The sequence below is a fragment of the Aythya fuligula genome, chromosome 3 (assembly GCF_009819795.1).
Source record: "Aythya fuligula isolate bAytFul2 chromosome 3, bAytFul2.pri, whole genome shotgun sequence".
In the NCBI taxonomy this organism is placed as follows: domain Eukaryota; kingdom Metazoa; phylum Chordata; class Aves; order Anseriformes; family Anatidae; genus Aythya; species Aythya fuligula.
The window spans coordinates 20704022-20776110 of NC_045561.1; the positions used below are offsets into that span (position 1 = coordinate 20704022).

Genomic DNA, 72089 nt, shown 5'->3' on the forward strand with positions numbered 1-72089 from the left:
CTTCAGCCTCAGTGCTCCAGAGTGAATTCGCAGGTCACCTTCCAGAGTGATCGCTCACATTTATATTCATTTAATACTACTTCACGAGTAACCTGTTGATGTGTATATTACCAGTTATCTCTATATCTAAACTGTACATGAACCATGGGAATGAGACGTGCCAAGCTTTGAAAGAGATTAATCCAGTCCATATACAAACATCTATCCACCACATCTAGCAATAACTTGTGCAAAAAATATCAAGTACCTTGCTTGGTTCAAGATTTTTTTCAATATGCTCTGTTTGTTTGTTTGTTTGTTTGTTTTAGCTCGAGACTATTGGAATCATTGGTTATCTGTAACATCATAAATATTGCCCAGGATTCCAGCTGTGAACCTTTTGGGAGATTTAGTGAAGAATGAATGCTCCACAAGTGAGTGTTCCACCAAAGTCTACACCATCGCCTTGTGTAAGAAGTAGGATTTTCTTCACCAGTGAAGGCCAGCCACAGTTTTGCATAATAAAAGCTAGTTCAGACCCCAAAGCCATCGCTACCTAGCACTCAGGTGGCCCACTATTCACTTACAGTCATACATTAAAAAAATGCTAAGAATTTATTTGAGCTGCAGAGTTCGCAGGTTTGTAAAGTATGGCAAAATGATGACTTTTTCTTCAAAATGCTATTTTTTTTTTCACAATTGAAAACCAAAGGGGTGTTCTGCTGTACATAAGCAGTAAACATATTCAAACATATTTGTATTCTGGGTAGGGATTAGTACACATCCTTGGAAGAAAATAATTAGGTTCTTAAGAGTGAGTTAAATGTCACTTACATTACAAATAGTGCATTTCAGTGTGATGAAGAAATGCTGACTATATATGACTTCATTCTCTTAACTGAATTCTCAGCCAAAACTGCTAGAAGTTACTTAGTATGTGTGAACAACATAAACTGTAAACAAACCTAAAGAGGGAAATTTGGTCCATGAAATATAGCTCTTTAGGTACCAGAGATTATTAAATCAGCCAGTTTGCTCTACTATTAGTTTCTCTTGAACAAAGGTGATCTACTTGTGTCTTAAGTGTGCATGATAAACAATGAGATAATGTTGTGACAAAATGGTAGGGTGCCAGGCAGTGCTGCAATGTTATATTAGAGGGCACAGTGCTGTTCTTCAGCTCCTATCAAGAAACATCATACATATTTTAAAAAATTTATTTTGTAAATATTGTGTGAGATTTTTACCAAAGTGGAAAGCTAAATGAGGTAAAATCGTAACAGTGCCACTAGACAAGATGCCAACATATCTTCATTTATCCAATTCCTTATAAATTCTCACAAATCATGTTAGTTTATCTTTAGAAATGCGCGAATGTTCTCAATGTGCCATAGTGCTTAGTCAAACTGGGAAATAAGTCATTGTTCTGTAAGCACCTTTCTGAAAGCACACCCATGCTTCTCTTCCAAATTCTCATCCGGGATGACATCTCACTGCAAAGTCATTGCTCTTGTTCCCTTTTTGGTCATCATCTATCTAATTCCCTTCATTTTTTCTAAAGAGTACATAAACAAAACATCTAAAATGACAAGTCCACTTCATGATAACTCTGATGGTGAACTACTAGGAAAGACATTTGCAAGTTTTAATCTTGATTGCCAAAAATGTTGTTCTATCATCTAGAAACATGTCTCACCATCAGGAAAGGCTGGAACAAACCTGACTGCAACTAACATGCTCTCATTATTTTGGTGACATGATTATTCTGTTGCAAGACAGCCCACTTTTATGCACATCAACCCATAACTTGATTGGGTTGCTTTGACTGCCACTTCAAGTATCTCGCTAAAACTCATACAACCCATTTTATATCTGTATAACAGAAAAAATCTGGTATTGTAATGGAACATACAAAAGAAAACCCCCAAAGCCATGCATGTTTAAGTGATAAAGGAAAATGTGACTGTTAATGTTTCCAGAAAAATTAGAAGTGAAAGAACTTTAGCTTGCCAAAATTATCTTATGAAGAGCCTTATACTTCCTTATATTTTTAAAAATATGATCTTGTCTGTCTTTCCTGTACAGCCAAAATTCTGGGATGGCAGCATAATGAATTGTATTATACATATATATATATATTCCAACCTAGACAATTCTGTGATTCTGTGATTCTGTGATATTTAAGGATAGAAATCCAGTATACATAACGTGTTTGAACTCTGTGAGTAACTCATAATGCAAAACATGCAACCATTCCAGACAAAGAAAATTTATTTGTGATTCCTATTTAGAACTCCAAAATCAAGTAAAAAAATAAAATATGTCAATATAAAAATGCCTGAACTACAGAGATCACTTCAGCATACACTTTGAAGATCCTGCATGAGACTAGGGATAATTATAAATAAACATGTATTCAATAGCCAGTGTTACTTTTTGATGCTGTTTTGATGCCTATAAAATAGGCATCAATACAAGTAGAATGGAAAAACATAACTGTATCTAGTTGTGTTAGAAGCAGTGACTTTCTTGAACACCACAATCAACATGCTTGAACACTCAACATTTCTAACTTGCCTTGTCTGTTAAAACACGAAAATAATTCACAAATATATAATGTAATCCTGTATTAGCAGTAGCCAGGTATGTTCATGATTGCAATTATATTGTTGTTGTATATGAAATTGCCCATCAAAATCTGACCCCACACAAGGTACTATTCAAAGACAAGAGAAAAAAAAATGCTATCAAACTAAGACAAGGTACCATAAGGGTGTAAAGAGAATAGTGCAGCCAGGATGTGAGAAGCAGTATGATAAAATGCCTATGTGGAATCAATGAATGTCTGTAGTTAAGGTGGGCAATCTATTCTGTCCTTTGCTGCTATATCTTTTTTATATATTTATATCTTTTTAGCCTGATGCTTAAAAGGGGGGATAGACAGAAAGGAAGTATGAGTTCTATATTTTATTATGTTAATATTTTGTCTGACAAAATAAGATATATTGATGCAAAAAATCTGTGAATGTTTATATTATGAATCAAAATGGTAGCATACAATTTGAAGCAGTCTAAAGAACAGGGCATCATTTGAGAGTGCTTTAGGAAACTAAGCTTGTATTTAAACTGTTGATTCGCTCTTGCATAAACTATCTATTCCATAAATTTTTGCCTTACAATAGCAATTAGAAGCCACACAAACAAGATTTCCAAACATTTACAAAGGACTTTCTTGTTCTTCAGTTTCTGATGTACCTTCCAGCCTTCTCAAAGTGCACAACAAAAGAAGAAGCAACAATCACAGGAGATAGGAAGGAAAGATCTGGTTGGACTTCTGAAAAAAAATATAAATAAATCACACTGCAGGACTGGAATAAGTGCTCAGAGGGGCTGTGAAATCTCCATTGCTGGAGATACTCAAAATTCAATTGGACAAGATTCTGAGCAACTTTGACTTTGCAACTTGACTAAGAGGACTACACAGGTGTAAAAGTATACAATTCCACTGTTGTGACAGGGGCCCCATCACATTACACCAGCAGAGACTTTGGTGTGTATGGCCTGATTTTCTAGAGGGAGTAAACATCATTTGTTTCTGCTGAAGTCAATTACCATTAGCATGAGGAAATTAAAGGTAGGTCACTGAAGATTCAAGGACAGGATTTTTAAAACTCCTTTATGGAAGGTATTAATCATTGACACAATTGCAGACACATTGATACATTTAGGTACCCTAAAACTGTTACTAAAAACCCCTAGAAATTTAGGCCTTCATTGTCTTATGTGTCTCTTTTTTTTAGTTACAAGGGTCAGATTTCTTTTGCTATCCCACAGTGCTAATATGTGGTGCAGTGTTTATTTTCCAGGTCAAGTAGTTTCATGCACTGGAAATTTAACTTTGAAGAACTAATATGAAGGGAAAAAAAAGAAAATAAAAAAAAAAAAAAAAAAGATAATCTTAAATCTACAGAGTTTAAAGGGAAGAGAAAAAACTTCAGTTCACATGATTAACTGTCATAAGCACAGTACATACCATCAGAGGTGCCAAAGCCCAACTTAAAAGGTTTTAAATGTTTCAAGCTGTGCAAGCATGCGTTTCTTCAAACAGGCAGAACTGATTATGATGATCACAGGCAAAACCTTAGTTAAACAGAGGATGTGCAATTTTTGTAAATCGTTATACTGTGATTACTAACTATTCAAGTAAATGGTTTGAATGTTTATTAGCATTAGAGTCTTTTTTTCCCTTCTGTATCCCTGTGAAGAATACAGAATGTTGCAGGTGAAGAAAATCTTCGTCATCAACAAAGAGTAGGCAATGAGTTCAGGGAAAATCAAACTTGATCAAGTGTTGTTTAGATTACAATGAGTTTGGTAAACTTTGGGATACTTTTCATTCCTGAATAACTCTTTTCTAACAGCTGAAGTAAAAATACCACAAAAATGCTAATTTTTACATTTTTTTTACCCCTTAATTACTTAAAATCTACACTTTCTGTTAGTACCAAGAAGCTGAATGAACACCTGCTCCCCGCTGTGTCAGGAGATGCACACACTTCTGTATTTTTGACATGTTAGATGAATGGACAAAAAGAAACAGGAAATATTGAAAGTAAGGATAGGGTCATGAAGTCCATATATTATCTCTTACCATTCATGTTCCTAACTGTAAATAAAATGTTACTCAGCTGAACTATATATATTTTAATTCTTTGCTCAATCAGATAATGACAGTACAAGGGGGGATGGTTTTAAACTAAACAAGGGGACATTTAGATTAGATGTTAGGAGGAAATCCTTCACTCAGAGGTTAGAGAGGCACTGGTAGAGTTTGTCTGGAGAGACTGTGGATGCCCCATCCCTGGAGATGTTCAAGACCAGGTTGAATGAGGCCCTGGCCAACATGATCTAGTGGGTGGCATCCCTGCCCATGGCAGGAGGGTTGAAATTAGATGATCTTTAAGGTCCTTTTCAACCCGATCCATTCTATGGTTCTGTGATTCTATATTTTAAAAAATCAACCTATTTAAACTGGTACAGATCATTGTTTGGCTATTCCTAAATCTCATTTAACTTGTACAACAGAATGAATTGACAAAAAAAAAAAATATAGACCAAGCTAAGTATTTAAATACGGCTTTTTAAGGGGTCAGTTATGTCAAACTCAAGTTAAACTTTAAGTTAAACTTAAAGGCACATATTATTCTAGCTAAGTAGTGCCTGATAAACAGCTAAATCATCCCATCCTACCTCCAGAACATCATTTCACAATGCAGCTGCAGAACAAGCAGATGAAAACTTCTGGAGGCTGATGAAGAGAACATCTGAAACTGGAAAACCTCTTTACCTGGAAGATGATGGAATTTACATCTTCAGGTTAGTTGAAGGCTAAATCTGCTCCATGCTGGGAGCCTCCTCCCTTCATATGGCCCAATTAATCAGTAGTTCCCTGGTATAGAAAGGTCTGCCTTCATAGATAAAATTGCAAACGCATACTTGGTATTTTGTGTATATCAATCAGAAAATGTAGGAACAGTATTGTGAATTTCAACCTCTCCAAACAACAAATGATCAAAATAACTTATTTTCCAGAGAAATATGAGATTTTTTATTTTTTTTTTCCAAAGGGCCTGGTTTTACAGTCCTATGATTTGCTTTCCCACCTGGAGACATCTGAAAGAGGCCCAGTTTTCAATAAATGGTAAGAACCTACCCTTCTTTTTAAAATGTTGCTACCATTAGCCTTCCATAATACAATGCAGCATTCCAGCTGTGATTCATGAAACTGTCCATTGTCAGGATGGACTATGCTTAAGTCCACTGAAATAATGATGTGCTTAATATTTTCCTGGTGGGATTTCCTGACTAGTGAGATTCAGAGTACCTGGAATAAGCCAAAATTATTTGCTCCATTTTTTTTTTAATACAAGCAAATTTGATTTGTTCAGGGTGACAGAACATCCTGACTCTTATGCCTGGCTCTTAGTCATAGTTTCTTCTGTCTTTCATTTAATTATCTATTACATGAAATAGGATCTATAACCAGCAATAAAAAACTGGGTTTGTTTTTTTTTTTTTCTTTAAACCAAGCATCTCATAATGAACTGATGCACCCATTGGCAAGCATCTCTCTTCCTCTCCAAATACAGATACATACTTGTCTGTCTATTTGTACTTAGCCATTTCTCATATACACATAAATATTTGTACTTTTTATGAATATGTATCAATTTCTGCATGCATTATTCAGAAGGATAACATACAACCCCTAGTATATTGAGGTTGTCATTCTACAATATCTTTAAATTTGTAATGGAAAAAGTCAGATCCAAAGGGAAATCTAAGAGGTTGATTAATACCAGAAAAGGAATAAATAAGATTGGAAACAGAGTAGATGCCTGAAAATCTTACTTGTTTCTACCTAAGGTCACTAATTTAATTTTCTCCTACCGTCCATGTGGTTTTTGTTTTTTAATTTCCAGGAATTCCTGACTGTTTATTCTATAGCAAACCAATGGGATTTTGAGGCCACAGTATGTTGTGGGAAATGTCTCAGTAGTATGTGTTCTTTGTTAAAAGTTGCTGTGGAGCTGCCTTGGTGTAATTGAATAAACACTAACTATACCACTTTTAAAAGGCAGTGTAATCACTACATCAATTAAAGCCAAATGTCTGCTTAATGGTTAAGACAGAGCTATGTGTCATCCTCCCAATATTCAGCAAAGAAGTATTCCATAAGTGCCTTGTAATCAAATTGCCAGCTTAAAAAAAAAAAAAAAAAAAAAAAAAAAAAAAAAAAAAACCACTTCAAATAGATGTGTGAAAGCAGATGGCTTGTTTATACACGATTTTAATAGAAACAATGTTTTTCTAATAAAATCTTGTGTGATTCATCCAACATGTACAGCACAACAAAGGAAAACAAGGAGCAGGCTATACACACACACACATACCAGGCTCTGATTATGCTAAGTGCTCCAACGCCTGCCCCATGCCCGGCCAGCAATGCTCTCCCTCCCACCAGCCCAATGCCCCAGCTGTCTGGGTCAGGGTGCTGAGCTGGGGTTCAGCCTCTCACTGATGACTGGGACCCTCCTCAGTTTTGCCCTCACCACATCCCTCCCCACCTCGAAGAAACCCTTAATTATAAATGCAGATGAAAGACATAACAGAGATGCTGCCATTGACACTTTGTAAATATCTGTCCCTGATCTAGGTCCAACTTCATTTGTCCCTCCTTACCTCCTCCCATTGCTGATACTCTTCCTAGTGCTTCACAGATGTTTTCTTATCATGCTACTGAGTGGTTATTTTTCAAGTGGCTTCTTATAGCAGATGTTCTACAGGCACGTGCTCTTTAGCCTTCTGTTGACATTATTTCTCTTACAAAAGAAGCACAGTGCTGTGCTACTTTTAAAAGGAGGAAAAATAAAACCCAGAACTTCAAATAAACAAACAAATTATTGGGGATTTTAAATACCTACTGGTAATATTATGACAAATAATCCCTAATCAGCTTGGATGTTATTATTATTGCATACTTTACAAAGCAGCTCTTTCAAAATGTCTCTTGCTCAAAGACTGTAGTCATCATATCTAGTTGCAAGACAATTCTTTTAGCACTTAGCAATAAAAGCTGCATGATAAATAAAATGTGCCATGCATACATTTACTCTTTAAACACACTGTTTCACTACCATATTTTGACTAGTTGCTTTATCAAAAGAAGTATGACAATGAAACAATCTATGCTTGCTTTATTGCTAGCATGTGAATTAATGCACACTTCATATACTGGAGCTTGTTCTATTACTTATTTGATCTGAGCATCTTTCTAGTATTTCATTTTGGTTGCTAAAGCAGATAAACTTGTGAGGAACAATTCATTGCAGAGAAATACCATTGGAGGCTGGATTTCAGAGAAATGTGCAGCAAAGTAGTCATGTGGAAATAAAGCTGGGTTGGAGGCACTACCTGGGTGGAGAAAATAAACAAATATCATACAAGTTTGTGAGCTACAGCCAGTGGTCTGGTTTCCTGGCGGGTATAACCTGGAATTGCTCCATGAATTAAAACTTGGCTTCACAGGAGCTCTGCCAGTTAAAACCAGCTGAAGAGTTAGCCCACAGCCCACAGCTTTTGGCTTTGACGAAATTGCACAACCCAGTACATGCCCTTGATGTGGAAGCATGGCCTTGAAGAATGAGCACAAGAGTAGAGAATCTTGACTCAAGCCACCTCATGCCTCTGCTCCAGTTGGCCTTTCTATACAACCAGTTTATTAAACAATGCTTAAAGTGCCTGATTCATCCTCTTTTATGCCAGTGAAATTGTTGGACCCGAACCAACATAAAACTGGAGCCACACACTGCTCAATTAAGCCCAAGGATTTTGAAAGGGTTGAATTAGCTAATGTTTTTTCAGTTTTTGTTCATTTAAAGCAGAAAATTCATCTCCCTCTCAGAGACTTCGACTTCAGGAAACTTGGACTGTGGGGCTGACAGGGAGCTGTGGTGTGACAATGACAAGGGAACAAGGGAACAAGGCAGCCCATCCACCAGGTAGCTTTCTGTAACTCTCTGAGACTTCTGCTCTGCGGCTCAGTTTTAGCCCTGAACTCATCAGTTTAGGGAAAATGAATCCAACTTTTTCTGTTCACAGTCTCTCTGTCCTCAGCCTAACATCACTCCTTTCTCACTGTCCTACGTACCACCAAAACATCTGAGCTGGAGACCTGTGCCAGAACTCACACCATGATGTCCAATCAGTCAGATGTCCCCAAGGACAGGACATATGCCTCCTATCTGACTACTCTCTATCCCACTACTAGTTTTGCTACACAAGGAAAATCTCAGTGCAATGGTTGGAGGAAAGAGGTGGTTTTTTTTGTAAGCAAAAAAAAAATACAGTTCTGTGTGTGCATGCACATGTATGTTTACACACACTCATATATATAAGTTTGCCTCAAAATATAGAAGATGGATGAGAAATTTCAAGGGTGAGTACAAAATATTACCAGAAAGCATAAGAGAAATAAAGTAGCTGACTTTGAATAAGTGGAAAGTACTTTTGATTGGATTTCTACTAACTGTGGGAAAGCTACTAGGGGAAAAGTGGGAAATGTTTAAGCAACTGTTGGAAAGAGTGCAGTTGAAATTCTTCCCACTTCAATCTAAACAGGGAAAAGTGCAACATAGGCCATTGTGGTTAGGTAAGGAATGAAATGCAAAGAGTTTTACAAGCAGAGAGCTGAAAGCTTTTAAAAAAGATAAACAAATCTGGTGCAGAGGATTTGGAGGCACTGTATGTAAAAATAAGCAGAAGTAAGTTAAAGGATCAAATTAAAGGAGCAAATGGAATTACTGAATGCTAAACTACATAAATATTTCAACTGACAACAATGGGCTCTTTAGACATACTCACATTAAAGAAAAAGGAAAATATAATAATGGTCTCCTAAAAATGCACCAGAAAAAAATGAGAAACAGGGACAAAGGAAATGGTCTAATAATAGTATAGAGAAGCAAGGGAAAAAACAAGGATTATATTACTGTTCCTGATTTTTAGCCCAGTCCTACAGGAATTGAAATGCATCTCTTTACTCCTTTAGGGACAGATCAACTGTGCCAGGTGGAGGCGAAAACAGAAAAGGCAGGAAAAAAGTGGACATTTTGTCCACCTTTTCCCCCCATTCCCCCACCTTGGCGTGACTAGGAGGGTAGTTCAGGTTGTAGGGGATGGAGGGGAGGCATGAAATTCTTGCACATTTCACCTGGCTGCAAGTGATCCTGGAGACATCTTTCCGATATTTGTGAGTCATTGTGATCAGCTGTTTCCTAATCACTTACTAAATAAAGCCCTAAGCTGTTGCCAGAGAGCAGGGTGATATAAAGCCATTACGCTTTAGCACACTCTTCTTTAGAGAAATCCCAAGGTAGCCCAGTAACACTTAGATTAACCTCCTACCTATTTTGTTTATACCTTGTGCCTATGAAATGGAAAATTATTATTTCAAGACAATATCAAATCTCAGTATAATGGAACAGATTGTGAAATGCTATGAATGTCGATGAGATGGTCAGTGGCCTGGGATTTTTAGACCTCGAAGACTTGCTTTACTTTGCTCTCAGTCCCATGGACCTTCAAAGCAAGGCAGTCATGCAGAAGAGAGGCAGTGGACTAAGAAGACTATACCCCCCTTGGCATTACTGCATGCTCATGCTGTTTGATGGAGAGAGCCCTCTGCACTGCACTGCAGTGGATATACTAGTATTTTTCCTTCAAGTTTTCTCTCCCCATCTGGCTCCACACCTGGTATGTGTTAGACTTATTTCCAACGATGATGAAAAACATTTAGGATGACCTAATGGATGTGTACAAAATAATGAAGGAAGTGATAATGATGCACATGGCAAAACATCCTCCCATCCAAGAGGCTCAACAGCCATGAAATGTGGCAGAAGCACTCTAAACATAAACATGAATAAAACCCTGTAAGAGCCTTTTTCACTAAGAGATATAAACACCTGGAATAAGTGGTCACCCTGGGCAATAAAAACAAATTGCAACAGTGATTTAAGTATTTTCATGCTGCTGCAAACAAAAATATGAAACACTGGAAAGCAGGAATGAGATAAATAGAAAGAAAATAGAAAGAAGACACTTGGACACATCCATATACAGGCTGCAGATGAAATAAAAGTGACTGTAAAAGAGCAACTGTTTATTATTATTAGTTATTATTTGTTTGTATGAAGCCAAATGTATGCAAAACCAAAGCCAGATACTTACAGTAGAATTGTAAGTATGTATTTACTTACCAGAACAAATTACTCACAAGAACAAATTCTGTTTTCTTACTTTGAGCTATCACTGTTGAGGATGTTGACACTAACATATTATGGCTGACCACTCATGAAAAATGACAACCTTTCAGAGGTTATGACCATTGTTACCAAGAGTATGTTCTTTGGAAAACACCCTCCCAGCCTCTCAAACTGATTTGCTCCATTTCAAGCTAAGTCTGAATCCAAACTCCAAACCTAAAACCTCAAGGTGTAGTTTTTCCCCTAAATCTGAAATTTGGACCCTTCCCTGGTCCTCCTTCTCAATAGCTTTACTGGTGCCACAACAATTTACACTTGCTGAGTGTGTAGTTGTGTTCATTTCCTAAAGACTGAGGTAAAAAAAAATACATCATATAGCCTATGCCTATATATGTTTTGGCACAGCTTTTGAAGTAGTGTTAAATCAGTAATAATGTTAAAAATATAGAAGTAAATTCAATTTATTCTTCAACAGCTCTACTCTCTCTCAGTTCTGCTAATTTTTGCCCTGAGGTGGAATGTTCACATGCCCAGATAATACTACCCAAACACGTTGGATGACAACCCTCTGTTTATACACAGGACAACCCTCGGTCCAAGTTTCTCTTCTCAGTCCTCACAAGCTGCTTTTTGTGTTGTTCTTGACAGATGGTGCCTTGGGGCCAGAAGCAACATGGTTTCGTTACTATGTTGCTTGGATAACTGCTAATTACTGCCCGCTCTGGATGTAGGCTTTTGTGATGTCTCAGCCTCAGCATGCTGCAGCTCCCGCCCCACATCCCACAGCCAGAGCAGCAGAAGATGGAGAAGGCTGTCACTCCTCGTGGCCCTCTGCTGCCTTGAGAGCCGGCCACTGAGAAGCTGCATCTCATTACTGCCTCTGGACAGTGCCGAGCCACATTCATGGATGATGATTAATTCAATGAATTTGGCATGCAGAAATGTATTGAAATTGCATTATTCGAGTGAAAACACCTGGATGCCCTTAGGAAACAAATATAACAACACTAGTATTGAGAGAAAAAAGAATTACTAGGAATTTCAAAAGGGGGAAATAATTCGAAGCCATAGCTTTTTTATATCAGAACCAGCTTGGTAAGCCAGACCCTTTTGTAATGTTAGCAAATGCTGACACATGGATGACATGCAGAGTACATGTTTCCTTTTCTGCTAAGATATTAGGGCAGAACTTCCTTTGTTAAACCAGCAAGTTCTACTTCAAAATTAAGTTTTGGCAGATGTTTTCTACATCATCACAAAACAAACAACAAAAAATATCAAAAGGAGTTATACTTGTAAGCCCCTTAAATTGGATCAAAATCTACAATTTTGATTCACTCCTTCATCCTCCTGCTTTTTGTTAAGACAAGGCACTGGACAATTTGTGTGTCACTCAGTTTTCTTGCTTCTCCATTAGTAAAATAGAGTAATATTGGAAGATGCAATAGATTTATGAACCCCATCCTCATCTAGCAGAAGTGAAAGGTCCTGGTAAAACTCAGAAGGCAAGGTGTCTAAGCCAGTAATTCTTCTACATTATCACTACAAAGGTTCTACTATTAAATCACCTCAGATAAGTCAAAAGTCTCATGGTGGCTCAGATTTATGGAGCTTTTCTAAAGCTGAGATTCAGAATTACAAATGGTCATACAATGCAAAGAATCAGAAAAAAAGAAAAAAAAAAAAAAATGTTTTACCTGAACAACTCCATTTAGTATTTCAAACAGGCCATATCGAATGGCAATCATCAGGTCAGACAGGGGTAGAAAAGAATTTCACCCCCAAATCTATTCTATAGGATTCTATTTGTTGTTTTAATTAGAAAGAATAAAACTATGTATTCCTAAGCATTGGCATCAGATACAGAACAATTTCATGTACTTTGACATTCCAGTCATGTATCTCTCAGTAATCCATTTCAGGACAATACAATCTTATTTCAGTACTCTGAACTAATCAAATGAAGGCCAACATTTTTTGCAGATATCTCTCATGGTCCATTCTATTAGCAAAAATGTGAGATTCCTTTTAAATCTACAATTTCTGCATTCAGTCAGCAGAGCTAAGTTCATATATGATCTTATGGAATGAAAGAAAAGGAATACCATATTTTGACAAGGGTATTTATTTTCCATTTTGCACTGCTATGCAAGTGCATCTTCTCAATCTCCCTGCTTGTAACATCAACTTAAATGAGATAGAACAATTCATTCTTTTTCTGTAACCTAGACCTGGTTTGCAAAATCTTTTCAGTATATACAATTTCTTGTATACCTTTCTGAAAGAGTTTTTTAATTCAATGTTGTGGTAAGAACATTTTACACTTCAAGGACAATCATCTTTGATAAAAATACAAGGCTTCAACACCTGAAACATTTCGTAACGGAAAATACAGGAATGATTTTCACTGATAATCACTGTAAGAAGATACACAAAGGTGTTATGTTTACATAAAAAATACACCAGAAACTGAGTTGTACCAGTCTTGTCTACACAACTATACCTACATGTGGTAGATGACAAACACTTGCATCACATTATGGCAAATACTTGCATCACATTACTCAGTAGCTTTTCATTCTCTGTATCTGAATAGCAAAATATGTGATACAAAAGCCATAGCTTCATTAGTAACTACAGCTAAACTCAACTACTTGCATATTTAAACTGCTGTTGGTGTACTTGCAAATTGGCATTTGCTTGTTCAAGATCTTAACACAACAATTTTGGATGAGAACCTTCAGTAAGAATACTTATTTTGTTCATTATAAAAACTAACCATGACAGAAACCTCTTACCTGAATCTGTACTGAACTTTGGCTTAACTTGAACAAAACTTAGATAGCACTGACTCTTGCTTCCAGAGTATCTCTAATTAATAATACATTAATTTGAAAGAAACTTCACTCAAAGTTCCTCTTGGTCCTCCTCTTAAAAAAGGCCTTTATTCTCTTCCTGAACTTTTTCCTAGCAAAGACACATAGATTGTGTGCAGAGTTTATTACGAGATCGATCAGGATAATTGAGGTATAATTTTCTCAGTGATTTCTGTCATCATTTTTAAAGGCAGAGATGATTATGTTTCTCTTTCACCCATCTGGGAAAACACACTGTGTTCTCATGTAATTTGAATGTTTCAGCAAGGATGTGAGACCATCTTTTTGGATGTAACTAATAACTCTGCCATTAGGCCATCCTCTCCTGAGACTTTATTTTTTCTTATTAAGAATTGTCAACACTATCTCTTTTTCAGAAAGAACCAACCACACCTAAGTCCTCTCTCCCTCTCTGGCATAAAAACAGTCAATTTAAAATCTAAAATGTGGCTTACAGTTATAAAGATTCTTTAAGATTCACTTGCTCCTTATGAAAATCTTCATGGAGAATCCCTTTTCTATAGCACATACTTTTTAAAGAATGATTATTGAGCAATTACATGAAAACAAGCTCTGTTTTCTTCAAGGTCAATTCAAACCTAAACTCCTGAGTCCCCTAATTTTGCTAGAGTGACCATATGAAAAGTTCTCTTCTCATTTATGACAGTCATTCTGGGCCATAATTTCAGTGAATAGCTCTTAATTGCACCTAACCTTTCAGAAGAACAAGATCCTGACTGTCTGCTTTATTTTTTACTCAGACTTTTTTTTTTTTTTTTTTTTCCCTCTGCACTATTCTGTGTTTGTAACTTGTAATCTTCCACCACAAGAAGCATTCCTTTCCTGAAATACAATTTCTTTGGTCCAGTATTAGATAATTCTCTGGATCTGTGATGACAATGCTCTGTTTTACTATGATCACCTATCGTGCAATCTACTTTACTCAGGAACTATGTATCTATCACTTTCAGTCCTTAAAAAAGACACTTAAAGATCCACACTTGAAAAGGTTAAGGCTTCAAGTCAAAGCTTTACCTCAGCTTACTATTGAGGTAAAACCAAGACATCAAATAGCTTAACACAAGCTTGAGTGTACATTATTGTGTATGTATGTAGCTTGTTTTAGTGGTTTGACCCTCGACTTTGTTATTTTTCTGTTTCTGACAGAGATAAAACATTCCTACTGGATATAAGACCAGTGATTCCCAGTGATGTTTGTGACACAAGCATATTTAAGCTTCAGTGCCCACATCATTTCTATGTCCACATTAAACATTCTTTGCATTGTATATGTACAGAATCTTTGATGTACCCTGTGCATCAAATCCAGTCACTTTATAAACATAAACAAATATAGCTGCTTGCTCTCATTTGGCTTAGGGTAATAATAATAATAAACATAGTGTTACAGCTTACCCTTTGGCAAGATTTTTTCTTTACTACCAAAATAATGTATTTGACCTAAGCTGATTTCTGAAAAGAATTACGAAACTTAAAAATAAAATTAAATTACATCATAAACTTTGAAAATTTGGATCATAATGGTTGCTTTTAGTTAATTAAGCAGGACTTTCTTCAGGACTGTCAAAATCTCTTTTAAAATGAACTATAAATTGCTCAGCATCTATCTGGAAAGTTCAAAGCACTTCAACATTTTACCCAAGAGTTTGCCTGATCTGACTGGCAGCAAAATAAATATGATGGGTGGTCTGTTTAAGGCACCTGTCCAAGTCCAATCACATTACATTTCTATAGTATCAACATTTGAAAACACTATAGCTGTTGCATCAACAAAAGTGCATGGGAATATCTCCAAAGCAGATGGCAACTAGCACATCACAAAAACATGCAGATTCCTGAGCCAATTTATATAGCAAAACAGCATCTACCACAGAGCAAAGAAAAGAATAATTAGCATATTCAAACGTTCAGAACTCCCCAGCATCACATGGTTTATGCTAGGGACCATGAAAAGTAATTGCTCTCACGTAATACTGGCTTTCATTTGGATGGGCCCTGCTTCAAGCAGGGTTCAGTCAACTAAGTAATTCCCTTTGAATCTGAAAGAATATACAATTCATTTGAAAATTGTGGCTAAATGTTGCGTAATGGAAAGCACAGAAATGCAGGCAGGGATTTTCATAATCCAAACACTTAAATATTTTGGTGCCAGCTCCTTTAAAAAGATATATTTCTGATGTCATAAACTTATCATATTTCATTCTAACTCACAGGCATCTAATAAAGGTCACACTTCAAGACAACAGTGAGCAATTTGCACCTATATAATACATAACTCTTCAGGCCAGATTTGTTCACATACCTTGTGCAAAGGCCTCTCTACAAGTGCTTCAAAAACCACTGATTATGTTTGTCTGAAAATCTTCTACGTAATTCTCTCTGTGTTAATTGACTCAGAACGGAGTCATCCAGTTTTTCAGTTTTCACAAGCATGAGAATTCATCCAGGTATATAACAAAAGACTAATCTACAGCTAGACTTAGAGCAGATACAACACCCCAGTGGGTAACTTTTTTACAGTGATCTGTTCATAATTTCCATAGTCTAATTCCATAGTTCCTCTGTTGCAGAAAACAAAACAAATCCTTGTTATTGCTAGCGTGATGGAGCTGATTTAAAAAATGTAGGTACATTTTAGATATGGCATAACTGGATAATAGCCGCAGCCGTCACCTTCCAACTATGAGAGTTTAGAGATCCAAACTGGGATTGACTTAGACTGCTGAAAGGCATGATTTTCGGTTATCTGCTAACCTAGGAATAAGATTTAGTATCTTTGAGTGTACTCTCTTCCTATTCTGCACAAGGGATTTAAATGTCAGCAACTGGAGGCAGTGGACTATGGGAGCATGTAATCTCTGTGCTAACACCTGGAGAGACAATGATCTGTGAGAAGTCTGTATGCTAGCAGCTGGAGAAGGGGATCAAAAATTAGAGGGGCCCCTCAGTCTGGGTGCCAGTACCTGAGGAGATGTGGGTGTATGTGTTTGACTCCATTGTTGAAATAGTTTGAGTCTTGTGTGTGCCTGTGCATGTACATGTAACTTGCTAATGACCTTCAAGCTGGATTGGCTGTTAAGTGGGGGGGGGAGATCTGCTTCTGGAAATACCTAGAACATCAGCCAGTGACTGGGTGTGTCTGGGTATGTGTATTAGGCAAAGATTAGGCATGGCATTGATCTGGAATCCAAAAACACAAAACCAAAGTAGAAACTTAGGATGTGTTAAATCTCACTTTAGACATACAGACTTCAGGTGGCCATAACTGTGCTAATTGCCATAGGCACCTGCTGCCATCCATAAATAGACCAATGTCTCTCTTGACTACAGAAGAAAGTATTACTGACACAGAAAAGGATACATACGCCCTTAAACTCTAATTATTTGTGAACAGTAAGGAACAACCACAGTTTTTATTATTCTTAGCACACAGAAAAAAATGGTACATCCAGGATTTATTAGCAGAGATTACAGATCAACTCTTTTGGGATATAATCCCTTTAAACACAAAACAAAACCCATAACTTAATAAATGTGTATATGATACTCACTCTGCATATTGTCTTTATATTCAGTAATAAATTTCTCTGTAAGAAAAATTTATAGAGGTATCGTATGCACTTATACCATATCTGGTCTATAATGAAAAAGATACACCACATAGTTTTATCCTCAGGCATTACAGGTGTTATCTTAAAAGCTCAGAGTACAGTATTACACAACACAATTTACCTCAGTGTTAATATTATACATGTTATTATACATGTATGTACGTACATGTTGGACACTCTTAGAAGAATTTGGAGCACTGACATTAAAATAATTTAAAATAAAAATATGACACATTCCATTTAAATTAAATTGGGTTTGCATTAATTAGTTCCATTGTCTGAAAGTGGAACTATATGTCTTTAGGATTCTCTCTGATTTCCAGTGTTCCAGAGGTCTTGGTGGTTGGTCCTGTCAAATAGTCACAACATTGTGCTGGAACTGTGAACAAGATACTCATTTTCCCAAATGAAATGCTATAAATTTAAGCCAATATAAACCTGTCAGAATTATGCCTCTATAAGTCTCACACCAGGGTGTGGTGCTGCACAGCTGAGAAGCTGAGCTAATAAGTGTTGAAAAATGCAAAATGCTGCTTTATGGCATCACGTAAATTGGCACAAAAAAATAAAAAAATAAATAAAATATGTTTGCACCTACGCCCCAGTTTTGACAAATAAATGCCAAAACATGGAAGCCATAAGAATGAAGTCCCACTGGTATGAAAGTGGGAGCAAAAAACAAATAGGTCTGACAGACTGTTCCATATGATACATTTCCTGAGTTAATAAAAATGTGTATATTTTACCTGCTGAGGCTCAGAATGGGTAAATTAATCAAAAACAATAAAAATGTGAACAAAGTTTCCACTTGTAGATTTAAAAAGTGATTTCTGCTATTTCCATGTTCCAATGTCATGACAAGGTTGTGAGTCCAAAAGACTCTTTAGTTGGGTCCAACATATCTTTGGGTCAACCAGAGGAGTTACTCCAGATTGACAGTAATGTAACCAAAACCAGATTTTAGCATTAAGAAAGCAAGTTTAGATATTGTTGTGACTGTATAAAGACTTGCCAATATATTTATGAGTAAAGCCCTCTTTTAGACTTCCAATTTATACTGGCAAAAGTACTTCACATCAACACGAGATACTTTGGTTGGATAGATTACATTTCTGTGGAGAAAACGAGAGAGCTTGCTAGCACAGCTATGTTATTTGATAGCGTGATGTGTTTAACACTCCCAATTCCCATACCTGTGAACACAGAACAGGGCAGCATAGAGCTGAGTACACCCATTTACAAACCCCAGCACAGTAATCTCACTAGAAAGCTCCCATTAATATCCAGAATTCCTAGTTCATAAACCAGAACTCAAAAAAAATGGAGTCAAAATTATGAGAGTTTAAAAACAAGAATCTTGGGGATTTTTTTTTCTTGCGTGTCTGCATTTTAGGTTCATGTTTTCAAAACTTTTTCCTGGATTCAGGAATGCTTATGTCCTTTTAAACTAAAAAGAACCTGAGGTTCATATTCAGTAACATTATGTGCAAGAAGTGGTCTTCAAGAGAAAAATACCAAAAAAAAAAAAAATGCAAGGAAATCAGGAGTAACAAAGTATAAATGGACAAAGGATCCTTCATTCTGAGATCTGAAATTTTTCCAAAGATTGGGATAATGTGCTCCCAGGACAGCCATACTTCCACAGTCAATCCTCCAATGGAGTCAAACCTTCCCAGAGCACTTCAGCCTTCTCCAAAACATCCTGAACTCACATCTCCCTTGGCTGAGGTGAATATGGTGATACTTACCCAGGGTAAGGGGATGCTTACCCACGGTAAGCATCTCTGAAATACCGTTTGCAATTTAAAGCACCTCGGCCAGCAGCTGTCAAGTCAATGTAAAACCAGCCATACCAGTTAGCAGCCATAACTCTAATAAGTAACGTATTAAAGAAAAGGCAGAAAGCACCGGTCCCTGCATTAATAGAAAGCAGCTTCGCTATTTGCTGAGAACACTGTTAACATGGTTTTGGTAAGCCCTGAGCATGTCTGTGGGATTCCTTGGGGAATTCTGCATGAGGAACATCCCTCCAGGCTCCAGCAGGCTCTAAGCTGAACAAGATGGGCCAAGGAGCTTGCCTGGGAGATGACTGCAGATGCAGCAGCTGAGTGGACGTCCAAATGACTCAGAAGCAGCAAACCCGCTGCAAAGAACAAGCAGAAGAAACACACAGGCCCTGGTAACGTAGCCAAGACTGGATTTGTTTTGGCAGGGTGTTGGCTAGCTGCAGACTCAGATTTCTAAAGAAGGGAACTGCCTCCTGTTGTCCCTGGGACTGTGCCCTCGTTTGTTTTTAAACTAATTGGATGGCATGCAGTAAATATCTGGCTTCTGCTAGCAAAATTATCTCACAAGACCCTAAATACTAATTATACGTTGGGCCAAAAAGAACACGATTTGTTTATTTATTACTTGTTTACCTTGCTGTGGTAACTAGAAACATTGGGTCAAGATCCCGTTGTGCCAGACTGTATTAAGATGCAGAACATAACTTGATTTTCTCTTTACGGACTTATTTTGCCCACCAAACTACATGGTAAATAATATCTATAATGCACAATATGTGGGATGTAGCCTAAGAGCTACAGAGGAGTTTTTTTTTCCTAGTAAGGAACAGAAGAACCAGGGACCAAAATACATTTCTCACAGAAAAACAACTTTTCAAAATCCACATATTTTGAATGCTGATCATTTGCTAAAAACTAAAACTTTTTTATTAAAAATATCAATGTAAATACATTTTTTGTTTGGCTTGGTGAGAGCATGAATGGTTTAGCATGATAAATGGGGCACTAAATTGTGCATTTGAATAGCAACCACTACAGCACTTCCTACCTCTACTGCAGTTTAGCAGAGAACTATTTGGAAGATTTTTTTTTTTAGAATTAGCTATGCCAAGATAGACACTCAAAGAGGAGATCTAAAACTAAAAATAAAATATGCCAGGTACATTTTGTCAAATTGCTGCAATTCATCTCCTGTGAGCGAAACCACCTGCAACCTGTTCTAAGGAACTAAGTTATTTTTATCATATCACAGTAACTGGCATGATGGTCTTAATAGACAGAGTGGACAGATCTTTCAGCATGCAAAAAAATGGGAGAAAGATATAAGAGGAAGTACAAGATGGATGGAATATACAAAAAAGTCAAAGAAATTCAGCATATAAATTTAATGCCTTAATAATGAAGAAAGGAAGTGTATGATGGCTGTCACTCAAGTAATAAAGACTAAATATAAATGATGCAATCTTCTGACACAGTGAAAATGCCATGTTATTGAGAAAGAAATATAGAGCATGTGTGGAAAGATCGAAATACCTGATATTTTTATTTTCTGTTTCTGTCAAAATCACCTAAATTCAAGTAGGATTCAGATATACTTCTTTGTAATCTTCTATGATGATTCAACTCATCACAACTTTAAAAAACAAAAAACAAGGGGGGGAAAAAAAGATCACCACAGTAACAATACAATATCTACAAACCATTTTTCAGTGTGGGATTCAAAGGTATTAATTCTGCATATACAAATATAACATTATTTCTTGATGTTGCCTATGTAAACATGCATAAACATTACTCTGCAACATACTGTTCTCAGCTAAAATTAATTTTGAAGTTTAAAGCCATTTTAAATTAGAAAAAATATCAAAAGAGTTGCAAGTAAATTGAACTCTTCTGGTTTCTTCTGAATTTAGTCAGTATAAGAGGACATAGACCAGAGAGCCCTGTGAACAGCAGCCTATCATACGGAACAAAACACAGTTCACACTTCACATTTAAATTTGTTAGAAAATTTAAATGTGTGGACACATATTTCAATTTTTTATGCAGTATTTAAGTCAAAATCGAATCAATTTATTTAAGGCCAGGAAAATTTTAAAAAGAGAAGCAATTGCAACACAATAGGCTTTTAGGGGTGTAAGAAGACATTTTATTGAGGTTGTGAAATGTAATAAATTCCTTTTAGAGATGTTACATGTTAGCAGTGAAAGACTAGTAAAAAAACATAAGCATGGTAAAAAAAAAATTAAGTAAAAAACTGAAGCATATGCTGGTTTAACAAAAATAAATTTAAAAAAATGCAAGCTATTTTCATACTGTCTATAATTTTCTAGAGCTATTAACATACTATTAATTCATTCAGGATAGTCCTTCCAGTTTTAGCAGCAGCCACGGTTTTCACGGGTTTTCTGTCTGCTTCATAGCCCAGTTAAATAACTATAATCCTTTTCTACTTCTTACACCAAGCATATTCCCTCATTCCCCTCCTTCTTAGGATAGAAGACAAAACTGGCAAGGGAGGTGACATTATCTAGCAACAGAAAACTCCCAGAATTGAAAAAACAATATATATCTCCTGACCATTTCTGAGCACTCGTTTTGGCTCTTGCATTTTGCTAGTTCATATTTTGCAATTCTTACTGTATCACAGTTAGAAAGTGTTGTTTGTTGTTTTTGTTTTTAAAGCATTTAAAGTATTTTCAAATATCATTAAAATTTAATATAATTAATGCAATTTAAAAATCCTAAACAATGGATTTTCCTCTGGTCTGTAATAAGTTATTACAGTTATTACTTACTGTAATAACAAGTTATTACAGTAAGTTTGTTGTCATCAGAACTGTAATTCAGCTCTTTTCCTTTTTTTTTTTTTTTTTTTTTTTTTCACAGCTCTTATCCTCTCCCAAGTTTCTACACTGTTGGCTAACTTGTGTTTAATTTTTGAAAATTAGTGGTCTTTTCCCTGAAGCCCTCTTCATTCAGTGAAAGACAAAGATAGCTCTTTTCTTGTTTTTCAAGGGAAAAGAAACTAAATTTTAGAACTTGACTGTTTCTCTTTAAAAACAACAACACACAAAATCCTCTAATCCTAGCATACTATTTTTGCATGGTCTGATATTTTATCCTTTGTTTTGTTCCTGGCATCAAGCTTTATTTACTGGCACAAAGAAATGTTGTACCTCCAAGCTTCTAACTCATCAAGGCAGAGAATGAAAAACCATAGTTTTAAAAAGGCTTGATGATGGTTTGTTGCCATAACTGCGTAGAAGAGTTTGTCCACCCATCACTGTCATACTTTGTTCAGTCATCCTTGACATACAAGAGCCCTCACAAAACTATCATCATGTTGCCCATGAAAGACAACATGATGTATTAAATTACTGTAAATAAGTATGAAGTGAATGGCTACGTCCTATAATCATGATTTTAAAACTTTCCTGCTAAACTGTTTTTTTGTTGTTGTTTGTTTGTTTGTTTTTTAATAGAACCTTGATGTCTCAAATATAATTATTATTTTTGTATTTTGAAAGTCAAACAAAAAGTAAAGCATGTCTCAGCTATCAAGCACTAATACTGACTGACTGCCTGGGTGATACCACTTTGTTGAGATTTCGTTCTTGAATTGAGACTGTAAAATGAGACTGTAGAAAATCTTGGATATATCAAGAGGGATATTTCATCCTTCCCCAACATGCAATTTTCTCATTTTCCACAACTATCAGATTTTTTCCTTCTTCTATTTACTTCATGGACCAGCTGCAGAATGCTCCGAGCTATACTAAAAAGACAGCTGCTAACATTCTTATAGGGACATCATAACATGCTGGTGTGTCACTTCAGTTTTAACTGGTGCCCTAAGATTTCATGGCCTAAATATTTAGGAAAATAGTAGGCAGGACAGTAATACCAAAATACAAGTACAGCATGCTCTTCATATTACACACACACACCAATGTTTCATCTACTTAACCCACAAGCCATTCTTAAGGTAATAACATGCTACCTCAAGAGGCTAGGGTTTCATTACATTTTTAAGGACTAACAGGTGTGCCCCTGTGGCTTGCCAAAATACTTCATGATGAACTGCAAAACTAATCTGTAAACTTGCTGCTCACCCCCTGGATCACACTGCACCTGGCTAGTGAAATGGCAATAACGAAGTTTATGCTTGGTCATCTTTATTCCAGTGCTGCAAGCCTCAAAGCATCAAGGCAGGTAGTTAATCTACACATTACTAGAGAGAAGTCTTATGACCCTGATGAAAGTGCATATCAACATATTTAAATACATAAATAAATAAATAATAATAATAAAAGAAGTAAACATGTGAAAGCGTACTCCTACTTTTTATTCCCATATAGCAGCACAGTACAACCTACCAAGGACATCTGGGCCACTATGCTCAGAAATGAATTAAGGTCAGATAAGCTTGCAAACGGCCATTGGACCTTTTTTATTCTGGCCCTTGCAGACCTTTCACTTTCTGAAATGGGGTCTGAAAGAGCCATCAAAGGGCCCTTTGCCACCTGCCTCTCAGTTCATTTGCCAATGGGGCCTTTATTCTCGCACATGTGCACCTGGTGCGACTGAAGCCTAATCGCATTTCCAAACATCTAAGCTACATAAAAGGGACACCCTCCACCCCCCTCCCTTTGCTGTTTGATCCCTGGTTTGCTCACCATATGGCACTTCTAAATATAGTGTCTGTACAGATATAGTGTTTTCTATAAATAGATGGCAGTAACAGAGTATGGAATTAAAAGCAAGAACTTCAGAGCCAGGCCTAACTCAGAGAGCATGGCAAGATTTTTACTTGGCCTAGTAAAAAATAAATAAATAAAAATGATTTATAGGTACCTATGGAAACCTTATTTTAAGTCTAAGACAACGCCATTTGAAAGGTTGAAGAAGAGCAAATGAAGAGGAAAAAATCAGTGAGCTCAGCCCAGTACTGCTGGACAAGAACCAGTAACAAAGCCGCTTCCCCTGGAGCGACGGTGCCTGGAGCTGGGGGCTCTGGGCAGAGCTGCGGTGAGGCAAACCCCTCGTATGTATGTATTTATGTATTTATTTATTTCTTCTCAGTGTAAAGCCTCCAGCCTTTCAGACCCGGCTGCAGCGACCGAGAAGCGTGAGCGCTGTCGCTCCGCAGCCCGGCTGTGCCAAAAGGGCGAGGGATGCTCCCTTGCCGGCCAGGCGGGCGCTACGAGGAGCCGGCAGGGGCAGGCAGCAGCTGCTGGGCAGGGCCAGGGAAAGGGCCAGGGCCAGCCCGGGGCCGCCTCTGGGCCGGGCCGAGCCGGGCTGAGGGAGGGAGAAGGAGGCGGAGAGCTGCGGGCATGGCGGCGCCCGGCGCGCTGCAGCGGAGCGTGGTGCTCCCCGCGGGCCGGCACAGCGCCTCCCTCATCTTCCTGCACGGCTCAGGTGGCTGCCTCCTTCCCTCTCCCCTCCCTCCTTCCCTCTGCGGCCGGGCAGGGGCTCGGCGGGCCCCCGCTGCCTGCTCCGCGGGCTCCTGGGCACGGCGGGGCCGAAGGGCGAGGAGGAACCGCTCCGGGCGCTCGTGTCCCCGCGGAGCTGGCGTGCCCCGTGCGCCTGGTCCTTCGGCCTGGTGCGGAGGATGGGGGCACAGGTTGATGGCAGGGTATCGCTGCTTTTTTTTAATGTGTGCTTCTCTGTGCACACTGCCTTAACAGCAGGGTGCTGGCTGGTGCCCACTGGTAACCCCCTGCCTCAGCCGTATCGGTGAGCAGTCTGTGGGCAGGACCATTAGATAGAAAAAAAAGTCTACACAACAACAACAAAAAAGTGGTCATAGGTTACAGATTAGTAGATTCAAAGCCATGGAAATTTGTTCTGTTGGCCTTTGTGCACACGTCAAAGTGCTTAATTCCTTCAGCCTATCTCTAACCTTTGCTTTTTGCTAGTGATTACATTTAGCTTAACAAAGATGTAGGTGCTTATTAAATTAATTTAATTTCTGTAATATCGTTTAATTACACTCTTCTCAAATCTTGCATGTTACAAAATGAAAGTGAAAGGCTTGGTAAGATGTGTTCAGCACTCTTGTTAACGCTAATGCTTTCATGCTTGAGGAAATAATTTCCTCTCGTGTTGGAGGAGTAAGGAAAGATTATGGTTAGAGGTCAATGCCACATGTGGTTAAAGCACTCTACAATTTTTCATTTTTGATACGATTTCAGTCATAGTGTTTGCGAGGGAGAAGTAGAAGGGTGCTTTTATTTGGTTTAGTTTAGCAATTCCGCAGAATAGAATTTAAAGCAGAGGTGGCCACAGTGCTGTTGCTGTGGGCTGGCGCATGAAGCAGAATTGGTGCTTTCTGTACAGCACTTATGATGGAAAGTGGCAGTCAGATGGCATGAATCCATAATGCTTGCTGCAGACAAACTGTAAAAAGTGGAGAACAGAGATGCCAAAAGGTAGAGAAAGACACCAGAAAATTACCAGTGCTGTACATCTGATTTTAAATAAAGGATCCATCTGTTTCATAGCTCACCAAGGAAGGTAAATGGACAAATCAAACTACAGATGTACAGTAACTTCATAGACTTCAGTGTATAACTTTGCATGTTGTAACATGCACTTACATGTAAGTTTACAACTTTACTTGACAAATGCAGGAACAAAATTTGAAAATTCAAGCTTTATTTTGAAGGGAAATAATTCATGTTTTACTTCAGAGGGGAGAAAAAGACAGTGTTACCATCGGTTTATTTCAGGTCTGTAACAGATCTGACTGTTAATTGCCTCTTACCAGTAACAGTCAGAAGAACATAATGTTGAAATCTACGAACAGCTTGAAAGACAAACTCTTTGGAAGTCTGTTGCTGTTTCCTCTCCCTCTCCTCAAAATCCTGTTCGTACCAAATCGAAATATTTTATCTCTGCCTACAAGTGCTTGCAGATTGCAGAGCCCTTGGGCTATGGGGACTCCTGCCACACGCATTGCCATCGTCAATTTTTCTATCACTTACTGATTTTTCTGTTAATTTTTCATTGACAAACTGGCTCAAGAACTGTAGATCCTTGTGCTGAAGTTGGCAAAGCTTAAGAAATGTGAGTAAATAATAAAAGATGTGTTCTGCATCATTAAGGAGTTTACAAAGACCTAAGTACTAATCCTGCAACTGTTTATATAGTTGCTTAGGTTTACTTTGACGAGGGTTGGTCCTGTGCAAGTACTTGAAATGTGTAGATTTGCTTTGTAGTTGGAGGGGGGGGAAAAGTGCAGGGAAAAAAAAAAGCTTATTGATGAGGGCATTTCTCTTTCTTAAGATAAACATTTGGGTTTCAACGGTGTCTTCTGAGAGGTTGCATTTAGATTTCAGACCTTAAGATTTGTGTAAAGAAAGTGCTTGTGTTCAGGAGCATCCAGTTAAAGACTGAAATTCAATTTTTACCATTTCAAATAGGTAAATAAGGTCTGTGTTGGTTTGGGGACCCTATTGTTTAATTGCCACTTTAAATATTTAGGTCAAACAGAATTTCATAGGCCATTTGTTCTAAACAAAAAAAAAAAATGCTGGGCTTGGATCCTTCTTGCTTTCCTTTTTTGTTTCTGAGAACATATTAAATAAGTCTCTGAATTTTCTGTGAATGGTAAAGCAAGAGAAAACCTTCACTGTGAAATTATAATCACTTTAGGAATAAATTGGTATATTCACGTGTCATTGATGGGAATAAACCATGTCAGTAAGCCTGGATTAGGACAATAGTTTTTCTTGTGCCTTGGGTGTTTTTATGGAATAAAGTGAGTTGTAAAGTCAACCTGACCAATCTGAGATAAAGTACTGGAGCAGACTAACTCAGATTGATGTATATTTGTTTGCAAGGAACACGTGCTGCATTTGAGTTCTTGTATATCTGTTCATTGCCCTTCAGTCAGTAGAGTTTTTTTCTATAGTCTTGATAAGACTAGGAAAAAAGCATGCTGAGAATCAGATCTCAACTAGTCTTCAGATGGAACTGTTGGATTAATATTTTTGAGCGGCCTGCAAGATACTTGAATTCAAACTCATATCTTCAATATTTTTATGATAAGTTGGAGGTGTTTGCCTGATACTTTGCTTAAAGCTTATGTATAGTACTAGCATAATTAAATGTGAAGGTCTTCTTTATTGCTTTATTGATCCATTTTTTTCTAAGGGAAGCAGCAGGTTTTCTAACTCACTTTTTAAAATGATCACTGGTATGTGTTTTGTTTGTTTGTTACCAGCAACTAAGGTAAGTTGCAAGTAAGACATAAAGCCTTGTGGCCTGACTAGGAGATACTTTAGCCACTGAATGTAGTAAAGTAGGAGTCTCAACAGCTTAAGCTTAATAAATAAAGGGTCTGTTTCTGGGAATCTGAGTCCATATTCATTGTGAAAGCAATTTAGGTTATTAAAGAATATATATATATATATATATATATATATAAACAATTTAAAGAATTAACCTTGTAATTTCTAATTCAGATCTAATTTAGAAATCTAGTTTAAATGTATTTGACATTGTATATTTTTTCTTCTAAATGCACAGGATAATTCTTGTTGTATGCTTCATTGTGGTACAGGTGATACTGGCCAAGGAGCAAGAACATGGATAAAACAAATTTTGAATCAAGACATGGCTTTCCAGCATATAAAAGTAATTTATCCAACAGCTCCTGCCAGGTATTGCACAGTATATTTTAACAGTATGATTAAATTACTGTAGTACAGTACTGTAAAGTATGCTTGTGAATATTGGTACAGACTGTGATAACGTTTCCTTCTTCTTTCTTAGTGTATATGCTTTTTGACAAAAATCAGAGCTCAACAGCATATTGCTGTCCTGCATCTGTATAGCTATATCTGAATGACTATGACTTCACATAAGTCAGTTTCTAATTCACTTTCAAGTATTGTCCTTGTGGCCTCTTTCTACATCCTCAGTGCAAGTAGAAGATACTCCAGTGTGTGTTGTAATGGTATCACAGAGCTGTATTATGGGTCACTGTTCTACCTATTTCAACTTCCATAAATTAACCACTAAAATACTTTGTTGAATTCAATGCCAAGCTTCAGTGCTTACTGGTGGTTGATCTTTGTGACAAGTAGGATATGAAAGATCTTCAGCTACTGGAGGAAGGACTGGGAATTTAAAATTACACGTTTCGTTTACTTTATGTCAGGTGCAACTTTTTAAAAGAGAATTGCGTTCAATGGTTGCTGTAAGTAAAATCTTGTTATTAGATGATATTTGTCATAGTGGTATACTAGAAATAGAGATGAAATATATACTCCTGTCAATTTGGAAGTTAAGGAGGTTAACCAGAGAAGGCCAGAACTTGGGTACCTACCTTCATATTTAGCAACTTAAAGACTCACCTTTATATTTCAAAGATGTTTAATTTTTCTCAGTCCATTTTTTAAGGTGTCTTTGGGCCAAGGTTAGGAAAATGTCTCCTTTAAAGATAACAGGACTTAAGTTTTAATCTGAATTTGTTCTGAAGTGTGGTTGAATGCTGAAAGGGAAAGGAAATTGTGACATTCTACATGAATTTGCAAGGTACAGAGGTTTGAAAGAAAAAAATTCTTGGAGGGTATAAACAAGTATAAGACTAGATTTTGTCTGGTGCTCACTAATATGTGAAAAGCCTTTCCTTGACCATGTATTTTTGTGATCTACTTAAACTGGAAAAGCACATTGAGAGATTGTGTGCATATACTCACTGTTACAGAAAAATCAAGCCCATGAGAAGAAGTCTTTGAAGCAGTGTATTTGGAGTTAGTAGGTAGTGGATATGACTGTCTGTAAATAATGTGATCATTACCTCATCAATGACAGGCTAAAGTGATGGCTAGAGTTTTCAGTATTGTATCAAACATGTTGATGGGCTCCACTTCTTCCCAATCAACAGCAAGTACTGGAGAAATGCTGAGGCTTTGCTTACCTGTGAAATTCTTTCTTCACGTTACGTGCAGCCAAAGCACTTCAGACTGTGTCTATTAGGCCAGTGCTTCACTTTTCCATCCCACTGCAATTTTGAGGTCCAGTATTTTTCTTTTTTTTGGATAACTACATATATAAAGTATGTATGTATTATAAACCGGTAAGATCAGAGTCAAATGAATGGCATTTTGGGAAATTTGTTTTTATCGGAAGGCTTTGGTTTTATTTAATTTGGTAAAGGGATGAGAAGAAATATATGGTTGTAATTGCAAGATGTGAATAATAGTTAACTTCTTTCTTTTTTTTAAGCTGAGGTCATTCTTACTCTTTTCTAGAGCAGATTGAAGTTGTTTAGGATTTGATTCAGAAGTGTTTCTTAGCAAAACTGTGGGCAGTTTTGTATTCAAAGGAAAAAAAAAGTACCCATACTGTTTGTATTTGGCAATATGAGGTATGCTTAGGAATATTGATGTAGAACTCTCTGTTGCTGATAAGCACCATTAGCTGACACAGTGAAATAAAACAGAAACCCTTAATACAGTAATGTTTGCCACTGTTTGCAGAAATGAGAAGTGAAGTTTGTGAGGACATGGATTACTGGTGGAAACAGAAGTAGCAGAAGCTTTTGCAGACCTTTTCAATATTGTTTTAGTATTCAAGTTCAAAACAGACTATGCATTTTAGAATGTTTGCAATGTTTGCTCTCTTTCTGTCCACAGAAAAGAAAAACAAGTCCTATAACATCCAAAATTAAATAGCAAACATTAAAATAATTTTATCTGCATTAGCCACTTGAATATATGCTCTGATTTTGTGTGTATTAATATAAATACACACATGCACACATATAAAACATATATATGTTTTGACAAGAATGCTAAATGCTTCTGGCACCACAGGAGAATTAAGTGTCCTTGATAATGATACCCACAGGTGTACAGATAATGCTGAAGAAAGTCTAATCCAGCCTTTGAATATGCGGAAATAAAGAGGGGTGCTGGTAAAAAAAAAAAAAAAAAAGTTACAGGGACGAGAGGGATGGCATAACCTGCCACTGCATTGTCAATTTTAGGAGCAGAGTGTGAAGCTTGCCAGTAGGTTTTTACACTGATGATGAAATCAAAGAGAAGCTTGAAGGCATAGGCTTGCTTGGCTAATAGGTTCTTCTGGCAAAATACTGCTGATGTGGATATACATGTAGTTCATAGTCTGTAAACTCCTGTCTTTTCCAGCATAGCTTACCACATACACGTTGAACACCCTCAAAGCAGCTATGCCAGTAAAAGCAGGCTTGATGATACAACTACGGTGTTAGAGGCTTTTGCAGGATAAAGTGCAGGTCAGAAATACCTCTTCACAATTCTGACTGATACAATTCTGCTGATAGGTAGATCTATAGATTTGGCCTTATATGCTCTTCAGCACATAAAAAAAGAGTTCTGAAAAGCAGTGGAATTCAAATTTTTCAATGAAACATTATGTTTTTTTGTTCTTTGTGGAAGGTGGATTGATTTTGTGTTTCAGTTTATATAGATCTTATCCCCAGCACTGATAAATGTGTTTTTCATTTATTACTACAGCATCAGATGTTCAGACATGTTTTGATTCAAGAGTCAATACATTTGAAATTTATTTTGGAAAAGCCTCCCAGCATGTAATCTAGAAGAATTCTAAAACATGTTTTCTGCTTGATTAGCATTGATTTCAGCAAACACTATAGAGGGTACTTTCCTTATATGGGTACAAGCAATAGAACAGTTCTGAACTATGTTTTATAAGAAATATTTTGTACTGTTCTCTGTAGGTCTCTGTAAAATGCTCTAGACTTTTTTTATAAAGGCTTATTTTTATTTGATCACTCACTTATATAATATACAGGGTCTATGTAGAGAATAAGCACTGGATGTCCCCCAAACAGGAAAATGTGTGCAGCATTTTCACACTTTCTCCATCACTGTGGGGTGTCTTAAGTGTCTCAAATTTGCCTGTTTCCTGACCGAAAATAACAATGTAGATAGAAACTGTGCAGCTGTTTTAATAGCAAATCACAGTAAAATTCTTGCATGCGTAAATAATACATAGAATAATACACAGATCTGAAGACTCAGTGTGATGCAGCAAGAGTCACTTGAAAGTGTGATGTGTTTGGAAATTAAATACCTGAAGGTGGTACGTACAGATTTTCTTCAAATGTCTTGCTTTACAAACTTGAATTTTATGATTATTCTTCTTAGAGAAGGTTTTTTACTTTCTCTGTAACATGGGCAACTGGGATACTGAAAATGAGAAGTTTTTATTTTAGTAGATTGCTCTTTCAGCTTTAGCTTTCTTTCAAGACCAGTGCTAACTTGCTAAAGACAACAGAATTGGTATTTCCTCTCCCTTGTAATGCTAGTGCATATCTTCTAATTAAAAAGCAGAATCTCAACTTGTAGATCTAGTATCTGATGCAATCCCTAAAGCCACGTCTACAGTAATAGTTTTAAAGGAAAGGGTTTCCTTTTTCCTTTTTTTTGTTTTTGGGTCAGAATGGTTACAGCTTTAAATACTGTTTCAGCTGCTATGCCTGTGACTTAAACATTAGGTTTCTATTGAGTTTCTAAATCAGAACTGAATACCACCTAATTTAACCTTTTTTTTTTTTTTTTTTTTTAATAGAAAGTGATAGTTTAAATTGGCATTGCAGGAGCTAACGTGGTAAAGTTAAAACCATTTAGGCTCCACTTGTTTTAATAAGTATACCTTACCTTCTATAATTCCCTTTAAAAATCTAGGTCAAAGATTCTTTGCGTTGTCTAGCATTCCATTCTGACAGTCCTCTTTTGCAAGTCAGAAAGTAAACTATAAATACTGCTCAGGCTATTTTGTGGATCTTTTTGACATTCACTCAACATACCTTTCTATGGCCAATATGTCTGCAGAGTTTGTCTATTTTTTTCAATATATTCTAATTTCCATTGTCTGTAACTATGTGGCTGCTCTGAGCTTCTCAATATTGTATGCACTGGTCTCCATCCTTTTACCTAGGTTCGCATCTTTGCTCTGCTCACGGGTGGAAATGAGTTTCATCTCATCACAGTCCCCATTTGGCTATATTGCAAAACCACCAGACAGTTTGGCACCATTCAGCTACATTGGCAGTCTCTCCTTGTGAGAGGCCTAGGATTGGAAAAGCAGCAGGGGTACTGCAGGTCAGACTTGAGATGGATTGGCGGAGCCGCGTTGGGGAGTGTGTACGGTGCCTATCATAGTATGTTTGGCTCAAGCAAATGTTATTAATCCTTCACTTTTGTGAGCCCTAACCTCATTCATAAATTTAACACAAAGACGTCTTTTTAGAAGTGGAATTTTGAGGGACAAGTGAAAAAGGGTTTTGGTTTGTATTACAGGATAGTTTTTTTCTCTTCCTCCTAAGCAGAAATTTATCATATTCTGAATAATGATGATGAAAGCACATATGGACAAACTTCATATTTTCCTTTTATTGCCTCTCTTCCATTAGGTGAGGAAAACATGGATATATACTAAATACTACATGGAATGCAATAAGCTCTTGTAAGAGATGCTTTAATAGTGCTTGAGGGAGACAAGGGAGAGCCAACCGGCAATAATCTCGGATTATTAATCCTTTTAACTACATCACACTCTTAAACATCCTTCCTTTTGCTTTTCATCCTTCAACCACTTTCCAATGCTGAAGAATTGGAGATAGTCTCTTACATACAGGACCTCCATCAAGCTGTTGCGGGATTCTAAGTTGTGTCATTCTGTGCTATTGCCTGACAGTCTTCATAGAGTTTTAAGAATACTTTTGTGCTTAACTAATATAATTCAATCCATCTTCAGTGTTCTTTGCCACCAGCTTGTGAAGGGATACCGTTCTGAAAACTGAAGTATCTTTCAATCCCTTAATGGAAAACTGAATCAGATCAGAGCCTTGGTTTGCCTCTTGCAATTTTCCTTTAGTGAATTTATGAAGCAGCCACAGGTAATGTGGGAAAGGTAATTTGTAGCATACTCAACCACAGCATTACTGCTGTTTCTCTGATATGTACAAATTCACAAGTGACCACCCCTACACCTGGGGAAAAAAAACTGATATGTATGCTGTATTACATACCACAAAGTTTCACTGGTAGGCTGTGCCGAGCCTCAGATTTAGCATAAAGTATAACTTGGATTAGATCTTTGCATAATGTTTCTGATTTGAATAAGTGGATTCTCTGCCTTCCCCCTACCTTTATGTAATTCATTTTTTGCTTCAAGTAGATAGTGGGAATCAAAAGCAGAATTATGAACCAGGTTTCTGTTGCAGACTGGGGAGTAAACTTGTTTTCATTGGAAAAAACTGCCATCAGTTTTAACAGAGTCAGACTTGCTTCTAGAATTGAGTAACCTGGCAATGTGCTCTGTAGATTTTCTTGAAGGGATGTGTAGACTTCTAAAAGACAGCATTACAAAATCTTATGTGACTCTGTGCTTCTTAACTGAAAGGAGATGGATTTGGGAAGGAAGCAAAATTAAAGATTTCAGAAATTCAAACATGTCTTCCTTTATGTGAATCTTGAAGCCTAACTTCACGATAAATTCCCAATTCTGTCTGACACCTCAGGAAGTTCTGTCTGGAACTTCAAGAAAGTTATAAGCCAGCACCAGTGGTTTGGGGTTTATGTCTGTATTAGCAGGGTAAGTAGTGCTGAATGTAAAGGCAGTGATACAATTTTTCATTAGGAGGAAGAGTTGGGGGAAAAATGCTTACTGTTTATCAAGGTGCTGTCTCATGCTTCTTATTTAAAGCAGCTAGTTTTCTTGCTGTTGTATCTTTTTAGTTCTTAAAATGTTTGACAGGGACAGTGATTTATTGGTTAACAAACAAAACACATCTAGTTTTATTTGAATTGCTATGTTAATAACATTTTGGAGATGGAGTTTTATATGTCTTTAGATCTGCATTTGAACCTTGTGTGGCCTTATTTGGTTCCTCTCCACTTTTGTTAAGGTTACTTCAAATTATGTGACACAATTCAAACATGGATAGGCCTTCATGCTTCAGGTAGGTGGAAGAAGATGGAGGTATTACTGCTTGCATTCTTGAACCTTTTGTGTGCTCCAGGGGCCTAATAAGCAAGGGAAAAACATCCTTCAAAAAAAAAAAAAAAGAACAAAGTCTGGCATGTGGGCAGGGCTATATGTTTATATTCAGAGTTTCCAAAGCATGTGGTCTAGGGACAGAGAGCTTTATTTTTCAATACCATTTAAGAAGCGAATAAGCGAGGCACACAGAAAAGTGCATTTGGACTAACTTTTTTCAAGTTTTGATTGAATTTAGGAAACTTAAAAATCCAAACTTGAAGTGACCATTTGGCCTGATACTGTCGTACTGTCTATAACTGACATAGCTGACCATGCTGCGCTTAATTGGAGACTTCATTCCAGGCTTATTTCTTTGCTTTAGTGTGTTTTAGTCCAGCCTCTTCTGTCAATGTAACATAGGGAATTTTTTTCTTTTGTGGTTTAATTGTATGAAGAAATTTTGTGCTGTATTCTTGGAGCTGTACAGATGGTTCCATGCCAAACATATTTGTTTACCGTGGTAATGTCTGAGTTGTAGTGTGCCAACTAATAAAGGGATTTATTTAAGGAACAAGGTGAATGACTAAAACAGATGTGCCAGTTTGGTGAACCATTAAAAGAATCTTACTTTTCAGCTTTATGTAAAAGTTATTTTTAATGCATTTCTGAGAAATCAAGAGTGGTTGCAAGGATGTTTTTGAGACAGCTGAAAGAGTCTTGCCTGTTTGCTTGGGGGTCTTTTCCTGTGGGATTAAGACACATTAGTCTTTGAAGAATTTGCAAAGACAGAAAGGTAAAAGTCCTGAGTTTTGATCAAGTATTATAATCTCATCATGGACTTTGTACTGATTCTAAATTATCTTTCAGTTACAGGGAAGTATTTTTGTAGTATATTTTGTTTATTTATGGCAAAATATGTATATTCATTACATGAAAATCATGGGCTGTCATACTGTACTAATACTAAAACCTTACACATCTTTTCTAACATATATGTAAGTTACTCTGGTTTTACTAGAAAATAAAGCATTCTTGTTCTAGCTGCTAAGCGTTTTTACCAGGACTGATGTACAAGTGTTTGAGAAACCTAAACCATGAATTAAATGCTGTTTGCTGAAGTGCTTAGTCTGTTGTACATCAAATCATCCAAGTGACTTTCAGAAACTCCATTGAATCCACTGTTTGTTTTTTTTTGACTGGAATGGCTCTTCTTAGAAACTGATAAACTTAGGTAAATTAGAAACTTGTAATCTTGTTTCTTAGGTGTTGATGAATTCATTTGGGAAGAGTCCTGGATGGTCTTAATGCTAGGAAAGTAAAACAATTTTTTTCATTTATCTTCAGTTGTTGGGTGTATGAAATATTTCCACTGAATTTGCTGTACTTTAATAGTTACCTTTTTAATGGAGAAGTAAGGGCTAATTTAAAAAGTACATGTTAATTCTAGTGCTTAAGTAAATGCTTAGTTTTGTATTGAGTGAATGAGGGGCAACTTAAGGTGTGCTCAGTACTAAAGTTGACCACATACATGTGTGCCATTTTGAGTAACAGCAGATTTTTTCAGTTTTTACATACTTTTCACTGAGGCTATGTTCAAACAGATGAAACAGTGTAGTGTGTGTGTACTTGTCTGTTGCTGTTCATTGTCTGTTCCTTTATGCTTGGTTCATCAGCTTTTGTCATGAGTCTTACATATTTCATCTTTATAGCACCTGGCAGAAGAAAATCTGCATTCTCATTTTTGACCTGTGTGACTGAGTAATGCAAAAAGTCATCAGCCTCTTCTACGCTTCTGCTTGTGGAAGTATTCATGTGTTTGAAATAGACATTTACATACATGAAACCTCTGGTATTAATAAAAGCAGAATTTGTTCCTTCATTAAGAATAATTGAAACAGTGGCTTTCTCATTTTAGGCTAGTTGTGGTTTTGTTTAATCCTAGTACTGAAAAAAGTCAAGAGCACAGAAGTCAATGTTAGCTTTTCAGTGGGTTCTCATCCAGACAAATTTATCAAAGGCTGTCTGTTTTTAGGCAAATCTGATCTGTAATCTGATCTGAACTCATCTGAGCTTAAGTAAAAATGAAATATGTGCCAGCTGATTAAACATTGCAATTAAGGATTTTAGAGGACTTGGTTTTGAGCTGAAGCATCGATCTCAAAGCACTGTGTTTGATATGTTATTTGTGAAACTGTTGCAAGGCAATTAGATGACCTTTCCTGGGATTTTAGAGCTCAATTTATCTTCTTTATTTAAAAACAAAGAGAAAGCTGCTTTAAATTGTACCTTTTATGGTTACCTGAGGTTTGGGCAGCAAGTTAAAGAATTTGAAATACTGATCTGACAACACAATATTATGGAAGGAAAAAGTATTATGCCTTTAATTTGTCTACAAACTAAGCAGTACCTCCATGGCATTTATTTCAGTTACTTTTGAGATAGTTGCCTCATGCAGGTGAGGGTGGCTGTATTTAATTAAGAAAAGAATTAACAAAAGGAAGAAATTTTCTATAAATACATGGAGGTTTGTAATAGCCCTCTCCTGTTAATTTCAACAAAAATAAGACAACTGGATCACATAAAACTAGATCATTCTAAGTTGTCTTGTTGAGCAGTTACTTCAGTCTGTCCTGTTCCCAGGTAGACTTCAACCCCAGCTTTGTTTAGGATTGGGAACCTCTTGACAGGATTATGATTGAAAGTGTTTAGCTCAGCTAATGAACCTTGACATTGAACTGACTGAAACTTGCATCTTACATAGTTGCCAAATGCCTTCTTCACTCTTGAAGGATGGTGGTGTTTTGAGTGCAAGAAAATAAAGTGATTGAATTAGAGCTGAAAGAGGTTCCTTCTTGCCTTCGTTGGGCAGATAGTGAATTGTTCTTGTTTTTCAGTAATGTGGACCACTTTGATCTTATGCTTCATTAATCATTTGTTTCTCTTCCTTCTCTAGGCCATATACACCCATGAAAGGAACATTTTCCACTGTGTGGTTTGACAGATATAAGATCTCTAATGACTGTCCTGAACACATTGAAAGCATTGACTCTATGTGTCGGGGACTTACAGAGTTGATCAATGATGAGATTAAAAATGGTATTGCAAAGAACAGGATACTAATAGGTAAGACTGTTTAAGTGTTTATTTTAATCCTTCTAATTGAGATCTACTTTGAAATTACTCCACCCTGAACTCACATGAGCATGCCTTGCTTCTGTTAAACAACCCCTTCAGCAGCCAGTCCTTAAGGATATTAAATAGTTATTTAAACTTGTATCAGATGGTGAATGAGGCTAACTGCAAGCAGTGTCCTCAAAAGTGTAACTTAAAACTGTTTTTATTGTAAATTGTAACTTGTAATCGTGATTTAAAACAAGAGCGAGCAGCGCTTTACTTGAAACAGTGAAAAATATATACCTCTTGCTTTTTGCCCTCTTCAAGGATGGAAAAGCATACTTCCCCAAAGCAGCTTGTATTTTGGAGAATGCAGAGGTAGCATATAAGTAATCAGATTTTCTTACTGCTCTAAACATTTTGGTTTAAGTTAATTCATGGGGAAACAAGACTCATGTTACACCACTAAAGATTAACACTTGATAACAAATGATGTGTTAGCTGTCATATTTCATATGTCTGTCTTCCTGTCCCTCTTAATTTCCACAGGTTTCCAGTGGCCTTCACAGTAGTTCTATGAAATAGGTAATGGGATGTTGAGGCCAAAGAAGTAGCGTGCATGAGAGAGGGAATGAGAATTCAGGAGTCCTTGGCTCAGTATCCCATTCCTAGACCACAAACTATTTCAGGTTAGGGAAAAAACTCTTAATGTGGGAACTTTTAAATTTATGGCCAACTGAGTCATGCCATCAAGCTCCTGCGTGGTGGAGCCACTACCATTCAGCCTACATGTTTTCTTGGTCCAGCCCTATGTAGCTCTTTGAAGGCCTCTGTTTACTTTCCCTTTCTGGCTTGCTGCCCTGGCTGCTGAATGCATTGTTTTGGATGGCTGTCAGCACACTCTTTGATCTGTCTTTCCTGTATTATACCTGATGACTTGGAAACAGCTGAAGAAGCACAGGTGCTTTTCTGTAGGGTGAGCTGGGAGATGTTCTGTTTACAGATCCAATTTGCTACTAGGCTTTTCTCCTTTCTCTGTAGCCTTCAAAATTAGTAGTATTGAGACTACAGAGTATGGAAGGTTGTGTTGTGTTTTTTGTTTGTTTTTTTTTTTTGTTTTGCAAGTTGTAAACAGAGTAAGGAAGTTGATATGCACCAGTTGTTCCAGCAAGTCTTTGGAAGTCCCTCTCTTTGCATACTTGCATGCCTCCTCTGTAAGAAAAAAAAAAAAGTATTGATACTTACTTTCTTTGTTCTTACAAACATTGGTTTCAGGCTTGTAGAGTAAGGTACTGTTTCCTTGACTCTGTTACAGATATTGCTTCTGTAGAGTTGAATCTTATTTTTATGTAACAAACCAAATAAGGCAACCCCAAAATAGCTCCAGCCAAAGTGCAGAAAGGAATCTGTTTAAAAAATAAATAAAATTGTCTAGTGGAAAATGAGTTGTCACATATGGCTGCACAAGATTGGGCTCTTCAGTGGGAACTTTGTGCCTTCTTTGTGCTGGTTTTAATGATTAGCAACCATGGGGTCCAATGGAGAATGAAGCTGAACAGATCCTGTGAGGTTTCTGTGTATAAAGGCTGGTTTAAATAGCAGTCAGAGTCAACATAATGTGACATCCTTGGTTGCTTTAGGTGGGACTTTATGTAAATAGTTTCCCAGATTCTGGCATTGTTTCTTAGAGAAAATCAATTCCTGTAAAGGCACCTGGCAGCTTTAAAATGTTTTTCATCAACAGAGAATGTGAGGCCACTATTTATGAAGATGTATTCAGTCCCTCAGCACCAAATTATACAGCCCATAATGATACATGCCTTATAGAAGGTACAGGTAAAATAGCTGAGAAGGGGACTGGAGGGCAGGGACAAAAGTCTGTGCAGAGCTGTGGGGGACCTTTTCAGCTAAGTAACAAAAGCTGAGAGCAGTTGCGTAAACAGGGAGTCACAGGGAATGAGATGGTTGATTAAGGGTTAAGGAGAACTGGGTTATAGGACAGTCTATTTTGCAATATGTGGGAGGTTTTAATGAGTGGAAAGAAAACAAAGTAAGTATGAGGAGGGTAACAAGATTGAAGGTTATGGTTTTATATGGAATAGCGAACTAGAAATTACAGGCTGAGGATGAGTGTAAGATATTGTTAGGTGAGGGTGAGCTAGGTGTTGGGCAAGCAGGAAGGTGGGCAGCTGCTGACAGCTCTGAGGTGTGGGATAAGAAGGCAAGATCTTAGGGAGCACTGCATAAAGGAGATCAAGTGGGATGAGAGGGGAAGCAGGGGTAGGCAGTTGAGCAGTGGAAAATGAGAAGCCGAGCACCTGGTATTCTGGGGGATGATTGTCCTTCTGGAGTCATTCAAACTTTCCACCAGGCTGAAGATTATGGGTACAGTAAGATCATGTGTTCTGAGAAAAATTACAGCCTGTGCTGTTTGTTTGGGTAGCACAGTTAGCTCTGAAGTCCAGAAGCAGCTGCCTGTAGAGCTGAACTCTAAACCTGAGGATGGAGTCTGGTTGTGCCATGCCCCTCATTTTCTATATCAATAAAAACATCACAGCAACCTTGGTTTTAACAGCTGCACTGTGAATCTGCTTCTAAAGAATTACTTAATGCACTGGAGATGAAGTATTATTAAAAACCACAAGTAAATTCACGGTACCAACCAGCTTATAGTGGCACGTGGCTCATCTGCCCCTTCTTTTTTCCTGATAATTTGATGTGTTGCTTTCCCCCTCATACAGAGGTCTTTTGATAGAAGTGGACTTCTGGTTTGTTGAGGTTTTTATTTCCCTGACCTTGTAGGGGGAAGGAAGAAAAACTTACTGAAGTATTAAATATTCAAAAATATCTTCCTCTGAATTTGATAATGGAAGTCACTTCCTTTGATGTTACTCTTACTGGTCTTCCTGGCTAAAGCACTTGCAAATAACCCTTTAAGTAGTTTGTATTGATTTTGGAGATAAGAATATGATAAAATTAGTCAAATTATGACACTTGGACCTTTGATAGTACCCGTTACTAAAAATTGAATGTAGTCCTATATAAATGTCTCTGAATTCATTACTAAATTAGTTGAGCAAATAAACACATTTTGAAATGTGGGATAATCATTTCATTTTCTACTTAAAGTTGACTTGTTTTTTTGGGTGTGGTGGGTCTGTTTCGTCAGTTTCTTTTTTACCACTTCTGTTGTGATAGTGTGTAAAAATACAGAATTAGCCACTTCTCATTTGGAGCATACTCATTCTGCTCACTTCAGTCAACTACGTTTCACTGAAAGGCCGTCCTTTTGTTCTCTGTTGTTCTTGTTTTTGTACTTTCCTTCTTTTACAGGTCACTTTTTGTATAGTGTAGAAATGCTGATCCAAGCACATTGGGCTTTGCCACCTGTAGTCACTTGTGTAAGCAGCCAGTGAAAATAAACTTTCAGCAACAGTCCTGTAGATTTGACTGTATGCCAAAAAACACATGCATGATTCCTAACCTCTTGTACTGTAACAATAACACAAGACACACAATCACTTTTGTTTATTGCTAGACTTCTTACATAGCTACTGAACCATGGTGGAAGTAACATGAAAGTTCTGTGCCTCTGTGTGTGTAAATATTAGCGTTTCCATCTCTTGTGTGCGTGTGAGAATGGGATGGGGAGGAAATAACTTGGTTTTGACATCGCAGAGAAAGAGGATACTGTAAATATGGGAAGATGAAAAATCAACAATGAATCATTAAAACACTGGGCAAACTACTTCACCTACAACCTTGGTATTTTATGATTTTGGCCTTGAAAGCTTTGGCTGTCATCTCATTTTCTGTATCTTCTGTCTTTATTAGCGAAATGTTGTCTTTCATTTAGAGGGACTTAATACCTTGTTCTCAAAGAGTAAATTTATGGTTTCGCATTGCCATTTGTCACTACAATTCAAATGAGACTTTGTTCTGTACTACCTATTGCATGGCTTTGTGGCTTATCTAAATTATGGCAATGAGGTCCTGGGCTCAATGCAGTACTGTTAGTCCATCTCCCCCATAATATCAGAAAAGTTTACATTAATTTTCATTGCTTCAGAGTAAAGCACTATTTTTCCTACCTATCTCCAGACCTGCTACCTTGCTGTAGGAAGCAATAGGTTATCTTTATGAGGATTGCTCTGAGATCTATGCTTCCAAAATGTTCGTGTGGTTTAATGTTTTCATTTACAGTTCCTCTGTTTTACAAAAGATAAACATTTTAGCTGCAAGCAGTGCAGCAAATAGTTTCTAGAGATTTGGTTGAGTGGTACTTTCTGCAAAGAAACAGAAATGTTATATTTTCAAGGAAGGGGTTGAAAAGAGGGAGGATTAGTATTCAGGATGAGTTTCAGTGTATCAGATTGCATGGAAGAAGCAAAGGTATGAGATAAACAAAGGTATGAGATAAAGAATATGGAAGGAAATAGTAAGCAAAGCTGAGGCATAAATGAAGGAGGTGTTGCAAAGGAAGTTTTCTAAGTTTACTTTTTAATGTGAGTTTAACAATGGGGAAACTTTTCTTTAACAGAATGGCTTGTTTGATCTTCTTACTAGAAGATTTTCTCTTTGGTGCCTGGCATCGATGTTAGACCATGTCTATACTTAAAAGGTGGTGAATGTCTTTTTTCCTTCTTGCAGAATTTTTTTTCCTCCCTTGTTTCATTTTGACTTGCCATCAGATGTACTCCTCTTCTGTACCTCATGCATACTAAGTTAGGACTAATCTTGTTTGGAGCAAATTTGGAGCATTGTCATGCAACTTTTTCCATCCCGATGGTTATAGCCTGACTGCCTGAAGAGGTACTCACATCTGAGCAGAGCACCACAAAATCACATGAGGGCTATGGGGGTCTGCACTTGTAGATATTTCAGAACTCATGCTCAATATTAAGAGTGAACTGCCCATAAAAATGTCAGGTAAATATTGCAGCAGGACTGTGTTGTCGTTCTTAGAAACAATCATGAACACACATGAGGTGTAGATAGAGCAATAAGAGCAATACTTTGATACAGTAATAATATGTGTAAAAATTGTTTTGAGACTTTTCATGATTCCTATTTTTTTCTATTGCTTAAAAAAAATTATCATTGCTTACATACACATATTGAGTTCCCCTCTACCACCTGTTTCAGTTGAAAAAATGCATAACTGGATTGTAATTTTATTGTGAAATTATGCATTATAAACTATTGTGTACTTCTTACAAGAAAGCAGTAAAACTTGAGCCACTTAAATTACACATGTAAAAGCTTGTTTTGTTTTCTGGGGAGAAGGCTGAATAGTAAATTTATTCATGTTCCTAACAAGAGGAAGTATCTGATGCGGTTAAGGGAAGTTGTCTTTCTCGTTGTAAAGACAGAGTTACAAACAGAGTAACACACTTCTAGCAGGGGTTAAACCATTCATTTCAGTTCTGCTAGTGAGTAAGGTTAGTGTTTGGTAAAGTTTCACAGATAGGTTAAAAGGAGAAAATTGCTGCTCTGAGGAAATTCACTGGAGACAAAGTACATGTTGAAGCACTTACACAGGAGCAGTGTTCTGGGAGTTCTGTAGAGACGGGAATTTGCTGTTCCACTAGTATTTTTGTACTCTTCTCTGATATACATATATGAGCACTGTTAAATGTATATAATGCTTCTATTCATGTATGAAAAAGGAAGGTCAGAACAGAAAGTCAGCTTCTTTGCAGATGATGTGTAGAACAAGGTTTTGCTGTTACCATTAATAAAAGGTAAATCACAGAAAGTCCCTAGGGAGAGTAGAAAGTAAACTGAAATGTAGCTTTAGGGAAAAATTCATGATGATAAACTGATTAAAGCAACTCTAAGTTAAAATCTCAAAAAAGAAATGAGAAATTAAGAATGAAAAATGCTGGGAAAACTGAAAGAAAAAGGAGTATGTAATGTATTGTGATGATAACAGAATGGACAAAGGCAATTTCTAATTGCTGGTGTAGCCTCATAGAACAGAAGGGTAACTGTCTCTGCTTGCACTGTGCTGGCACAGGCTCTGTGACATCCATCTCTTGCCACTTTGTTACTGAAGCTGTACTGACAAATTTGAAGAAATTCAGGGAAGATGAAAGATCTCTATTAGAGAGAAACAAGGGAAGAAATATTGCTTAAAATAAGCACTCCAAGATGAACCCACTACACCCAAGCCTGTATCCTTTATCTTATAAAAGCCTGGGGCATAGCTATTTCTCTTCCTCTTGATGCTGTGCTGTGCAACATGCTCTAGGTGATCCTGCTTGATAGTGGGTTACTTCTCTTCAGAATAACAATTCTGTGATGCTGTGCTGTAACAAAGCAGTTTCTGCCTTTGCAAAAGTAACTCATACAAGATCTCAAGTTTTGTCTCTGCAAGCAGCAGATCTGTACCCTATGCAGGTGGCAGAATTCGTGCACTAAATATGAATAATGAAGATTGCTTCCTGCCACTGTGATTTCTACTCTTGAAAAACAGCTGTGATGACTTTAAAAAAAAAAAAATGCTCTGGAAAGACCTGAAAAGTGACATGGTTTGGTGTTTCACAAATCCGTAATCATTATTTGTAATAAAGTGATTAAGGCATCCTGGAAGGTGTTGATGATAGCTTTCTTCTCCAGATGATAGCACCTCTCTTTATTGGCTCCTCTATCTTGGACCTCATTATCACCAACAAGAAGGGGCTGGTGGGGAATGTTGAATTACAGAACTGTCTAGGTTAGAACATAGAACCAAGACCTCCAGGGATGGTGACTCAACCACTTCCCTGGGCACCCCATTCCAATGCCTCACAACCCTCTCAGTAAAGAAGTTCTTCCTAATATCCAACCTAAAACACCCCTGGTGCAACTTTAGCCCGTTCCCCCTCATCCTGTCACCAAGCACATGGGAGAATACACCAACCCCCACCTCGCTACAGCCTCCTTTAATGTACTTATAAAGAGCAATAACGTTGCCCCTGAACCTCCTCTTCTCCAGGCTGAACAAGCCCAGCTCCCTCAGCCGTTCCTTGTAGGAGTTTTTCTCCAGACCCCTCACCAGCTTCGTCACCCTTCTCTGGACACGCTCCAGGGTCTTGATGTCCTTCTTGTAGTGAGGGGCCCAAAACTGAACACAGTACTCAAGGTGCGGCCTCACCAGAGCCGAGTACAGGGGGACAATCACTTCCCGAGACCTGCTGGCCACATTGCTTCTTATACAAGCCAGGATGTTGTTGGCCTTCTTGGCCACCTGAGCACACTGCTGGCTCATATTCAGCCAACTATCCACCAATACTCTCAGGTCCTTCTCCACCAGGCAGCTTTCCAACCACTCAGTTCCCAGCCTGTAGCTCTGCTTGGGGTTATTGCACCCCAGGTGGAGGACCCGGTACTTGGCCTTGGTAAACTTCATGCAGTTGACCTCAGCCCATTGGTGCAGCCTATCCAGATCCTCCTGCAGAGCCTTCCTACCTTCAAGCAGATCAACACACGCACCTAACTCTGTGAATTTACTGAGGGTGCACTTAATCCCCTCATCCAGATCATCGATAAAGATATTAAAGAGGACTGGCCCCAGGACTGAGCACTGGGGAATGCCACTAGTGACTGATCTCCAACTGGACTTGGCTCCATTCACCACGACTCTTTGGGCCCGGCTATCCAGCCAGTTTTTAACCCAACGAGGCGTGCGCCAGTCCAAGCCAAGAGTAGCCAATTTCTTGAGGAGAATGCTGTGGGAAACAGTGTCAAAAGCCTTGCTGAAGTCAAGGTAGACCACATCCACATCCTTTCCCTCATCCACCAAGCACGTAAAGCCTGAATGTGAAGCTCAAGGGCAGCTTTGGCTGCAGTAACCATGAAATTATTTTACTGAATTGAGTCCATTTTGTATACATTTATGTTTCAGCCTGTGCATAAACCTCCTTTGTAATTCAGGAAAGTTAATGCAAATGGCTAATTGCTTTCCTGAAATGGAAGGAGAAATAATACTATTAGGTCACTGCTCCTGCACATTACAAACCTAATCTGTATTTTAACTCTTAAGCATTAATCACAGACCTCTTTAAAACAGATAAGGGGCAGAAAAATGGAAAATAAACACAGTTATTGTGTGAAACATTGGTGAATTCTGAACTTTGTGTACAGCCTTTGTTCTCTTAGCATATAGGTTTGTCTTGAAGGGTTTTGCTGTATTTTGCCAATTCACGTTTGAAATGTAGTGATATTTTTCATCTTAACTTATTACAGTCTGCATAGCAATGCTGTAAGGTTTCCGTATTTATTATATTGAAACTGTCAATGTACATGAGTATATTTGTACGTTTCTGTGTTGCTTAAGTTCTGTCACTTCATACATTATTTCATGTAGTATCTGTACTGTCCCTTTTATTTTTTGAATCTGAAATTTGAATTCTATAAAGGTAACTGAATGAACATGCCTTTTTTGTGTTATGTCAAACTCACTCTCTAATGTTTCTTGTAAGCGAAAGATTTTGCCTCCAACTGCAAATGCATATCCAAATTGTTATTTCTGAAGTATTTACTATATGGCATTTGCTCAGAGATGATTGTGGTGTCAAGTGATAAAATTCAGGTTTTTCCCCTGGAAAACCAAATTCAAAGAACTAGTCCTATGTATTACATTTTCTCATAGTAGTATGAGCCACATGAAAGCACCATTACCTAATATTCTTCTAAACAGCAGGTGACTGCATTGTCAAAGACTGCTGGTGAGTAATTGCACATAGAGTTGCCAGATTGTGACTAACTGGGTACAAAATTTTAGATTAAATCATTTACAAACTAGTAATGAGTTTTCAATACAAACTTTTTCTTTATTGTATTCTGAAACACTTAAAATAGGTTTTATTTATGTATGGGCAATATTTGTAAACAAATGCAGAAGGATCTCTTACAGTGTAAGTGGCTGGTTGGAAGGGAACAGCATTATTCAGAATGATCAAAAGGAAATGAACAAAGTAAAAGACTGGATTCCACAGCAGAGAATAAAGAAAAATTCAGCTCGAGACAGGTTATTTCTGTAATAAATGTGTAACTTGCTTTGTTTTTATATACTTTCTCAGAAAGCTGTGATTTTCTCTTTGAACAGAGTCAATAGCGTTGTAATTTTTGAGGTTACTCTGAGAGTCTTGTGCAGTTGTTTTTTTCACTGTCAAATTCTCATACATGTGACAAAGAACATATCTGGTAGGAAATGATCATCCAGGTGAAAGCCTTTGCAGTGGTATATTTGAAATTTTTGTGAAGACGGTTTTCTCAAAAATTTCAGGTGAGGGCTGTGTGAGGTTTAAGTGTGCTTTGAATTTGTTTACTCACACTTGTTCCTTCTTTTCTGTAACTATGCATGTTTCTGTACTGCCGTTGGGCACTTTGGCATATTTCTTTTAACTTTAAACTAAAGGTTGATTCAAAGAATAAATATCAGGTCCTGTCTTTATTTACCAAACATAAATATCAGGGTGTTACTAGCTCTCCAGTGCATAGCTAAAGGTATATCACCTGGTTTGATGATACAACTCTCTGAATCAATTTGAGGACTGTTTACAAAGGAAGTCCAAACTCGAGTTTTCCCAGCTGTGTACTCTCTCCCTAAGATTCAGGTTCTGTAAGTCATGAAAATTCAGTTACAGTTGTGGCAATACTCATTTTGAAGATTACAAGGTGACAGTAAGTAGAAACAAAAATTCAATAGAAATTCTGATAACAAAATGATCAGAAATCAAAAAAAAAAATGTTGTGTGAGAGAAAGAAAACACTTTGTCTGGATTAGTCTAATGTTTGCAGGAAAAATTCTTATGTAAATCTTCTGGTCATGGTGCAGGATGGACTGTGGGCTTGAAGGGTCTCAGACCTGGTGGGACTTGCACTTAAACATGCTGGAAGATTACCCATTAGGGACTGTCTTGCCTTGACCAAACTAGTAATTGTAGAATGCAGCTGTTTGTCTCTGAATTTGTGTGCACCAGGGACTTCCCGTGTAATCCCAGGATCTAGTGAAGTGTCCAAACTGCTCGGTTTCATTGGGCTCAATTTCAGTGCTGCATAGGCACTGCTGCTTCTGACTGGGCTTTTGTCTTGCAACTGTGTGAAACTTCTGCATAGGACAGCACTAAGTCAACCCATAGGAGTTTGCACTGTCCTTGCAAATGAGCTGTTTGGAGATTTTGGAGTCTCCTTTTGATCACTCCAAAAGCGTAACAAGCCAAAATGGTTGGATATTTTGTCTGCTACTTTTGTATTTCTCTTTCAATCTCTAATTTCATGTCTTTTGTGTGAAAAGGTCTGTGTGCAGAATTTTGCAGCTAATTAACACCAGTTAACAGCCTGCCACAAACCAATTATATCACCAGTACTTGTATGTTAAAGCTGCTCTGAGTAGAATTGCAGTCACAGCCTTCCTGCCAATTGTCATCTCTATTCTGAGGATGTTTTAGCAAGCCAGTCATTCTTCCTGGTAGTAATTATGTGGATATAGTCAATATAATATCCTACATACTGTGTCCTTGTGAAGTAATGCACTGGTCTGGATTTCTTTCATAATGAGTAAACGTTTGTCATGTTAAAAACATCCCTGAGAAATTCTTGCATGAGGAATTGGTGCTGTTTAAGAGACCTAGGGAACAGAGAAGGCCATTAATTCAGAGATCTTGTTAGAACTCGGGTGGGGTATGTTGCTGGTCTTCCCTATTATCTATCCGAAGGAGTAACAATAAAAAAAAATACTTCAAACTCTGTGTGGTAGTCTAATGATGCAAATGTTTATCAGTTACACACAATAGTAAAACAGATCTTTCATGCATTAATGATATTAGCCTAAGGGGAAAATAAGTCGCATTACAAAAATAGGGAGAATTCTCTGTTTAAAGCTTTTGCTTTGTTAACAACACAGAATATGTAGCCACGGCATTCAAGTACCTGGGGGGGACTATACACAAAACAGCTTCTAAAATAGTGTTTTGGCTGATTTTTTTCTTTCCCAGCAATGACTTCTTAGCAGTTCTTTAGCTGCCCACTCAATTCTTAATTGAATCGTTTTGATTTAAGATTATAATAATCTTCCTGTTATTCAAAGTGGTTCTCAGTTGCATTGTGTATAAAAGATAAAAGTCTGAAGATAAAAATAATCAAACTGGACACTGGGTTATAAATACATAGTAAAATCTAATCTTTGTTTCTTTTGTTGCATTGTAGGAGGCTTTTCAATGGGAGGTGGAATGGCAATGCATTTAGCATATAGGTTTCATCAAGATCTGGCAGGAGTCTTTGCGCTGTCTAGTTTTCTCAATAAAGACTCTGCTGTTTACCAGGTGAGTATGTGAAAAGCTTTTACAGAAATATTGCTTAGTTAAAAGAAAAGCATGATAATTAAAATCAAATATAGTGTTTCTTCATCTGAGGCAATAGATTAATATTCTAAACTTAAAACATTTCCTGGAAATAGATAAGAAGTGTATTAGGGAGACAAGGCATTAAAATTATCCTTGATGTTATGTTGCTTTTTGTACAGACAGAACAACTACCGTGTTCAGAGTAAGTCAGTGTAGAAGACAGATTAACAAATGAAATGCTTTGCAAGTTGCCATTAGGTATTCGAGTCCCTGTAGATGTAAATATACTTTGAAAATTTGTAGTGAATTATAACACTCATGGGCTCCACCTGCTGTCTTGAATTTCTTCTGTTTCACTTATTTGGAGAGGGACGTAGCCCTAAATATAAACCTTATAATTTGTCAAGAGGTAGCACATGGGAATTTGAAGTACAGTTTTTTTCAATTATATTTCCTTCTGTGCTTTTGTAGAGACACTATGATATGCACACTAAAAGGCAGATAAGTAAATGAAATGCTATGTAAATTGTCACCATGTAATTGTAATTACTCTTTGAAAAATTGTAGTGATGTGTCTAACAGTGTTTCTTCTCCATCTAGACTTTGAAAAAAAACAAAAGCATCCTTCCAGAATTATTTCAGTGTCATGGAACTGCAGATGAATTAGTTCTCTACTCTTGGGGTGAAGAAACCAACATGATGTTAAAGTCACTGGGAGTGTCAACATCCCTTCATACTTTTCCAAACCTTAATCATGAGTTAAACAGAACTGAAATAGAAAAACTAAAAACTTGGATTCTAAAGAAATTGCCCATTGAAGCAGCAGAGACAAATGAATAAAAGATGCAGCTTTCATATACTTTCTGATGTTTCTGGGTTTAAGATCATATATACACTGTATAAGCACACCTTCGGGTAAACACTTATGTTCCATACACTTCACTTAAGTACTGACATGATGGTGTTGACTATTAAAACTCACTTTATCATATGGGTTTCTTTTTGTGTTTTGCCTAGTTTTTGAAGATGTGTCCATGCCAGTCCGTGAAACATAATGACTGATAATATTAAAAACATTCTTAAATAATAAACGATATTCAGTAGATAACTCTCTGCATTTCTGCAGGTCTTTTTTTGTGTGTTCTGAAATGGAAAAATGTGTAGTAGTATGGTTGTCTCCACTGGCAGCAGACCAAAGGGCAGTCATTAAAATAATGGACCTTTACCTGTCAAAATACAATTTGCATTAGTTAACTTAGAATGGTATGTGCTTGTGTTGTATTTTTAAAAGTCACAAGTAGAAGTGTGAAGCTATACCACTGACTCTAGGTATTACCTGCTATCATCGTGGTGTTATTTAGAGATCGAGTTTTATGTGAGCTGCTTGAGGTCTGTATGGTTTACCGTGTAGGTTAAAAAAAAAAAAAAAAAAGCCATAAAAAGCCATGATGATGGTTAAGATACTCTGTTTTTGAAGAAATCATTGTTTGGGCACTGTTCCTGTAGAAACTTATTTTTGCCAATAGTCTTACTTTGGCTTTCAAGATCACATTTTAAATTAAAAGATGAGGATACTTGACTCCTCCATGAACATTTAAAAGAGTTGTAAGTAATGATTGTGATATAAAGAAATCTTGTATCCATTTTAATCATGGATGATTCATCTCTTGTCAGTTTGATAAATTAACTTAGAGTATAAATATCTATTTTTCTGTAATTTTTATGCTTTGCTTTTATTTCCCCGTCCTCTGCCCAATTTTCTCCTCCCCAAATTCAGTAATTTTATTAGCATGACAAGGTATCCAGCCTTTTGCCAAAGTCCACAGATCCAAGTCTCTTGCTTAATCTTCTCCTTCCCCCTTTTCTGAAGAGTGGATCTAGGACACTGTTGTTTGCTCTGTCACAGCAGATTGTTGCCAGTATTGGCTATGACTCCAGAAGTGTCGGCCAGCTCCAGGGGACTGAGTTTTGTTCAAATTCTCATGCAGGGAGACCTAAGCCAGCTCTTACCTATCTTGAAGAATAAGCAAAGGGGAAAAAATGTCACTGTTCAAGTACAAGGCATGTAATTGGCAGTAGCAAGTAACAACTTCCTGCTGCTAAAAATATTTTGCTTTATTTCATTTTGCTAGCATTAGCAAGTCAGCAGTCTGTTCTGAAAAACAGGACTTTAAATGGCACATGAAAACTCCGCTATTTGAAACAGTAACTGAAAAGCATTTTTTCCTGGTTCCCTAGGCATCCTAATTATTACAAATTAAATTGAAACAGGTGTGTTCAGAGGCAGCTGAGCTAACATTGCTTTGGTCCAGCTCTAATTACAGTCTTTGACAAGTAGAGTTTTAACATTTGAGTGATAATACATCATTTTGAGTTTTGCACTATTTTCTGCTCTTCCTGCAGTTCCTATCAGGAGGCCATTTGAACCACTAGTGCAAGGTAGTAATTCATTTTGGTGGCAAGTGCAGCTGGATGGTAAAGTGGCAGGCTCCTGGCAAGGTGGCTTTTAACAAGGTCGGAGAATAACACAAAACAGTTGAGAGATTATTACCAAGTCAAGCCCTGTTCTTTTGGCAGTTTTTTTGTTTTGTTTTGTTTTGTTTTTGTGGGTTTTGTTTGTTTGTTTGTTTTCATTCTCAATAATTGCAAATACAGTGGATACAGAGTTTGGTTTTGTTCTCTTGCTGTAGTCTGAGAGCAATTACAAAGGCCCATGTACATTCATGACATTCTTAGAAAACAGTGAGGTTCCTATTTCATGTCCGCTTTCTTCCATCTTCCTTGGTCTGTGAGTGAAACTCCAGCAACGCAGGAGATGCATCATGACACAAGACTAGAGATTTGTTAGGCCTACGCTATAAGGGGATCCCAAATCTCAGAGTCTGGGTTCAACATTTTTGGAAGGTAGAGAATAATAATGTTTTCCTTCAGTGTGCAGACAGCTAGAGTGAGGACAGTGCAATTTGTCTAGCCCATTTGCTGAGGATGGTGTGGTTCTGTGTCCCAGATGGTGCCTTGCTAAGATCGGACAAACATTAAAATTTAGCCCAGAAGAAGTTGGACTGTCAGTTGGTATTGAGAACCAGCCAGAGGCAATATTAGTCCTTGAAGACAGTGGGCCTGCTGTTAAATCTCTAGTCAAATGAAAACTTTACTAGTCAATTTATTAGCCAATGTTAGCCCTGCTTGACAGAACGTTACAGAAGTAATCCGATAGTTTTTTTACTGTCCGGCATTCCTTTTTGGCCTGGCCCATTTTTACTACAGTTTTAAAATTTCATTTTCAGATTGATACTGGAGCACAAGGCAGTGGTTCATTACCCAAATGGGCACCTCAAACAAAGCTTATGGCACCACAGCTGTGGGGTGTACCTGTTGATTGCTGGGCGGACTTTGAGATACTTGGTAGAATGCTTAGAGATTGGAAGTGTTCCGTTTTGACTAACTGACCTGGTTGTATGTTAGGCAGGGTTTCCACCCACTAGATCAGGTTGCTCAAAGCCCCATCCAACCTGGTCTTAAACACTTCCAGGGATGGGGCATCCACAGCCTCTCTGGACGACTTATTCCAGAGTCTTACCACGCTGAGTAAAGATTTTTTTCCTTATTATCTAATCTAAATCTACCTCACTTTAGTTTAAAACAATTATACCTTGCCCTATTGCTATACTTCATGACAAAGTCTCCCCATCTTTCTTGTAGGCCCTCTTTAAGTACTGGAAGGCTGCTACAAGGTCTCCCTGGAACCTTCTCTTGGCTGAACAACCCCAACTCTCTCAGCCTCTCTTCACAGGCAGCTCCAGCCCCTTGATCGTATTTGTTACCCTCTTCTGCACCCACTCCAACAGGTCCACATCTTTCTTGTACTGGGGGTTCCAGGGCTGACTGCAGTGCACCAGGCCAGGTCTTACAAGTGAAGCAGAGCGGGAGAATCGCTTCCCTTGACCTGCTGGCCATACTTTTGAGGCAGGCCATGATACAACTGGCTTTGTGGGCTGCAAGCACAGCTCATGTTCAGTTTATCATTCTTGAACACCCCCAAGTCCTTGTCCCTTCTCCCATTTCTTTCTTTCAGACTGAAGGAGAAGAAACATTTTACTGTATGGTCCTGTACATTATTTTGAGGAATAAATGGAAAATTTCTGTGCCAGCATGGATCTATATCACTTGAACTACTAGAGATACAAAAACATTAACTAGGAAGAAGATGGCTCTGTGCTGATCTGGAGAAGGCAGGAGCAATTAGTTGGCATGCTGTTCATGGCCATAGGGGAACTCTTCCAAGGCCATTTTTTAAAAAACTTAGAATAGAATTTGCATTTTTGCATGAACACTTAATTTAAAAATATAACTGAAATAACTGACTGAGTAAAACTATTCAGATTGATATTATCTTGTTGGATCTTGATACTGTTTTGTTGAAAAGTAATTTAGTGAGCTAAAGAGAACTAGTTTAAATGAAAATTTAACTCTCTTGGGCTCGGTGAGGGTGTTCTGTACTGCTTCAGAAACAAAGTCCCGGTATTTGGACTCTTAATTTTCTGATACCACACAGTTGTATTTCAGATGTTTGAAATCTGTGTCTTGATTGTGAGTACCTTTTGAGTAATTAATGTGCTAGAACAAGCATACCAAGCCAGAGAACAAATGTAAAGGAGGGCAGTAATCAGCTGATCGATGCGGGAAGCCAAAAGTCATTGGTAACGTAACTTTGACGTTAAAGTAAGAAGTTCTCTACTTAATCTCTTCTCCTGTTAAATCTTTAGCTCTAGTTTTTTTAGTAAATCATCTTTAAAGCTATTTAACAAGTTTCTACAGATGAAGTGAGCCAAGTGGGTGAATGTAACTTGTATTTATAAAGATGAGATCCAGATGGCAAAACATGGAAATGGGAACCTAGTGGGCTATGACAGAATAAAATTTGTTAAGACATAGATGGAGGAAAGCACTGGGAGTTTACTTTCCAGTTAGCACACATACTAGAACAGCTAAGAAGGTTATTTGAGAGAACTTAGAAGACAAACCTATTCCGTTACTTTCCTGACTTGAGTCAATCTTTATTTGTGATGCAGATAGTTAAAGGTACTCCAGAGAAAGGAAGTAACGCTATTACCAATTCATTCCATTTCCTACTTTCTTAATATTTTTTTTACCCCTTTCCATTGGGGGAATATGATATCACTACGTAGAAGGAACAGCTGGCAGTTCTATTTTCAGTATCAGATTGCATGCTCAAATGTGTCTCTGTGCTCTGCCATGGGACTTCACTGCATCCTGTTCATGTCTTAGTTACCGGCTGATCAGTAGCACTCACCCAGAATGTGGGAGACAAGTGTTTTTCCTGTACAGAGCTGTGAGTGAGAATATTTGTCTTTACAAATGAGAGCCAGAAGGAGAAGTCAGTGGGTCCCCACCCCCATTCTGTATTACTATGGCTAGTTTTAACTAGAGATGTGATATGCCTGGATTTAATTCCCATGCCAATCTGTACATGTTCACCTGTGTGCCAGGCCTTAAAATGTTACCTATATAGTCAGTTTGTCAAACATCTGTTTAGTATTGCTTGTATTCACTGGAAGAGAGAAGGTATCACAGATTTTATTTGCTTAGGTAAGTAGCTGGGAAATGAGTTATGCTTATTCTTCATCTCTCTTTTAAGAGAGTAGTTAACTGTTGCAGTTGAAGTAGAAGAGACAGTTTCCCGCATCAGATAACTGGTTTGAATAAACTCCTGTGCGTGTGAGATACTGAGTTGCACCCTCTCAGGCAGATTAAAAAAAAAAAAAAAAAATCATGTCTCTGGATTTAATAAATAAATAAATAAATGTTAGCAGTGCTGTGGTTTGGATCTAGTAAGGCCCCTTACTCCCATGGCATAGCTGACTGACTACCTTAGCTTACCTAAGGGTGATTAAGATGGCTTTTGAGAGTTTGATTAAACTACAGAAATTACACTCTTCTGTATGTATGTGAGGGCTGTAGATGCTGCCTTGGTGTGGGCAGCACCTGATTTTATTTTATTTTTTTTTTTTTGGTGGCTTCTTTCTGTAAATCCATAGGTTCCTTTGAAAATGTAAAGCAAAAGTTGCTTGTTCCTTATTAACTTAGGTTCTCAAAAATGTTGTCTATTGAGTGTTACACATTATTGTTGGATCGTGAATTGCTAGCAAGAGGAAGTTAGATGCCTGAGAACAAAGCCAATGAGACTTTGTAACCTAGGCCTTAAAACATAGTGAAGACAGTCAAATAGGCCAGAGTACACTTACAACTTTTCCACTACTTCATGGGGCCGGTATTTTGTGGTTGGAGGATGTGTTGCACAGGGTTCTGCAAAGTGCTTATTGTTTTAAATTAAACACAACACGAAGGAGTAATAATCTAACACTCTGATACTGCTACTCAGTAGAAAACTGCAGAAGATTTATTAATAGATTGCTTGTGCTCTCTTGATGTAGTTGAAGGTGTTTGTCAGAACATATACGATAGACATCAAGCATCGTATTGTAGTTTGAATTAAATAGGCTATCAAGTCCATCCAGGAGTTGGACTTGATGATCCTTATGGGGTCCCTTCCAAATCTCGCATATTCTATGATTCTGTGAGATGCTACTGTCATGTATACAGTAAAGAATTTATAAAATACAACTTCCGTTGGTTCATGACCTTTAAACTATGCAGAAATAAATCAGACTGCAAGGCTTACCTGCTGTCATAGTTGATCTTAAATTAAAAAATTCCTCTCTTGTAGCGTGTTTCAGCCAATACTAGTATTCTAGCATATGAACAACCTCTGCTTCTTAGAGCCTGTGATTCCCACTGATGGATCTAAGTAGCAAGTCTGACTTCAAAGATGGAGCTTGTTTTGTTTTAGCTTGGAAGGTTTAGGGTGAAGTTCTTAATGTAGCCAAGGTCTTGTGGGGGGCAGCCAAAATATTATGAATCTTGGTCACGGTATTATGCCAAAAATGCCAAAGGCAGTGATTTAATACTTCCAGAGTAGTAAGAATAGTTGAATGTTCGACCATCCAATCCCTTTCATGGCTTTGATTTTAATTGCTAATCTTCAGCCCAGTTAAGGTAAGCCCATATCTGAGAAAGGTCTCTCCTTTAGGTTTACTTTTTCCTGAAGATTAAGGTAGACCAATTTGAAGGTTAATGTAATGCATCATTCTGGCAGCAAACTTAATTTATACTTAAAATTAGCTTCCCTTCCTTATGTTTACAGTGCAGAAATAGTAATGGCTGACTGATGACCTTCTGGGTGAGAACAACTGCATTGCCATCAATATTTTTTTTTCCAAATATGCAGAAATTAAATCAGGTTTTATCCATAGACCTACCTTGACTTAAGCCTTGGTCCTGCACCTTTGAGAGAAATGAATGGTTTCTAGTATTGAAAAGTTTAGTCTAAAATAAACACCCAAATGGCTCAGGGTTTGGAAATGGGGGGTATCCTGTCTTGTTATGCATCAGAGTATTTTTTTAGTTAGGTTTTACAAGCACCCATCAGACTGTCGTCTTTCCTTCCCCATTGGTTTGGGAAGGAAGACAAAGCTTGTTTAGAAGTACATTCCCTGTCCTGTTGACCAGTCAGCCTGTGGAGGAATACATGGTCCCATGACACAGTACATCAGATTCACATTTAGAAAATCATGCAAATTTTTCTTTACAGGGAAAGGTTTTTATACTGAGATGTCACTTGCAGCACAAAAGGTGATGTGGAATGCCATGTACTAATTTTAAATATTTTTTTCAGTAATGAACCAGATCACAAATGAAGGATGGTGCTGCCTGTATTTTTAATAATATGTTGACATATTATTTGGAAACAATGTGGTCCATGCTTCTGTTGTATTTATAATTTAGCATGACTCATAACCAGAAGCCAGAACTGTCCTGGTGAAGAGAAAGAATGTGATATTAAGATTACAAGTGCCAAGGCAGATTTGTATATCGAAAGCTGACAAAAAGACAATTTGCAGGGGTTTCAGTAAGTGCATCATTAAATCATCCTTGGCTCCTTCTCAATTGTTTTCTTTAAATGATGCTTCTCTAAGCAAAAATATAAACATGTGAAACACTGAAGGTGACTTTCTTGGAAGAACTGTTTTTTTCCCACTAAGGAAATATTATTTTTTTCTGAAGATGTCCAATTGATTAATGCCAGACTGCATGGAATTATTAAGTGAAATCCTCAAGATGTTCTGTTGTTTTTATAGCACAACTCCATCGCCAGTGTTTTTCTGTATGTGAAAATATTTGGCAGCTTTGTTGACCAGATAGGAAACAGTATGTGAATTCTGTGTTTTCATGTAAAGGCCTTTGTTTCACATCTAAAATTTAGGATGTTGATGATCAGCTAAAATAGTGCCTTCATAATTTCTGTAGAGCCTCATGAGGAAGGAGAGTATTGTATTGTGCTTCCAATACCAGGATTAGACATACCTGTTGGTATTTCTGTATGTTGTTACGGCAAGCTCTTGAATTTGGCGTTAGCAGCTATCCCCATCATCAGCGTGCAAATCACGTCTACTCCGCTGGTATTAAAGGTTCCCTCTTCATAACAGAACCCCATACTACATTTGGCGTGAGCAGCACTGAGAAACATACATATTGTATAAATTCCCTTCTTGAAGCACTACCCAGTACTTTGGTTAAGCCACTGTAAAACTACTGGTATGCATTTGTTCATAGTTTGGAAAATACTGTTTTCATTACAGTAAACCAATATAAACATCAGCAATATTCCTATCAAACAAATTAGTTCTCATGTGAAATGTATGGTAAGTAAATTTGTTGTGTAGCTGAATACAGTGTTATTTAATGGAACTTGATTTGGTGCCAACCAAACATATGGATCTTTAAATGCATTCCCCTTGTGGCTATGTTGAAATCATCCACCAATAATGTGCTGAATTCCCTTCCAGACTCGCAGGCTGGCTGCCCTTATTGTATGAGGTTTTGAAATGCTACAATAGTATCGATGGAAAAAATAGGAAAAAAAAGAAAAAAAAAAAAAGAGAGAGAAAAAGAAAAAAAAAAAGTGTTTTTTTCAGTGCAACTTTTGTTTTTCTTAATTATTTTTTTATAAAATTTTACTCAACTAAAGCTTTTATTCTCCCATTTCTCTGCACTTTCCATCTGGAAAAGAGTTCTGCTTTATCTTCAAAATCCATGAATTTTTTTCATTCCTTTGAGGATTTTGTCTCCGTTCCCTTCTACTTCTTTCCTTTTTACCAGTGGAAACTGATTGAAAAGGAGGGAGAAAACTGAGAAAAGGCAAGGATTTTTTTTTCCCAATGTTAAATTATTACTGTAGGAATTAATATTTCTGAAAAAAATACTTTAAATACTTTTTTTTTCAGAAAATGCTGTTTGTTTGTTTGTTTGTTTGTTTTTAATTATGACAATCTGTGTTCTTTGAAAGGAAGCAATATTGAGAAAATTTTGCTTCCCAATCACATTGTTTCAGCTATCACCTTTTCAACCACAGAATTTTAATGGAATAACACAGTAGATTACATTACACATACAGACGAAGTAATAGCATAGATCCTTTCCTACCAGACACTTCTTTGCATACATACACATACTACTTGTGTAGCAATATTTGAAATTGGTGTTGTTCCCTTCTTGTAATGATACAGATACACGTCAGAGTTTTGCATATTGTTCCTCCATAGCAGTCAGTGCTTTAAGGTGGGCTTTAGAAATCACTGTACTGTAATTAACTTTAGTTACTTAACTATAACTTACCTCACTGCAATTTCTTTAAAACCTTCCCTTTGTACTTAAATGTTGAAGTGGTGCTAAGAGTGATGGGCCTCATTTTACTACGTCAACTCCCTCCTGTGCTATAACCACAAGTGAGTATGGAATAATGCTTTACATGTATAACATCTGCGTACGCTGATGTCTTGTGTAGCCGAAATTGTGTTTTGGTTTACTGAGACCGATAAATGGTGCAAGTCGTGTTCCCGTATTTGTGCCCAGCATCACATTCAAAACTTTGAACGTGTTTTAACTTCTGGCTGGCTAGCCAAACCTGGTAACACTACCTGACTGTGGCACACAGGACTTACAAGCATTCAAAAATAGCTCAGCATCCAGCTCCAGGCTCTGGACCGAGACCACCTGGGAAGGACTTGGCTTTAGAGCACAGCAGGAAAATAAAATGTTCTTTCAATAAATAATTAGAGGACCTGTTAATGCTATACGGAGTAGAGCAGCATTATCTGTGCCAGTTCCTTCTGTAAACTGGTGTAGCTCCTTTGGGATCAGCTGAACTGTGCAAATGTGCATCAGCCAAGGAGCTGGCATTAGCAGAGCTGCTGGGGTCTTAACACCGAGCTTGCTGAGGAGCCAGCTCTCCTGCATTGTACAGCACATAGAAGAGAATGTCGAAGAGGCAATTCAGTGGGGTGATTTCTAAGTCCTGAGAAATTGTAGGTGCAAATGGTAGCACGATGCTGGCAGACAGAGAGGGGCACTTGTGTTGTAATTAATGTAGCAGCCAGTGGCAAGCTGGGAGATGATCTTGTTCTCTCAAAAACAAAAACTAGGGGCTAATTATAGAGACACTGATGTAACGGGAACATTCTGACCCACCATTATTGTCGTAACCGTAGCTGTAAGTCCTGTAAATTAAAAGGTCTGTTTTCCTTGCTTTCTGTGTACAAATTCCATTTCATAACATTTGGGGCTATTTCAGGGAGGTTACTGCATTCTGTAGGTGATTAAACTTACTTAGCCATCAGCAGCTTGATTTGTAACCCACCCAAGGACTGCTTATCTGGACTGAAAATCTCTTAGCTGAAGGTGAGATGTGGTCTACGGAACCTCAAGTGCCAAAAAATTAAGAGTTCTGTACAGCTAAAGGAATTAGGTGTTTTGCTAAAATCTTTGTGAGGAGGTAAAGCAGTCTGGAGACTGAGTCTTGTGTGCTGTATTTCTACCATGCAGTACCAAGAGCAGGGCATTTCTCCTCCAGGAAGCCAGCACAAGGGTGGAGAGGTGACCGTGTGTTGGCAAAAGGCCCTGTTGTGAAGGGGTTCAGGGCTACCTTGGAGGTTGCCTGCTCCTCACAGTGGTGAAAGGTGTTACTTCTGACCCACAAGAACCAACAGGTCATAGCAGTAGTACGTATCTTTGTGGTTCTTTGTAAATCCAAATTCCATCCTCACGTTTGGTGACACAGAAATTTAAGGCATGTTTTTGCCAGATGAGTTTGCCAAGTCTGTCTGCAATCTTATACTTGGGTCTTCGATTCCACAAGGAAATCATGGCTTGTGCCTAGAGAGACAAAAGCTAGATGGAGAGACAAAACATCACAGTCTTGAGGATGTTTAGATCCCATGTTGCAAACAGAGGTGTACTGAGTGAGTTGCTGTCATAGCAACATGCATGGGAAGGGAAAAAAATGACAATATCCTTCTTTTTTCATCATTAATGAAAATACAGGGATTTATATTTTTTGTTTGTTTGCTTGTTTTGTTTTGTTTTAGATCAAAAGCAATCTGTATGTTTTGAGCCAGGATAGTGTTCAGTTTTGACAGTCAATATTTGGTGAGCAAGTATCAGAGGTACGTGTATGATTCACTTCAATAAGACATGGTTGGAGAGGGTGAGGGAGGACAGAAAAGACTGTGAATAACCTGCGGAGGAAAGACCCTGGGGCCCGTAACCTCAGTTAAGAGAAGACGTAATACTTACAAGGGCCAAAGGGGGATTAGACGATGTCACAAGCCTTTGCAAAGGGCAAAAGGTTATGATATGTTCCCCAACCACCAGTTGGAGATAAGCTTCTGCTTAGGAAAGAATCAGCAATATTTAAAATTTATGTGATGTGCATAAGATAAAATGCTTTGTCAGCTGATCCTTCTGCCAAATATAAAACCTATTCAGAAGCTTTTCAAAGCTTCATAATCTTTTAAATTGTAAATCAAAGTGTTTACACTGCATTGAGATTGCCATTAACTACACAGACTTTGTGATAAGCTACCACAGAAAGGACTAGAAGCCAGCAAATATTTCTTATTAATAATTTGAGAATAAACTCCTAATTCTCTACCAAAAGACTTGAAAAACGTTTCCCAAATTATGTTCAAACCAGTGTAGATTACTCTGGAAGGAGTCTGTAGTTTTGGTTATATAGCAAATAATTCTTTATGTCAAGATTGGAAGATTACTAGCTGAAAGATCTTTGAAATTATATTAATTTAACATAACAGAGTGAAATAAAAGTCAAGTTCAAAAAAAAAAAAAAAAAGAGAGAGAAAAACTGCTCTGTCTAGTTTCTCTGTACTAAATAAATTGTTAAAACAACTGTATAATGGGATACATGCAGAGCTAGAAACTCTTGCTTGTTTGTTTGTTTTTCAAGTTTTATGGTTTTATGATTTCATAAAGTTATAACTCCGGTAAAGTTCTGATTATGCAAGAATATTGCTTATTAGTATGTCCAGTTTTTAGTCCTTACAGTTGTAGGGAAACTTTGAGCATGTTCTCTCAAAACTCTAGAAATGCAAAGGAAAGGGGAAAAAATACCGAATGATATATATTTAAGCTGGTCTTACAATTTAGGAGCCTATATTTGAGTGAACTATATTTGAGTGCTATGTTTCACCACCAGCTTCAAAATGATTATCCAGCCTCAAGAGAAGTATTTGCTAAGTAATATGACCAAGTCAAGATGAGGCTGATTCCACTGTATGACTTCACTACCATGTATTTAGAAAAAAAAAAAAAAAAAAAAAGAGAGAGAGAGAAAAAAAATACAGACGTAACTTAAAACTTCCTTCTTGCAGATAAACTTACATTTTTATTACTTTATATGAAATGAACCTGGAAAGCATGTGATCACCATCCTCCTTAGTACATTTTTGTGTGTATTGGGAAACTGTTACCAGTTATTCCTTGCTGTTCTGTTTCTAGATGAAATGTAAGTTCTTTGGTCTTTCCTCATATGTCATGTTTTGTAGGTCTGTATCATTTTTATTGTTCTTCGGCGGCTTACTCCTTTTTAACACACGATGCTCAAATTGGGCAGAGCGCTCTGGATGAGGTCTTGCCATTGCAAAATTTCACAGAGTAACTACTGCCTGTCTCTTAGGAATGATGCTCAATTTTTCAACACAAACTGAAAAGACTTTTATCTTCTTGCAGTGCAGTGGTATTAACGTGTTTGGTTTGTCATCTAGTGTAACCCCAGATCCTTCTAAATTAATCTGTTTTGACTTAGTACAAAACCTGTCAACGTTATTATTGTTATTATTTTAAACTGAATGGGCTTAAAAATAAATTCTATTTAACTATCTTCTTTAAAAAAAAATGGGGGGGGGGGGGGGAGGAGGAGAGGAGGAGGGGATTAGTTTTTGGCTGGAAAGCTTTTATTTCTAGTTTCATCCCAAAGCAAATTTTTATGGCTGAGTTATAAACCCCTGAAAATTGCAGTTCATAATGGAAACATTGGCAGACCCTGAACGGCGCCGCTGTAAAGTAGAATGAAGCTTTAAGTTTTTCCACTTTTAGACCTGGAATAAAACTAAATTACAACACTTTCCGTACGTGCATTTGATTTTCCCCCCAGTAATTTTTGCTGGATCTGCCCAGTGTTTCCTGACTTCCTATGTTGCCATTGGACTTTTTCCTATTGACTAGGCAGTTCATTTAATTCAGAAAATAGATTTACTAATGAAGATACTCAAAGTGTTGTTTGCCAGGGTAGAGGATGCTAGGAAATGTTATGCTGGCTTGAGGAAGGTTACAGTTTTGCTGTATGGATGAAACATTCATCCAATGGGGCCGGAACATAGGCTATGGGACTGACAAATTGTGAAATGATAAGGGTCCCTACAATGTTAGTCTGCAGAATGGAAACATTCTTCCACACTCCATCCAAACCCACTGAAAAGGCATATGCAAAGGTACTCTAAGAAGAAAATATTACAATTGTTTTCCTTTCCTAAGGCAGAAGAAATTAGAGCAGCAGTGCGATTTCTTGTAGCATTTCAGTACACTCGGATATTCCAACCAGGAGCTATTTTATCTCAAAGTGGATGTGAAAGCAAAAGGCAGAATGAATGTCAGCAAGTGGATGTATTCAGTTGGTTCAGCCCTTAGTCCGCAAGACTTTCAGTGTGACTCATTGTCACCAGTCCCCATGGTGTTCTTAAAGACTATGAAAGGGCATAACCAAAGCGATGTACCCTTGCTTTTCTGTTTTTGGTGCCTCCTTGAAGATGTTTTTTTCTTTGTTTGTTATTGTTGTTGTTATTACATCCTCATGCACCTGTGGAGATTCCTGGTATGGACAACCAAGGGCTATGATATTTTCCTTGCTGGTTTGTATTTAACCACTTTGTCCAGACTTTTGTTCCTCAGCTCTGTGAGAACTCAAGTTGTCAAGGTAGCTGAGACTTTGGCAGTGCTACATGGCCAGCAGGTACATTTCCCTGGGCTGTGCCTGGGAGAAGAACTCACTGAAAGCAGCCCTGCAAACAAGGACTTGGGGGTTCTGGTGGACAAAAAGCTTGGCATGAGCCAGGAGCGTGCACCTGTATCCCAGGAGGCCAACTGCTTCCTGAGCTGCATAAACAGAGGGGTGGCCAGCAGGTCAAGGGAGGTGATTGTTCACCACTGCTCTGCCACTTGGAGTCCTGCATCCAGGTCTGGGGCCTGCACCACAAGAAGGATGTGGACCTGTTAGAGCAGATCCTGAGGAGGGCCACAAAGATGATCAGAGGGCTGGAGCACCTGTGCTATGAAGAAAGGCTGAGAGATATGGGGCTGTTCATCTTGGAGAAGAGAAGGATCTGGGGAGACCTCATTGCAGCTTTTCAGTACTCTCAAGGAGCCTATAAAAAGACGGAGAACGACTTTTTAATTGGACGGATAATGACAGGACAAGGTGAATGGTTTTAAACTAAAAGAGGGGAGAGTTAGATTAGATATACGGAAGAAATCCTTCACTCAGAGGGTGGTGAGGCACTGGCACAGGCTAACCAGAGAAGCTATGGATGCCCCATCCCTGGAGGTGCTCAAGACCAGGTTGGATGAGGCCTTGGGCAACCTGATCTAGTGGGTGGCATCCCTGCCCATGGCAGTGGGTTGGAACCAGATGAACTTTAAGGTCCCTTCCAACCCAAGCCATTCTATGATTCTAACACAAGATATGGGTCCTTGAAAATTACCCTTGGGATCTACATTTGCTAGGTATGTAATGTAACCATTTCTGAGCTCTGATAGATTTGTTTGGATTAGCATTCCCACAGAAAGCTTTATCTATGTCCCTACTGTTTCTGTACATGTCTTTTGCATGCACAAGCATTCCTGAGGCCTGTTGTTGTGAGAAAAAAAAAAAAAAAAAAAAAAAAAAATTGTTCTTTTGTTCTTTGTTAGTCAACTGGAAAACTTTGTCTTATGAGGGCATTACAGTAATAACACTGAACAGCTACGAACCTGGGCAGCTCTTCTTTTCCCTTCTTTCTCTACTGAAAAGTGGATTTAAGCATAAAGCATCTTCAAAACAGACCCTTCTAAAAGGAGTTTAGTTCCAGGCAGCAGGCAAATAACCTCTTTCAGATGTGACTGAAGATTTTTCCTGTCATTGGCCAGAAGGTGCAGTACCTGTAGCTTGGTCCTGGATGGAATCATAATGTGAACTCCATAATCTACTGTAGAAAAAAATAGTCTATAGCTTTCACTAAGAAGCTGAGCTATTCCACTTGATTTAGTAGGTTAATTCCAGCAGCTGTATATAAAAACCTGTATGTAGTGTTGAGTTCTCAGTAAAGACAGTGATAAACAGGAGAAAGTCCCAAGAAGAGCACCATGATGGTTAGGAAGCTTGAGCATGAGAAGTGCTAGGAGCTGCAGAGGGAATAGAGTTTGCTTGGTCTGGAGAAGGCTATGAATAGGTGATCCAATCTTCCACTATCCAAAGGGATCTTTGGAGAAGATGGGATCAGACTCTCTCTTGGAGACCATGGCAAAGGAACAAGAAGTAACGATAACAAGTCGCAGTGCAAGCAATTAAGTTTGGGCATGAGAAACATATTCTTCATCATACGAGCGGCTAAGCACCGGGAAAAGTCCCTACTTGGAGGTTTTCTAGCCTCAGCTGGAGCAGACCTCAAACAACCCAGTCTTACTCTGAAGCTGGCACTACTCCGAAGAGTTTGGACCAGGTGGCCTCCTGAGGTCCCTTCCAACCTAATTTGTTCTTTGAATCTGAATTCATTTTAACAGAATTACAATGCAAGATGTATAAAAAATAAAAAACCCTGGTAACAGAGAAACAGGTATATCTATGTAACCAAGTGAGAGAAGCAGATTTCCAGCTATTTACTTCTAGTAGTTGAGCTTTCCTTTGGAAAATAAAATTGGAATAGTATAGACTCTAAAAGTGAGAAATCCATATACAATCAGTAAAGCTTAATATTTTAGTTCCTGTTTTTCAAAAGAAAAAAACACCATTAACAAAGAGATTATTTCCATTGCAAAGCAGTAAGTGATTGCAATATTCCTTAACATGCATCTGAAAGTATCAGTCACGTCCTCCAAGTATGTTTGTGCACGTATATGAATCTGTATATATAAATATGTAGAACTCATTTATACATTTTCAGTCACTTAATGTACATAATTTTGCATTTTAAAAATAGTGATCTTGGAGTTGCACATATGATGTACATTTTAGAAAACAGTGCTCTCAAAACACTGCATAATGTTATGAAAAGGTGATTTACACTTATTGTTGATTTTTTTTTCTCTTTCTTTCTCTCTTTCTTTTTCTCTTCCTTTCTCTCTTTATTTCTTTCTCTCTCTTTCTTTTTTTTTTCATCTGAAGCACAATTGTAGAAGGTAAGAAATGTGAAGAACTGGCCTTTTGCTAATGTATCACCAGTACAACAATCAAAGTCTTGTTACTTTGCATTAGCTTTACTGTGAAGCTTACCAAAAAGTTTGCCTGCCTTTTAGAACTTGTAGTCTAACTCGACAAGATGAATAAACAACCAGAAGACAGAATAATCCATGCTCCACAGCATGGCATGGCACTTTTGTTGTGGAGGCTATGCGTGCGGGGGGAGTGTTTGGGGTGAGAAAACAGTTCTGTATTCTGGGCAAATCCAGCTCACTTTTCCCTATTCCGCTCAGTGCATTGGTTGTCAATACAAGAACCAAAATCAACCAAGAACAGATAACCCTGTGTTATAAGATCCTGATTGTTTTTAAACACTGATAAGGGCACTTTGTAAGACCAGTTTTTGATTTGTAAGTGTTTACATTTGGAGGAGACTGAGAGATGCTAATGTCTCTTCTGGCATGTATAGCTATTTTGCTTTCTGACGATTTGTGGATTTTACATGGCATAAGATCAAGCAATAACAAAGCTGTGACAGACAGGAGTGCTGGTGAGGTACAGAATGAATCTTTCAGCTCCAAACATGCTGCTTACTTTGCAAGTCAATGTCTGCTCATTCCAGTGACTCCTTTTGTGAAAAGGTCATCGCTTCAGATACAAGATTTAAAAATAAATAAATAAAACCCCAGTTGGATTGCATCTGTGAGTGGATGAAAGAGGGATCTGAGCTGGGGTTTCTTCTCTGCTCAGGTAGTGTTTTTTCCTGCACCCCACATGTCCTCTCAAGACAAGCAAACGCACTCTCTGTTTTTAAGCCAAAAGGAGCAGATAAATCTGACAAAATTTGTTTTTCTGCTGTTTTTCTCTTCTTGGTTTATAAAAGGTCACAGTGTGAACCACTTCAATGCCTTCCACTGTTTTCTTTTACATTTTATAGTGCTTGCATGATCTCAGTGAGGGAGCGTATTTATTGTGCATGCCATTCAATTTAGATTCAACTGCAGCAAATGATTACAACAACTTAGAGGAAAAAACTGGAAAATAAGTCCCTGATGTAAAACTGGTAACTGAGCCAAAACAGTAGTGCCAGTTATTTCAATGCCTCACACAGTGATTTACGAATTCACTGCAAACACATTTAACGATTTATTGGGACAACTGTGCATACTAACCAGCTCTCTCAAAACCTTAGATGCAAATTTCTTTTGATGATATTTTTCCTTTTAATATTTTACAGAGAGGCATTTGAAGGTGGCAGTAGGGAAAGCTTGTCTTTCCATCATAATTTTCAGAGCCACCCATGAGTTTATCCCTTCAGCCTCCACTGTACTATTTTATTTGGGAAAATGTATGCAATGTCTCATGGAACATAATCATTTTTTTCACATACACATATTGCTCGTGCATGTGCCTTCATGGCTTTTTTAGGCTGCCGAAGAGTGTGAGAAGCAATTTGTAGTTGGCATCACTGGTGGTCTTCAAGCCTTTGCCTTTTTCTTTCCCAGTTGGAAAAGCTTCAACCTGCAGGACTTACATTAAAGGACAATTGGATGGGGGATTGAAGGTTGCAAGCAAAGACAAAATTTTAGGTAATTTGTAATTTAGGTAATTTAATGTTTTCCAGTTTCTTGACCTTCTTGATTTTCTTGGTACAGAAGAAACTCTGTCAAACATTTTAAACAATGTACTAGACACCAAAGTGTCTTTTGATTAGAGAATATTACAAATTCTGTCTTCTTGCTAAACTGGCAGTGAGGAATGACCAGATACAGCCTACAAGTTTTTTGGTTTTTAAAACAAATGTTTTAAAGGTAAATGGAATTAATGAAAGATCTGGTTTATTTCTCTATGTTCAGTTTAGATGCTAAGAGAAAGCCTAGATTTTGTAGTTTGATTATGTCCCATCCCACAACCCTTGGCAATATCTGTGTGGTTAATGCAGAGCAAAGTGCCAGCACAATGTGGATAGTGAGAGCCATTTAAGGGTTGCAGCCGAAGGTTAGAATTATAGATTTGTATTTTACACAGCGTGAAAGCTTGATCTTTGTCTGACTGACTACATGTAAATAAAGTAGATAGCATTATAAATACTTCAGAAGGTATTCTTATCTCTGTAAATGCTCAGTAAAGCTTGAGTGGTAACAACATTGGAAAAGATAGCTTCAGTCTTGCTGCATACATACTGCCTATGTCCAGGGCTCAGGTATTTCAGTCCTGTTCCATATCTATTTTTAAAAGCTGTATTTTTGTGACTTACATACAGAGTCTCCAATGCACATTTACGTGCTACAATGAGGTCATTTTTCTGGATAATTGGGAAAGTTAAGTAATTGCCTGAAAAAGTAAACATTTCTTTTCACATCCATGAAGCAAGTCTTAGAGCTGTTTGATACCTCTACTCCTGAAATTAAGCAGTGGTTTACGTCAACATGAAATCCATCTTGAACTATCCTATGATGTCATGTGGAACTGCCAGGGCATATGCAGGCTACTTCAATGCCCCTCATTCATGATGGGGAGCCTCATTGTGATTTCACTTTTCCCTTTGACAGTGAAAGGCAGCATATAAAGCATGGTATCCACATGATTTGTGTGTATTTGTAGCGTACCTGTTGACAGCTTAAGACACCAGTGGGACAGACTGGGTTTCCCCAGAACCTGGCAGATTGGGTGTTCTCTCTATCTTTTATTGCTGTTATGCTCTCCAAAGCATGACCTTGTGGCTTTAAAAATTTGCTTCTTGGCATACTCATGCAGCATCAAGATACCTTTTTTTTTGATTGTTTTGTTTATTCAGCACCAAACAGAACAGTCTTAGTCTGTGTCTAGGTTTCCTTATTTTGTGTGGTTTAAGGTCATATTTCCCCCCCGCTTCAACCCTGCTGGTGACTGCAGCTTGTATGCTGATATCTCCAACTTTCACTTGGGGCAATTCAGCACTTTCCTCAACAAAGTTTTTCATAAAAGTTTCCTAATTCATCGATGTTCAAGTAGTATTTAATTATAAGATTAAGATTTTTCTTTGCATTTTGGAGGGTATTTCTGAGATTACTGTTTTAATTTAACATCACACTCTAATTGCTTCCTTGCTTCCACCTACTCCCTGTAGTTTTTACTACGTTATCTCCTTTTCTGAACTCTTAGAATCAAGCTCCTTCAGACAAGACTTGACTTTTTGTCATATCTCACAGTTTGATGACCCAAACTCAGACCAGGGTGTCAGTTACTTCTACTGTTGCTATTCCCAGTAAATACTAGTATATACGTCACTGAGAAAAGAAATAATTTGGGTAGCTAAAAGACATTCTGACAAGAGAACGGCAAAATTTATGTTCTAAAGGTGAAAAGAAAGGAACAGATTTTAAATGTGTTGTTGCAATAAGAACTGGTGCTGGGTAGGAGAAAGGTAAATAATCTGGTCTGAGAGGCTGAGATTCTGTGTGATGGAGTAGGCAGTAGAACAGTCATAGTTGCAAACACAGATGAAGAGCTGTTGCATTTTTTTGTGTGTTGTTCTGTTTTTTTTTTGTTTGTTTGTTTGTTTGTTTTTGTTGTTATTTTTTGACAGTGTGAAAAAATAAGAAATCCAGCATGAGTTCCCACAAAGACCAGTGAAGGAGAACCACAGCAGCTGAGCTTGAGTAGTCATTTATGACAACAAGGAGCAAAAACAGGAGGAGAAATAGAAAGCAAGTGCCAGAACTGGATTCTCAGCAGAAGTCACTGATAGGCTTAGCCCTCTGATGATTAGATATCTTGTAATATCAGAAGATGCTGACATGTCTGTCAGCTCCTTAGTTTCTTTGATTAGTTTTGAATACTCTTAGGCTTTTATTTGGAAGCTTTGTCTTCATTTCAGTTCTGCTTGAAAAGCCTGTAATAGATAGTTTTAGAATTATATGCTGGATGCAGCTTCAGTTACTTTCTTCAAGGGAATCAGAACCTCCCAGGATTTCAACAAGTCTGAGTGGATCTGTCTGCTGGTAATAGAGATCAGTCACCTTGATTTTGTTTTTCTGAAATATCAGAAATACCTGCTCTAGACTAAATAAACTTTTGTTGCCCTTGGAACTAACTGATTGCACACACTGCTTTCCAACCCCTGCATGGGTTTATCTTTCAAACTCACACGTTCCCTCAAAAACGTTATTTAGATTTGCCACTGTACCTTACCATGCTTCTGTAGCTATTTGTTATGATGGGAAAAAAATAGCTTCTAGCTTATTGCTTCAGGAATTAAATGCATAATAAGCTCACAGCTGTTAAACTATGGTTGGCTTCTTCCGACACTTAGTGATACTTTGCACATTATTAAGGGCTTCTATTTTTAAAGCAGATTTACACATATGTAGTGCAAGTTAACAAATAGCATATTAACTAGAGCATAAGTTGACCAAAAGATATTTCTAATAAGAACATTAGAAAAGATAATACAGACCCAAATAATGTACTAACATTTTTGGAGATTTGTAAAAGACCAAAAGTATAAATGCCCCAATTCTCCCAATCAGAGTTACGTAGTCTTTGAGGCCTCTACAGTGAGTTGCCAAAGAATGACAATTAAGATTTATCCCATGTTCAGTCAGAGGTCAGGCTGTATAACAGCTATGAATCCTGCACCCTTCCACTTTCAGATGACAGCTAGATTGTTCAGTTTGCAATACGGGGGGTAGGGGAAATATAAATATCACACAGTTAGTGACCTGTTATTAGATAAACAGTGAAGTGTTCGAAGTGCTGCCAGCCCAGTGGTGTGAGTGCTGACTTTGGTGAGCATCGGTAAATGTGGGGTTATGCAAAGGAATTGAGTCATAATGCCTCAGGGGTTCTGAGGTTTTATTCATATGCTAAGACAGAGATAAATGGAACGTATTTTTCAGAGTTAATTGTGTAATGAGGGAAATCATTGAAATGAATGTAACATTTAGGGGGTTGTTGCACTGACAGCCTTGGAAAAGAAAGTTCTCCTGTCTATTGGTAAAGTAGGCACTGTAAATGCACCATGAATTTATTTATGCTCTCTCTATCTGCGTCATCTTGTTACTGCTGGGATCGTGCTTTTTTATAGATTGGAGTCAGCATGAAGCAATTTTTTGTTCTCTTTGACATCTGTCTTACCGATGGAAGCCAAAGGAGTGGTTTAAGTGTAGGATTTCTCTATCTAAGAAGGAAATCAGAATTAATTATAGTTAATTGCAACAGCCATGTCACCAAAAGATCTACAGGACTGGAATCTTTTGCTAGTACTTAACATTAAAAGGGTAATTCTAGGAGTAGGATGGTTCCTTTGCGTGATCAGAGTCAATTTTAGTTTTGACCTGTTGAGTAGTTTTACTGAAGAACAATGTTTTTAAACTGAGGCACGCTCACCCACTTAATAATAAAACTTCAAAGCAGTAAGATCAATGGGACTGGATCTTTTTCTTCTAGATTAACTATTTGTACTCCTTTCTGATGGACTTATTCTATCAGCAAGTTATAGTGCAATGTAAAAGTTTAAAAGAAAGCATTGACGACCACAGAAGAATCACCACAGACCATATGATCATCATCGGACTGAATGTGCATCTCATTACTTTCAGTCTCTCGTTCCAGGGTTGATTAGGTATTTTGAAAGTGGCCAGCTAAAGCTTACTTTAATTCAATGTGTCCTTTGCCCCATCAAGGGGCAAGTCCAAAATGAGCTTAGTCATATTTGATTTTGATTTTAGTTTCTCTATCATTTCAGTTCAGTAATGGTCTGTTTTGTGTTAAAGTTTATGATGGAAAATTTATGCTTTCTTGGAAGACAAATGGAAGTCACAAGGGAACCTTTAACAAGTATTTCAGTATCATGGTTGGAGATATGAAGTTTTAAACTTATGAAAAGTTTCCTGTGTTGCAATGCCTCTAGTAAAACAACAGAGGTCTAAACAGCAGACTAGAAATCCATGGCTCCTGAGGCTTTGATGCAGTACATAAGGAAAGAGGGGAAGAAAGTGCAAGAGGGTTTAAAAAGAAAAAATGGTTGAGAAATACAGTTTGATTTATTTTCAAGCCTCATCTGATATGGATGACTCCATGAGAGTAAAGGATATACCAGAACAAATAATGTAGTTTTAAACCTCTTTTAAATAGTAATAACTGCAATTATATGCTATGTCTGGGTATGTTTTCTATTTTTACACAAAGTCTGTGTTCATAATCCATTCATTCAGATACCCATTGAACCTGACTTACACACTGACCAAGCAGTTTTCATAAAACCTGTGTTGATGAGCACCAAAGAGCCAAACAAACATCATTTTTTAACTTTTTTTTTTTCTCATAGGCATTGCAAGACTGTTAACAAAGTCTGGTGTTTTCTGTATTGTTGTAGTTGTTGTTCACTTTGTTTTTTGTTTTTTTTTTTTTTTTTTTCCTGAAAGAAATACATAGAAAATAATCTTCCAGACAATATTCTAGCTGATTTCCAATCAGACCCCTTCAAATATTTTTATGGTTCATTGGTTCAATTAAAGACCACAAATTTACCAAAGTTTGAGAGAATCTCTGTTAGCTCTCTTAGCACATTAGAGTTTGTTCATTAATTATTACAGTCTTTAAAGAACATCTGTGTCCTTCAGAGAAATCATTTCACCTATGAAAATACGATTTTTTTCCCATGCACACCAGGTGTGCCTCCACTGGGCAAAAAAA

At 37.6% G+C, this 72089-nt stretch overlaps 1 protein-coding gene across 3 annotated transcripts; it reads left to right on the plus strand.

Moving 5' to 3' along the window:
- The first annotated feature begins 24412 nt into the window (after positions 1-24412).
- Positions 24413-49638, plus strand: LYPLAL1 (lysophospholipase like 1). Of its 3 annotated transcripts, XM_032185568.1 has the most exons (6): positions 24499-24521; positions 26130-26171; positions 27670-27769; positions 37057-37226; positions 48411-48526; positions 49148-49638. In XM_032185568.1, exons 3-6 carry the CDS (start codon positions 27723-27725, stop codon positions 49385-49387), a joined length of 573 nt encoding a protein of 190 aa, XP_032041459.1. In that variant the 5' UTR covers positions 24499-24521; positions 26130-26171; positions 27670-27722; the 3' UTR covers positions 49388-49638. The 3 variants fall into 3 exon arrangements, with proteins under 3 accessions (XP_032041457.1, XP_032041459.1, XP_032041458.1); XM_032185566.1 differs by lacking the exon at positions 26130-26171 and having other exon boundaries at positions 24413-24521; XM_032185567.1 differs by lacking the exon at positions 24499-24521 and having other exon boundaries at positions 25808-26171.
- The last annotated feature ends 22451 nt before the right edge of the window (positions 49639-72089 follow it).

What these genes read in the sequence shown, in the direction of transcription:
- LYPLAL1 (XM_032185566.1), top strand. Translation starts at nt 24,437, where the DNA reads ATGGCGGCGCCCGGCGCGCTGCAGCGGAGCGTGGTGCTCCCCGCGGGC. An exon ending in CATCTTCCTGCACGGCTCAG is followed by an intron (nt 24,522 to 27,669) that starts GTGGCTGCCTCC and finishes ATTGTGGTACAG; the next exon opens with GTGATACTGGCCAAGGAGCA. An exon ending in TATCCAACAGCTCCTGCCAG is followed by an intron (nt 27,770 to 37,056) that starts GTATTGCACAGT and finishes TTCCTTCTCTAG; the next exon opens with GCCATATACACCCATGAAAG.